Source organism: Miscanthus floridulus, chromosome 7, assembly GCF_019320115.1.
Source record: "Miscanthus floridulus cultivar M001 chromosome 7, ASM1932011v1, whole genome shotgun sequence".
Taxonomy (NCBI): Eukaryota; Viridiplantae; Streptophyta; class Magnoliopsida; order Poales; family Poaceae; genus Miscanthus; species Miscanthus floridulus.
In genome coordinates, this window is record NC_089586.1 from 16,014,088 (window position 1) to 16,086,176 (window position 72,089).

The 72,089-nt window shown below is 45.6% G+C and overlaps 3 protein-coding genes across 4 annotated transcripts in view; 2 read left to right on the forward strand and 1 right to left on the reverse strand.

Annotated features, from left to right (window-relative positions):
* LOC136462230 (uncharacterized) overlaps positions 1-2,064 on the forward strand; it is a 3,568-nt gene extending 1,504 nt beyond the window's left edge. Inside the window, exons 1-4 of the mRNA XM_066461366.1 lie at positions 1-856; positions 930-1,050; positions 1,142-1,273; positions 2,038-2,064. The exon at positions 1-856 is cut by the window's left edge and continues 1,504 nt beyond it. Of these exons, the coding sequence (XP_066317463.1) occupies positions 1-856; positions 930-1,050; positions 1,142-1,273; positions 2,038-2,064 (1,136 nt within the window). The remainder of the gene's footprint in view (positions 857-929; positions 1,051-1,141; positions 1,274-2,037) is intronic.
* A 325-nt stretch (positions 2,065-2,389) lies between these two features.
* On the forward strand, positions 2,390-4,139 carry LOC136462232 (uncharacterized). Its single transcript, XM_066461367.1, has 6 exons — positions 2,390-2,509; positions 2,595-2,808; positions 2,898-3,095; positions 3,182-3,355; positions 3,429-3,818; positions 3,909-4,139. Exons 3-6 carry the CDS (start codon positions 2,979-2,981, stop codon positions 4,137-4,139), a joined length of 912 nt encoding a protein of 303 aa, XP_066317464.1. The 5' UTR covers positions 2,390-2,509; positions 2,595-2,808; positions 2,898-2,978.
* Positions 4,140-18,055: 13,916 nt separating this feature from the next.
* On the reverse strand, positions 18,056-38,001 carry LOC136462676 (pentatricopeptide repeat-containing protein At4g04790, mitochondrial-like). 2 transcript variants are annotated; one of them, XM_066461742.1, is made up of 16 exons: positions 37,570-38,001; positions 37,415-37,468; positions 36,682-37,332; positions 36,396-36,575; positions 36,107-36,171; positions 34,930-35,037; positions 23,079-23,192; positions 22,306-22,401; positions 22,133-22,231; positions 21,636-21,755; positions 20,136-20,240; positions 19,834-19,998; positions 19,598-19,725; positions 19,422-19,491; positions 18,476-18,690; positions 18,056-18,343 (listed from the first exon to the last, which is right to left on the reverse strand). In XM_066461742.1, the coding sequence occupies exons 1-16, from the start codon at positions 37,871-37,873 to the stop codon at positions 18,136-18,138; spliced, it is 2,682 nt and encodes an 893-aa protein (XP_066317839.1). In that variant the 5' UTR covers positions 37,874-38,001; the 3' UTR covers positions 18,056-18,135. The 2 variants fall into 2 exon arrangements, with proteins under 2 accessions (XP_066317839.1, XP_066317840.1); XM_066461743.1 differs by lacking the exon at positions 18,056-18,343 and having other exon boundaries at positions 18,478-18,689; positions 19,420-19,491.
* Positions 38,002-72,089: the final 34,088 nt, after the last annotated feature.

A 72,089-nucleotide genomic window follows, 5' to 3' on the forward strand; every position in this document is an offset into this window, starting at 1 on the left:
TTCCTGATAAGACAAAGGATAACGTTAAGGCTAGAATGGATCAAGCGAGGTTATGCGACAGACCAAAGTTGGACATGGCGCCTCCTAGAGCTGGCAAGTCGTGGAGAAAGCCTAAGGCCGATTTCGTCCTGACGAGGGCCCAAAGGAGGGAGGTACTAGAATGGATCCAAACGTTAATGTTCCCTGATGGGTATGCAGCGAATCTGAAGAGGGAAGTGAACTTAGCTACTATGCGGGTCAACGGGCTCAAGAGTCATGATTACCACATATGGCTTGAGCGTCTACTTCCGGTGATGGTTCGAGGCTATGTCCCTGATCATGTCTGGCAGGTGCTAGCGGAGTTGAGCAATTTCTTTCGCCAGCTTTGTGCCAAGGAGTTATCTCGTACCGTGGTTGCAGAAATGGAAAAAATGGCGCCTGTGTTGCTCTGTAAGTTGGAGAAGATCTTTCCACCCGGCTTCTTCAATCCGATGCAACATATGATTCTACACCTCCCGTATGAAGCAAGAATGGGGGGGCCTGTGCAGGGCCGTTGGTGCTATTCGATTGAGAGATGTCAAAAGGTTCTTCGAACTAAATGTAAAAATAAATGCAAAATTGAAGCATCCATTGCAGAGGCATACATTCTGGAGGAGGCGTCAAACTTCACAACAAAATACTATGCCGACAACCTTCCTAGTGTGCATAATCCACCATCTCGTTATAATGCCGACGGAGATGAATCGAGCCTTAGCATTTTTCGAGGGCAACTCGGAAGTGCAAGTGGTGCGACCCATAAGACCTTGAAACATGAAGAATGGCGCATTATCATGCTGTATGTGTTGACCAACCTATCCGAGGTGGAGCCATACATGATGTATGTTCTCAACAAACTCGTTCTCAAGTAGTCGTTTTTCTATGTCCAACTCTCATGTTTCTTATTGGTACAGGGAATTTCATCGTCAATTCTGGCGTAAATCAAGGAAACCTACCCCGCACGAAAGTGATACCCTTCTCAAAGAGGGCGCGGGAAATGGAAAACCCGATTTCATTTCTTGGTTCAAGCAGAAGGTACAGTCCAATTTAGCTCGTACTTAGTTTGATATTACAAGTTGCTTGTACATGCAAATAATAAAACGCACCACCCTGCTTGAACTTGTAGGGCCAAACCGAAGCGTCTATGAATGTCGAGTTGAGACAGGTTGCCAATGGTTGTTCCTATAAGGTCAAGTCGTTTACCGGTTATGACGTCAATGGATATCGCTTTCACACAACAAGGCACGAGCAGAGTCGGCCCAATCGAAGAACCACAAATACCGGAGTTTTTACGCCAGGCTTTGATGGGGTCGAGTACTACGGAATAATTGAAGAAATATACGAACTAACTTTTCATGGTTGCAAACCTCTTAATCCAGTCATATTCAAATGTCATTGGTTTGATCCAGATGTCGTGAGACGCACCCCTAATCTTGGGCTAGTTGAAATTCGACAATCATCCGTCTTACCAAGAGACGACGTCTATATTGTGGCTCAACAGGCCACACAAGTTTATTATTTGTCATACCCGTGCCAAACCGACAACCGTCTTAAGGGTTGGGATGTTGTGTACAAGGTATCGCCACACGGTAAACTACCTGTACCAAACAATGAAGATTACAATATAGACCCCAACACATATGACGGAGAGTTCTTCCAAGAAGATGGGCTCGAAGGGAGTTTTGTGATAGATTTAACCGAAGCGATCGGAATGGAAGTAGACAATGAAGGGGTTGCTGATGAGGACGCTGGAGACGAGGTTCAGAATGAGAAGGACTTAGAACTACTTCAGCGATTACAATTAGGCAATGACAGTGATCACGACATTCCTCCTTCGGAGCACGGGCATGATTATATCGACATGCGTGATAGTGATGATGAGACTTATGATCCAGCTAATCCCGATCATGACGATTATTTCTAATACATGTATGAGTCATACTAATTTATTTATTATTTATCATATCTTTCTAAGTATGTTTTGTTTATCTGTGCTGATTGGTTTACTCTTTTTATTTGCAGGTAATTGAGCAATGGTGGGCGCTATGAGGAAGCTCGCGGCGATTTGCGAGAGAATCGCCGCTGTAGGGAGGGGTTCAGGTTCAGGTTCTGGGTCAGGGTCAGGTTCTGGGAGGCGTCGAGGTAGGCCTCGAGGCAGGGGTGAGGAGGAGGAGGAGCAGGACCAGGAGCAGAGACAGAGGTAGAGGCAGAGGCAGATGGGTCGACGGAAGGGTAGGGCGAGGACCCCGTCGCCTAAACCTAACCCCCCGACGTCTGAGGAGGAGGAGGTACCTTCCGCACACGCCTCTGGTGAGGAGGAGGAGGAGGAGGAGCAGGAGCAGGAGCAGGAGCAGGAGCATGAGCAGGAGGGGGAGAGAGAGGGGGAGGAGGCAGGGGATGCCCAGTCCAAGATCTGGTTGCGAGGTCCCTCGTCCCTCCCGAGGCGTCCGATACCTGAGCATAAACGCCCGCTGATTAAACCGACAGGGACCAGGTAAGTAACTTTAAATATTCGCAATAATTTTGATATGTTGAAAATTATAAAAGAAACTAATAATTTATATTAATCACTTGTGCAGGAGTTGGATTAAGCTCAGTGGGGGTGATCACAACCGCAAGGTCAACGGCATCCTTGGCCTTTTGTGCAGGGAACACTTCCCTGGCTTGGTGGTGTACGCCGGACAGCGGGAGCCGGCCTACACGTGGGACCACTACGTCGCCGCCCCCGACGTCTCTGATCGTGATCGCAGGAGATTCACCAACATAGCGGAGCGGGTGAAGGGCGAGCTATGGGTAAGTATTCCTCGTACTACATTGCTCAATACATCACCCTCACTGGACATTCTTGAAATAATAACTTTATACATCGCCTCTATATGCAGGACTTCTACAGATGCCAGGAGGGATTCGAGGCCAAGGCGAAGTCCGTCTCTGAACAAGCCGCCAAGAAGCTCGTGAAGGACATGCACTACGAGGCGCGCGTCCAGGCCATCATCGAGTTCTACGCTCAATACAGAACCATGAAGGTTAAAAAAGAAGAGGCAAGGACAATGAACCTGACCAAGGACCAATTCATGAGTGTAAGCAAAGAACGTTGATACTTACTTTATTTGAGATTAATTACGCTTAATTTCTTTTTTCATAAGTCACATGCTTGATGATGTAGGTGCCTCCGTGGTGGTGCCGAGCGCATATCCGGTGCTGGGAAAAGATGGTGGATGAGTGGTTGCAGCCCGGGTGGTTGGAGCACCACCTTGCTTGCCGGGAGCGGCGTTTGCAGATGCCAGGTGCATCACACCATCAAGGCAGCCTGAGCCTTGATGAATATAGGGAAAAATGGGTATGCAACTCCATTTCTGTATTCTAATGCTCAATTCTGCATAATTTCTAATCATTTTGCATTTTTGCCGTAGTCGTCGTCACATGATGGCCAGTCTTGCTCCCAGCTCAAGGCATGGGTTCTGTCCAAAAAGGGCAAGGCGACGGCCGACATCGACTTCAACCCGGAGGACCCGCCTGAGGCGTACAGCCATCCAAGCATCCACAGCCGCGTCACCCAGTATACAACGATGGCAAGGGAGGTTCACGGGCCACAGTTCGATCCGAGCTCCCAGGATATTGATGGAGAAATCGTGATGAGGGTGGGAGGAGGCAAGAAGCATGGTCGGTATTGGATTGGCGACAGCGTAATTGACACGGCCTCTACTCCCACTCTCTCCCAGATCAGAGCAAGGAGCACGGACTCGAGCCCAGCGATACGCCCACGGCCGACCACTGCACAGTTCCAGATAGAGGCTCTCCAGGTTCTTTCTCTTCCATTCATCATTCGTTGGTTCTTACGTACTTTAGCTTTGCATTGCTTTGCATTGTAACATTGCGATGAAATATTTTAGGCCCAGGTGGAAGCAGAAAAGAAGCAACGGGAGGAGATGGAGGCGAGGGTGGAGCGGTTAGAGGCCGAGCGGCAGAGGATGGACGAAGAAAGTCGGTTGAGGATGGACCAAATGTTCCAATACATGCAGAATTTTGCATCGAGTATGGGTCAACCTTTGCCACCGCCACCGATGCTATTCCCTTCACCTCAGCCACCCACAACTACTCCTGTGAGTCACTTGACACCTTGATATCTCCCATAAAATATTTGACATACTTTTAGGAATGTGTTAAATAAGCTGTCCAAAGTGTCAGCAAGCTCCTTTACTGCTTTCAATGAAAAAAGTACTCAGGGATACATAGGAAATAAGATCATGTTCAAAATATAAATTTATTTTGACTGGAGCAAGTATTTTGCATCTCCCCTGCACTGGTCTGGGGCTCATGCCTGCTGGATTTGATGGCAGGGTGCTACTGCCCCCTGGTAGGAACACATACTAACCTGATGATTTATTACAGTAGCAGCTAGTCTTTGAACTTCACGTTCCTCTTGATCGGCAAAGAGCTTAGACTTCATTGCTGCTGCTGACACATTCATGTCTAGAGTGAACTAATCCTGGGGAACTACTTTAGGGAAAGGATGGTGGTTAGAATAATGATTTCATATTCAAACTCAACCTAGAGGACACAGGAACATAAAAAAAATCAGGACATGCTGACGTCTGGTCTTACAGGAAGCCAAAAATGTAACCTACACTACCATTCTAAATTGAAAGAGCATCTACTCCAAGTAGCAATTTAGGCTTTTATTTCCAAAATTTTTCTGTTGATAAAACTTTAAACAAAAAAATACTTAGTGAAACTTAAATATAAATGCAAATATAGATGTCATGTCAAAAGAGAATGTCAGGCAACCATTGGTGCTGCTGACTACCAGAATAGCAAATTATACTTCTATTACGTCACCTAAGCTTGAATGGCAAATCCACTTTTCTCAGTTCAATAAATGGTGCACTGGTTCTCCAAACAAGAAAAAAAGAAGGGCGGAGCTACTCACCAGTGACATGACCGGATACTGAAATGAGCATGATGCATTCTTCACTTTGCTGTCATGAATGGATGTGTTCCCTTTTTTTTTGTCAACCTTGCTGACTTAGTAATGCGCATCATTGACATATTCAGCTCTGATTTCCTGACGCAAAGAATTCTTCGTGTCGTCATTCACTACGGGAAACAGTGACAATGCCGAGTGCTTTAGATGCACACATTTCGATACTGAAATTCACTTTGCAATATGAAGTCTAACACTGTTAAAAAGGAAGCTAACACTGTTTCGAATACTTCTCTTTTGTGCAGAATCAATCGGCGGCATCAAATAATCAGTTTCAAGACCCGGATTTGTCGCAGAGGTTCCAAGGGCCTACGCAGTGATTGCATTTGTATTGTGTCTTAGTTGTGACTTGTGATGATGGTTTATTGTAAATTGAGATGATGGTTTATTGTGACATGTGATGATGGTTTATTGTGAATTATGATGATGGTTTATTGTGAATTATGATACCTGTGACAAATAATTATGCCTGTCATGATGTTTTATTGTGAATTGTCATGGTTTTTTTTGTGGATTGACAGATATGTGACATTATTAAAAAAGAGACCATTTTCCATTCTGGTAACCTTCTTTGCCGAGTGTATTCCAGTGGACACTCGGCAAAGTGACCATAAAATCTGACCGCTGGAGCTTGTTTGCCGAGTGTTTTAGTTCTGACACTCGGCAAACTTTGGAAACTTTGCCGAGTGTTTTAGTTCTAACACTCGGCAAACTTTGGAAACTTTGCCGAGTGTTTTAGTTCTGACACTCGGCAAACTTTGGAAACTTTGCCGAGTGTTTTATTTCTGACACTCGGCAAACTTGGGAAACTTTGCCGAGTGTTTAATTTCTGACACTCGGCAAAGTTGAGAAACTTTGCCGAGTGTTTTCCGTCGTGCACTCGGCAAAATCGACATCGCCGTTCCATCCCGTCAATTTTTTTTTGCCGAGAGTTTATTTTTGCCGAGTGTTTACTGACAGTCGGCAAACTGTTTGCCGAGTGCCCGATGAAAAACACTCGGCAAACTACTGTTTGTCGACAAATCAATGCCGTGTGCTGTATGCCGAGTGTAACACTCGGCAAAGTATTTGCCGAGTGTTTTTGGGCGTTTGCCGAGTGCCCTTGACACTCGGCAAATCTACTGTATCCCGTAGTGCTACCAGCTGAGCGGAGCTTCTGTTCCGAATGTACATTCCGCTGTCGAAGCTACTACTCTGCAAAAATGCATTGCTGTGCAAAAAGGGGCAATCTAGAGATGACACAAACCATGTGGAATCCATAAATGGGGATGCCTGACACTATGGAGTAAAACTTAAATAGCAAAAGCTGCATTAGAGATTAAATAATTACAGGTAGCTGATGCTAAAGAGAATATAGGGTGATTAGAATACTTACCCAATTCGAGTACAGCTACTACATGCATCATCAGAAAAAAAAGGCAAGCAACATTATGTACGTATATTGGTCCTGTTCGCTTATGCTGAAATTTGGTTTATGCTGATGCTTATGCTAAATTATGGTGAGAGGAAAACAATGTTTTATGACTGAAAAGTAGCTCAAGCGAACAGGGATTGTTCCTACGGGGATTGTTTTCAATGAGGACTCGCGGACGTCCTCGAGACGTAACACATGACAAAGGAATGTATATATACAATTGCCATGGGAGACAACAGGGCTTGTTAAGTAGACAACAACTTTAGCCAATGCTTGTCAATGGCTTTTATTTATCGTCATGGCATATGAAATAAGAATAGGGAATTGACGCCATTTAATTTTAGATGGCCGCTTTGGGTAAGCCAAAACAGCCACTAACCTTGGAATGTAGGCTAGTGTTCCTTTCGCTTTTCCTGTGACAATACATGTTCCAATTATCCGGTGAGTAATTAAGCTGTCAGCAAGTAATATTTGCATTGGTTTGGGGCCAAGTAAGTAGAACTGCCCCAAGGCGTTTAGCTATTAAAGGAAGTATATATCTGTAAGAAGAATAGGTAAAAGTGTATCTCATCTCAATATATTAAGGATACATAGAACTACTGCCCTGCAGCTGGCTACAAAATAACTTACAGCCTGTTCGGCAGGATTGAAAAATACTGTTCCGACTGATTGTTGTGAGAGAAAAATACTGTTCTGACAGGACATGAACAGTGATTTCGTGAGTGCCAGAACCAGCCAGCCGGCCGGCTTAAAGCCAGCCGAACACGCCCTTATTCTGTAGCCACTTTGAGTTATGATAATTACTATGTTAATTTTCGAGATTATAGTAACTCCTTGCTAAGTGGTTTACTCTAATGTTATGGTAAATATCCCCATGTGTTATAGTAACCCAACTATCGTAAATATATATTGACATTATCGTAAATTAGTATATAAAATTATCGTAAATGGAGGTGGCTACAGAATAACTAATTCTATAGCCACCTTGTTTTTACGATAATGTTTGTACCAATTTACGATAATGATAATACACATTTACGATACATGGGTTACTATAATTCAAGATGATACTTACCATAATATTATAGTAAATCACTTATGGAAGAGTTACCATAATCTCGTAAATTAGTATAGTAATTATTGTAACTCAAAGTGGCCACAGAATAACTTATTCTGCGGCCAGCTACAGAACAGTACGTCTATATATATATATATATAGTATCTCGAAAGCAAAGATTATGAAGCTGGGCAACAAACTACATAGCAGCAGGCAATTGCAGTTTTGTAGATAACACATGAGGCAAATATAGAGGAGTCTAAAAGACGGTCCTGAGTAGGCTGGTTGTATTGGTTGACCAATGCCCTGGATCCCTCAGTAAGATCACTGGCCTCCTTGTGTTGGCTGAAAAAGAAAAAGAAACTGCTGATTTCAGAACTAAATGGGTGTTACTGCTGAAAATATATATAGCATAATATTATGTAAATCAATAAATATCCAGTGCTAGCATAACCTGACAAACACGACACTTGAAAAGTAATTATTAGCATGAAAAAAGAGTCAAGTATATACATGATGACATGCACGGTATCTAAATTATACACTTTGGCCATTTATTTATTTTATTTTATATTATTTACACTTATAAATTTATGATAATTGGATAGTAGATTTAACTATATACAAATCTAACCATATCAAGTTTGTGTTATAATAAGTAAAAATTGTTAGTCAAATAATTGGTCAAAGATTTTAAAGTTTGAATCTTAATATGTGTGTGCGCCTTAAAAAAGAGGTTTTTTTAAGAGAATGGAGGTAGTACATGTAAAATATACTAATACTAATATTTATATACCAAAGGATATTATTAAATTAAGCACATCATATATTTTAATACTAAACCTATTTAGATATACAAATGTTGATAATTTTTTTTTAAAAAGTCAAACTTGAAATTAGTCCACATCTAAAAGTACAAGATATGCTTCTAACTCTAACCTTAGTTAATTTTCAAGTATATTATAAACATTTATATACAAAATATACATACTAAAAATATGTTCTACATAACGAATCTAACATAAATATTGATATTTTTTTGGGGGAAATATACATTTTTGTCAACCTCAAACTTTTAGACACGGCTTCCTACGACCCTGCACTGTGCAGCCCTGTTCTTCCCTGTAGCAAGGAGTCAGACGGAAGGAGCTGCAGCAAAAAGCAACGTGCAAACCTGAGGAGCCAGGGATTTGAGGCTCCAGCGGTTCCTCCACAGTATTGATACAGTAGCCGGAGCCCCTCCAAAGGCCCTAATCTTGACCTACGAAACTAGATAATAGACACTCTCTAACCGCCCCAACAGGACAAATTTGGTCTTCTTATTGGTATCAAAGACGGTTTTCTATTTGATAAAAATAATCAAAATCTGCTTTATTATCTAAAATTAATAAATAATTTATTTTAAATAGAAAAATACGAAACAAGTACCAGTTTTTCTCTCAAAATGTTATCTTCATATTTATGTTATGTATATAGTTACTTGGAACCGGTTTATTTATATTCCTATTGCTTTATTGCTCATACTCGTGCTCAATATTCATTTAAAACAAATAAGAACAAAAAAACTCCATATTTCTGATTTAAATGTTATTTATAAAGTTTTAAAGATCAAACTAGTTTTTTTTATTTTTAGAAAATCATCTTTGAAACTAGCTAGAGGATTAAATTTGCCTAGTTTCGAATGTTAGAGGATGTCCATTACCTGATTTTGTAGTTCAGTGTTGAAAATCGGATGAACGTTCAACTTAGAGGTTGAAAAAACATATTTCACCACATTAATAACGTGAATACTTGGTGATTAGTATATATATCGAGTAATATTATTGCATTTTAAAGAATTTAAGAAGTAATGAGATAAAAATAAGGGTTATAAGAGTGGCACTTGCAGAAAGTACAAAAAAAGTCATAATAATCTTGTACTATTTTTATTTCATATGAAATGTCTTCACAGAAACAACTCAACAGCATGCATAGTTTGCAAGCCATGCTAAATAAGACAACAAATCAACTGAGTGGTGCTCCAATATAATTCCGAGCGAGCAGCAGACATTTTGGAAATCCATTTTTCTGCCTGAAAATAATGAAAAAAAGGTAGGCTCAATAAATTGGCCTGTTCGCTGGTTGGTTTCGGGACTGGTTTGGACTGGCTGATGCTGATTTGTTGTGAGAGAAAAATATTATTGACGGGCTAATTTGAACTGGCTGAAACCAACGAGCGAACAGGGTAAATGATCACAACAGACTCACGTACTTTTGCATCGGGGAGATGGATGGGTCGATGCATCGAGAGAGGTCTGGAGCCGCCGAGAGGACCCGAGAACAATGCATGCGTCATGCGGGCAGCGTGTTCATCAGCTCCTTGGCTTGTTCCGCGCCGACATGCCTGCAGCTAGCTAGCTACTCCTAGTCCCAGCTGCTGCTAGCTCATGCATCCGCACATGGGTGTCCTTCATGCAGGACAGGACAAAGCGAGCTGCACTGCATTTGCATGCCAGCAGCAGACTGGGATAGATCCGGCACGGGCTCCGATGAGAGCTAGCCTTGTGTCCTACAGGAAAATTAACGTTAGTTGCAAATTATGCAATTACTTTCGTAATTAGTCTATATTTAATACTCCATGTATGTGTCTAAATATTCAATAGGACAGCGACTAAAATTTAAGATAGGCAACCAAACACCACCTCAGCTCCTACCTTTTTTTCTCTCTCTGAAAATATAGGAGTAAAGCATTTCAGTTGATTTGACTGATAAAAAGAAGCTTGGAGATGGGAGTGAGCATGCCCTCGTAAAAGTTTCCTAGTGCAGTTTGCGCATTATATACTGGTGAGAATGGCTAGGAGCCATAGAGACAAGAACTTGGAACCAATGTCGATCCTGCTTTTGTGAGCTTATTAGCCATTTTATCTGTTTCTCTTCTGATCTTGATAACTGAGTGTCTTACTCCCTACGGAGTAGTCCCTACGTGGTTTCTGTAGATTCAGCAAGAATTAGTCTAAGGGACCAATGCCCAGGGTTCGAAAATTCTGAGACATTTCGCCTGAATGTTATGAATTTCGATAATTTAGAGGTGCCGCCTAAAAAAATATCCAAAATTTCATATTACACTAGCATGTGATTTATTGTAAATATATAACTCTAGACTCATATTTTTTATTGCTTATATTGCATAGTCTTCTACTCAGCCTTGTTTAGTTCGCGAAATTTGGATTTTGGGGCTACTGTAGCACTTTCGTTTTTATTTGGCAAATAGTGTCCAAACATTGACTAATTAGGCTTAAAACGTTCGTCTCGTAATTTCCCACCAAACTGTGTAATTAGTTTTTCTTTTCGTCTACATTTAATGCTCCATGCACAGGCCATAAACATTCGATGTGACAGGTACTATAGCAACTTTTTGGATTTTGGAGTCCAACTAAACAAGGGCTCAATAGATTTTGAGTCATAAATTATGTTAATAGTTGGAGGAGTGCACCCTAGCCGGCTGGCCGATCGAGCCACCGGTGTGCGATCTCTGACAGGAAACAGGATGAGCACGTGATAGATCGTGTGATGATGGACGGTGCTGTGCTACTGTACATGGAATCTCTCCTTTCGGATATACTGTTAAAAAAATACAGTTCTATCTAAACTTTAAACAACTAATATTATTTACAATTTACACATTTTCTATAGTTCAGGCACTGAACAGTTTTGTCTTTATCCTTTCATAAAAGAAATTATAATTTACTTATTGTGATTTGTGCTAATAGATTTGGGCCGTTGGATGGAGATCTGATGGTTGTTAGCTGTCGCCTGAACAAATGCTATGATATGAAATAATTATATTAACTTAACACTACCAAATATACTTTCCTAGCTAGTATGTCTATTTAGAATCACTAATTTTAACATTTTCTACTCCTTCATTTCAAACTCTAAGAAAATTTTGTCTTTTCTAGATACGTTGCTTTTACTAGTTATATATGTAGACATAGCGTATGTCTAAGCCCTTGTTTAGTTCGCGAAATTTAGAATTTGGGGCTACTGTAGCCCCTTCGTTTTTATTTGGCAAATAGTGTCCAAACATTGACTAATTAGGCTTAAAACGTTCGTCTCGCAATTTCCCACCAAACTGTGCAATTAGTTTTTCTTTTCGTCTACATTTAATGCTCCATGCACGGGCCGCAAACGTTCGATGTGACAGGTACTGTAGCAACTTTTTGGAATTTGGGGGTGAACTAAACAAGGCGTAAGTGTATAACAAAAGCTATGTATCTTAAAAAAAAAGTCAAAACGTTTTATGATTTAGAACAAGGGGAGTATAAACTTAACCAAAACTAAGAAATTTTGACTCAATACAAACTTAAAATTACTTTTTTCTTTTCTAGCAACCAAGGTAATAATGTCCATTGCTCTTTGTACGGACGTACTATATCCGCCCTTGCCATCTGCACACTCTTTAGTTTCTGGATATTTCGTCCTACCTGTCTCCCCTGCTCCTAGCAGGATAAAATGGATGAAATCATGAAACCATACATTTGTCGTGGTGCTGGATTATAAGGACAGGCAAAATAATGAATAATTTTCATGGTATTATTTAGGATATCAGATAAGCAAAAACGATGTGTTATCGAAAATTAAGGAGTAGATTAAAAAAATAATTTCTTGTACAAGAAACTATATTTACGCAGAAATGGAGATAGTAAGAGTTGTGATATGTAGATAATAGGAGAGAGGATAGGTGATTGGATGAAAATTTAAATTGGAGAAACTATCTATTAAGAATATGGTTTCCACATGTACTGTTTACATTAATTGGCAATTATGACAACTGTCCTATAGTTTCATAATTGGGATTGCTCTAATGCTAACAATGAGGAGCTACAGTTTCAAAAAAACACAATGAGGAGCTACAACCAGAGACTACTCTATGTCTAAAAAACATGTCACTCTAATAATTCAAAGACAAACTAGTGTTCAAGATAATTGACCTAGATGCCCCTAATTATTATAGTGATTTTGTATTAATTGATCTATTTGGCACATAAACTATTTAAAAGATGTGTTTTTTTGCCAAATGGGTTAAAATGGAACAGCTCCTCAGGTAGAGTTCCCTTAAAACCCGCTCACAAGGGTCGAAGTTGTATAGAGCTGAAATACTAGCTTCTCTCAGCTCCCTCTCTTAAGTTTACTATGAGAAGCTGTTTTATCAAACTTTTTTTTTCTTTCAAAAATAGCTTTAGTTCCATAAGTGGAGTTGCTCGTGGAGTTGAAGCGGAAGTATATCAAAATGGGGATTAATAAAAAAGGATATGAATTTTTCGTAGTTAACCAAGCCATGCATGCTGTTATAAAGAAAACCATTCACGGGATTATATGTGCACATGCACGAGGAATGAAGTTAAGGCTAATGTCCAACTAGCGGTCCATAAGTTCATTCTCATTATAATAAGTTTCACGAGAGGTTTCAATCTCATTAGACAAAGCCGGTGACAATAGCATGAAATTTATAAGGGGAGACAAAAGTTAGATTTCATCAGGATGAAACATGGTGTACATAGGCATTGAACCTCCAAAGAGATTATAAATAAATTTCTTTAATTCTTGTTGTAAAGTACGTATAGGATCATACTAATTTAAGCAGCTTCATTCTTAAGGAGACCATGACAACTTAGAGGAGAGGTCTTTTTTTTCCGATGTATCATACATTTACACACTATCACCCTGTTCGCTTGATCGTTTATGTGGTTTATAAGCTGACTGATGCTGTTTTGTTGTGAGAGAAAAACACTGTATCATGGCTGATAAGCATGGCTGATACGATCAAGCGAACATGGTGTATGTGTTTACACATAAAGAGGATAAGATGCTTGAGTTTGCTCCTGATGACGCTCAAGTGTGCTAGCAAGGTCGTAGGTAGCTAAGCTTACCGAAGCACCTCATTGGAGGGGAGGTGATAACGTATAGCATTATTATCCTTTTTTAACACTCATATTTAATCATCTTACATTTTTTTTTCTCGAATTACACAAGTACAAACGCAGACGCTAAACACGTACGCACACTCACCCCTATGAACACACGTACGCAAACCCTATCCCTATGAGCACATTCGAAAGACTGTACCGACACATCTCGAGATTGACGAAGTCACCATAGGCGCCTCGCTGTCGACGAGAACGTCGCCTTGTCCATCTAGATTAAAGTTAGCAAGTTTTGACTTAGAACCAATCAATAATCTAAATGACCTAGCTACATCCATCTTAGAGAATGGAGGGGGTACTAACTAGTAAAATAATAGATCTGTCCCTCAAACTTTGAGTTCAAAGCAATATGTCGCGGCATTTACACACACAACTAGGTGTTGTCGACCGCCTTTCACTGTCAGAATCTTAAATTACCTTGAGGGTTAAGAATTTTCTTGATATTCAAAAGACTCAAAATTAAACCGTAAAGAATTTTTTTTTGATAGTGTCCTGTTGAAAGTAAATAAAGAAGATGCATGTGTGGCGTTATCCTGATGGATGGGTGGTGTACAGAGATGTGGCGTGACCACTGGAGCATCGAACGCGAGCTATGAGGTGACACCACTAGCTTAGCTTATTAGCTACTGGGCCTCATCGATCTCATGGACCTCTAGCTAGCAGCTAGTAGCTTCGTCGGCCAGGCACCGTCCGTCGTCCAAACAGCATCGTCGGCGATAGATAGCATGCATGCCTGTGATCGATCGATCGGATGTGGCTAGCAAACCGATGCGCTGCTTTTCTTAGGGCGCGTTTAGATCCAAAATTTTTTGGGTTTTGGCTACTGTAGCACTTTCGTTGTTATTTGACAATTAGTGTCTAATTATGGACTAATTAGGTTCAAAAGTTTCGTCTCGCGATTTCTCGGCGAATTGTGTAATTAGTTTTTTTTTTCGTCTACATTTAGTACTCCATACATATGCCGCAAGATTTGATGTGACGGACACTGCGCAAAAATTTTTGGTTTTTGGGTGGAACTAAACGGGGCCTTAGTACGCAAGGCGAGGCAGCACAAGCAAATTAAAGGATGCATGGCCGGGATGAGATCCAACAGCTAGCGCCCTTTGCTAGCCACCAACCTAACTGTACGCTCATTTTTGTCGTTGCGTGCATGCATATGCCCTGCTGCAATGTGAGTGTGCCTCTCCTGTGGCTGGATCGAGTGCTGGACACTGGAGTGGAGGTTTGGGTGGTGCTGCAGCTGAGGGATCTCGGACATGACAACTCCATGCATGCTATCTCCTATCTGCTGCCCTTTGTTTGAGCAAGCACTAAGCATGCAGCAGCACTACTAGCATGCATGCTTGCTCTCCATGCATGGTCCTGCCTAGCTACTACCCAGCTGATAAGCTGTTTTGTTGTGTCGCTTGCCCAGCAAGAAGTTCACGTGTTGGGTGGATGTTTGGTTTCCAAGAAAGAGCGTGTTAGATTTCGCTTGCTGGAAGGGGCGAGCAAATTTCGCTCTCCTGATCGGCGAGGTTACGCTCGCCTTGCCTGATGAGGCTAGGCTAGGCTACCGCCCTGCTCTTTTTTGAGAATTACAGTACAACATAGACGCCCATAACACGCACACACATTTACCTCTATAAACACACGTATACAAACCTTACCCATACGAGCACCTCTGAAGGACTGAGCTGGCAGATCTTACGAGTCACGAAGTCACCACAGGCGCCTCGCTGTCGACGGAGACGTCGTCTACCACTGAAAGCATGCCCATGTCATGTCCAAAACCACCATCAATCAAAGCAACCTAGATGGCTAAACGTGCACGGTTTTGGATGGTCTAAGATTAGTTCGATTGTCAAAAATGGACTTCTCTCCCTTGGTAGGTAAACGACATTGATAGAGAACTAACCTAGCTAGGTACACATCTGCTATATATGAACAGTCTATCCATATGATGCTCTGAAAAATGTAAGGTTCTCAAAGCGTGCATGAGGCCTTGCAAGAACGAGAGAACCCCCCCCCCCCCCCCCCCCCCCCCCCCCCCCCCCAAAAAAAAAAAAATTGAACACATGCCTGAAGATATATCAATTGTCTTCTTATTTGAGTTTCCAACAGGAGGGGTCAAAAGGAGACGATGAGTGAGAATGTGTGCCGAGAGAGCTACTTTTGATCCAGACCCCCACATCTCTTAGCTTATAATCCATCCATGCGTGCATATGCATGGCATAGCAGCCTATGGGGGGGTGGGGTCATGCATGGTTTGTGGGGGTGCGACCCCAACCAACCACATGGCAAAAGTGGAATCTCCTCTCAAAGATTCAAGGGTGAGAAAGAAAGAAAGAAAGGCGTTTGTGCACCTTTAGTTTGGGAGCGTGGAGTGGCTTGGCACTATCGTTTATTGATCGATATCGCCGTGTTGGCAATGCACGCTGCATGTCTACAGGTTAGTGGGCAAGCAAGCTGCTGCGGCTCATGCACGCAGCACACTTGTGGTGCCTGCTGGTGGTGTGCATGCATGCACATCCATCTATCCATGCATGCATATGTGCTTCTCTACAATCCTGGGTGCTGGTTTCGCACCTAACACATACCAGACCACCGTACAACCAAAGCGGTTTTCTCTCACTCTCACCTTCAGCATACATATCGGAAATAAGTTGTTCTGGACGACATCGACAAGATCTCTCCAAAACACAACACTATGCATGTTTTCTCCCATTGTAACAAGAGAGCACGTTTGCCAGTTCATTTTAAACATCCAGCCTCAACACATAAAAAGTACTTCATACATACAGCCCAAAAACATCAATCAGAGAAGCTGCAAACCATTATTCTAGGTTAATTTGTATGTAAGCATGTCCGTGTCGCATGTAAAGTACTTTGCACATCGTTGAGTATGATTAAAGTTGTTTCATCACACAAAAAGAACCAAAACAAAAGAAAAGAACTGGGACGTAACTCCGTTACGAGGCTAAAGTTTTGGATGTACATATATTGAACATCAGAGCAGGATTGACACGACAGCCTAACTAGTTCCAACATGCTCTGTTCCATGGATACCGTACATGATATATACATATCCAATCCATCACTCACTGGTCCAAAACATTATTTCAAAGTGCAAGCATTTCTGTAAAGGAAATAAAGGGGTGCAGAGCAAATAAAATAATAAACCTTTGCGATGGAGACCAGGAATACAAATTGCTAGGGTATATGCCAAACCGTCGTGCATCTGAAGCCTGCTGGTTCCTGCAGCCTGTCGCTTGCTCATATACGATCGTGGATTATAAGCTGGAACAGTATTTTTCTCACACCAAACCAGCCAGCAGTAAATAATCCACGATCGTTTACGGCCTGCCGAACAGGCTGCTGATTCTTTCATCTGGGGACACGAACAAACGAGCCGCTGCTTCTCGGCATATCTGAACCTGCATAGCTTTTCAATTCGTATCTTCAAGTACACACATTATTCTATGTGTGCACCATCCATAGAGCATATCATCACAGACCCTGAATTTGTTTGGACCATTCACCTTATATCTAGAGTGCAAGTGTGAGTGAGTGTTCCTTTCCTAGCTGTCTCCAGGGCCAGTGCACAATTTTCTTAAACATTGCTATGTGAGGTTTCTATCAGAATCATACAAGGTACCAGCAGTGTATGAAAAGAAACAGCGAAAAAAATGCAATGTTGTTTTCTTCCTCTTTAAGTTTGCACTATCCAGATATATATATATATATATATATATATATATATATATATATATATATATATATATATGCACGTTTTAAGGTAATGTTAGTGTCCAACCCCATTGGTGACAGGAACTGGACACCAGGCAGGCAGCCATGATGCAATGTACATGCATCTCATTTGCAGCCACATACTGTCTTCCAGTTGCATGCAATGATACCAACAAATCATCCTAGAACTGATCAGCAGATCTTTTTCCTGGTAGGTGATGCACAGGGGCCTTGTGGGGCAATGCTACCTTGTTTCACCGTGACCAAACTCCTGTGGTCACATGGACAGCACTATGAGAAGGCTAAGGCCATTAAGCCAAGTGGGTCTGCCAGGAATGGTGGCCTGTGGTCACACCAAAGGGGCCTCAAATATGGCTAGTTGTCTCATGATCTTTTGCAATCCCTTGGATGTATGATTGCTTGTTTCAAGCTAGAAACAGTAATATATGTAGCAACTTCATACGGTGCAAATAATTTTGAGCGACTAATGAAACGACTTGTTACCGGTGCAAGCGGTAGAGTCTTACCGCCTGTGACCGGAAGGTCCTGGGTTCGAGTCGCGGTCTCCTCGCATTGCAAAGGCGAGGGTAAGGCTTGCCACTGACACCCTTCCCCAGACCCCGCACAGAGCGGGAGCTCTCTGCACTGGGTACGCCCAATGAAAGGACTTGTTAAGGGAAGCCCGGTTATGAAGGGCAGTCTGTCTGTCTGACTACAATTTAAAAGTCTCTTGTCCTTTAGCCTATCTGAAGGCTTCATATTGGCCATGATATGCACACAAATACAATCAGAAAATCTCCATTGCTCCACCAATTGCTTAAGATATGGTCCAATGCTAGCAATGATCACCCTAGTCTCTAGGGTCCAAAGCAATGGGAGATAACAAGAGCAGATTTCCCAGAACAAAAGAATTGATTTCATCTCATTTTCAGTACTTCACTGTAACAGAAGTGGTAAAAGGTAAATAGATCTCTTACCCCTTGTTAGTAGCCTTTTGTTTTGACCTAGCTCTTTTTTTAGAACCTAACCTAACTGTAGCAGAAGGCTTGGTGTCCTCACTGTAGTATGTCGAATGACAAGCATCGGTTATGTAGCGCACATGGTCATCTTCCTTTGGTATCGTTTTCAGCAACTTCTTAGCTGCCTTACGTCCCCCGGATGAAAGAAAGGCTTGATACATCCTGAAGAGGCATAAATGTAATAAATCACATAAAGCGAAAACTTACATGGCTCCATGATAAAAATCAATCCATAAATGTACCATTAGGCAGAAAATGCTTTAATAATTCTTGGCTTATGTAAAAGAATTCAACCTCAAGGAAGTCAGCACATTGTGTGGAAGACCAGCAGATTCATATTCTGACCAGATCTGTTGGGCACGTCGCAAATTCTTTGCTTTTACACATGCGCTGAGAAGAAAATCAAGGCTTGTCCGAGAAACATTAAGTCCAAGCTCTTTGACAGCATCGAGAAACACCATTCCAAGATCCAAATTTGTGATCTCCATGTCCCATATTTGGTAAAAAACCTTAAAAAAACCGTTCAATCAAGTAAGCGAAGCAACAATTATAAACCAAAAGAAGGGAAATATGTTTCGGAACGGTTAATACACCCTTTAGGAAAATAATTCAGAGGGATCTGCATTACCAACAAACACACTAGCACAATTAGATTGTTCACTAAAACATAAAAAATGAGTATCACTCATAGTGTCAACGCAATTCAAATGGAATCACTTCTCCAAACTAACAGAACAATAAACAAGAGATATCACATGAAACATTTCCAGTCATGAAATGCTCACCAAACAAAAAAAAGGGTAAAAAACTGCAGCATATTCCATTGTAAACAAACATATACCAAACAGAATGGGGAACACAGAAGGGAATGTACTTTCAACACAATGAAAATAAAATGATGAGCAATTCGAAAAGTACAGAACATAGTTCAATACTGATCAATTAACAACATGAGATCTTCTGTTGATCTCAATATCTATTCGGTGTGAATTAGGCAAAAGAAGATACAGATCAATGCAAAGAAGTGAATTATTGCGTAGCAAATTTGTTTATGGATATCCTCGATCATTATATACTACTCAATAACTCTGCAACAAACTTAAGGTACAAATTGCACACTTCCACGACATCAGGTGTATGTGTTAAGATAAAGTATGCAGGTGATTTTGATCAAACTGCAGAAATAGGAAGGCCATTAGGTATCCTGATGCCCAACAAGATCAATCTCAAAAAAGAATACCTGATCAACAACCATATATGTACTCATTTCATCTTTCTCCTTGAGCTGCTTAAGTAGATCAATTGCAACACTGGCCAAAAAAGAAAAAAAAAACAGCAAATAAACACACCGTGGTAAGTTTGAGGGTTTGACTAAATAGTGTAGAAAGGCAACTGCATAAACATTGACAATCATACTCAGTATAGTTGTGCTGAACACAGTATAAAAGTACTCTGCCACACCCCTCAAACCAGCTGTTTGAGTCATTCAGCCCATCCAGAAGTTGATGCATTCTATCCAGTTCACCTTCTGTTCGAATATGTTCCTGAAGAAGAAAATACAATTCTATAAGAAATGGAGACAGCAAATAATTCTAAACTACTATGCAGATTTTCTCGTTCCAACGGGAAAGATGGTTCACGGATTTACTCACAATCAAGGTAATGGCAGCCTTTGGCTCTAGGGAGCCTCCGGATTCTTTTATCTCATCATGCAAGCGAAGTGCATCCAACACTTGCCCATTTGATGCCAGTGCTCCTACAAGTGCGCTCTTGATGTCACTGAGGAACTTACGTGGTATTTCCTTATCCAGTAGAACCTAAGGAGGCAACGGTTTAGCATAGCCAATGTAACAAAGAATAGCATAGCCCTCATTCCACCTGAGGAAATGCGAGAGAACTGAAGCACAAAAGCAGCTGAATTTAAAGAACATTCTCGTCAGTAAACACCATTTACCTGCTTGGCCATATCAAAATTACCAAGTCTTGCGTATGCAACAATGAGTGCCACATATATATGTCTGGTCATTGGAATTAAATCTTGCCGTAATTGGTCACGGTACTGTAAAAAATTCAATATTGAGCAGTTATCACATTGGAAAACAATAAATAGAAAGGAATTTACAAAAAGAGTTTGGCACAATTATTTCCAGTCAAACTACAATGGGGTTGCAGTTACAAACATCTCGTCTCGCCCGCATGAACCCGCCGCCACCCAAACTCCCCTCTGCCACCCCGGAAGTCCATGCTGCTGCAAGGACGACAGTGGTGAGGCATTTTCCTCCTTTCTCCTTCGTTTACCTCCTAGTTTTGGTGGCTGTCGTGCACATCCGAGCCGACAGCGGTGTTCTGCTGGAACCTCATTGTTATGAACCATATATGCCTAGAATATATGGGCCTTGACATACTTAACACTCATGACCTCACCCAGTGCAGCCATTGCCGGATCAGGCTCCCCAGTCCCCACGGTCCAGAACTCTATCGAGGGACCTGAGGCCGCGTGTCCCAGCGGTGGCTGCAGCCAGCAGGGTATACGCGGCAGGACAGTGGTGTGGGTAGTGGCTGCACTGAGGCCACAGTAGCCAGTGACTTCTGCAACATGAGGCTGTGGAGGGGGCAGTTGTGTAACCTCGGCACTAGGAGGGTGGGTCCGTGGGTGTGCTTCGGGTGAAAGGCTTGCCCGGCGCTTTGTCGATACCAACAACGGCTGTGCCTTTGGGCTGATGAGGGTGTCGTTGAGGGGACTCCTTTTCCTCAGGCTTCTCCAGGTGAAAACCCTGTTCACTTTGTGGATGAGTGACGACGGCGTGCTTGGTGTCGTTCCCTCCTTGGAAATGTCGTTCTTGGAGATCAGCCTTGGCTTGCAGCTGCAACTCTTTGGGTTCGACGAGGACTCTACATTTGTGCTGCTGCCAGCAACGATGACTGGTAGTCCTTTTCTAGGTATGTTGTTGGTGCCAGTTGTGTGCAGGTGGCAGTGGTCCGTCATGGGAAGTCGAAGCTATTTTGTCGCTTAAGCGTAAAAACTTGACAACAATGACGCATGGTGGGCTCTGTTTGTGTGTTTATTGCTAAGTGCTAGCGGCCCCGCTGTTGTGTGGGTGTGCAAGTGTGTCATGTCTTTGTACTGAACTAACTTCTGTTCTTAATTGAGCGGCAGAGCTCCTGCCTTTCGTTCAAAAAAAAAAAGAACTGCACTAGGAAACTATAGGTAATATTGTAATAATAGTGCAAGATGTGTTGTGCTGCAGGGAGACTTATCCAAGACCAAACAAACTTCACCAATCAAAATAAATTCTGATTAGCTGGGGATATGCTTAGGTGATATCAGCAGGGATATGCTCAGATTTAGTCCTTTTTGCTAAGACAGTCCTCCAGAACCAAGACATGTGCTTTTCCACGAACCCCATATAAACAGACACAGTGACAATAATGAATGGTCTCGTATGTGGCAAACCTTAGAAATGTTCTCTTCAGACTCACAATTCGCTATCAAATAACTGAATGTCTCAGAATCTGGTTTTAATCCAGCAATCTGCATTTGAGACATGACCATTTGTGCTCCATTGTAGTTTTTCTGCACAAATACAAGCTCGAGGTTATAGAGAAGAGCCAAAAGAAGTTTAAAAGAGAGAGAAGTCATTTCAGAATATCAATCTTATAAATATTTGCAACTTGATGAGCTTTTTATATGGATCCACAAAATGCTGTCGTATTACACTTGTGTTTGGGTTACATTTGAGAAATAGATAGAACAAGCAAGGAAACTATGTGTCATTTCATAGGTCTATAATCTATATGCATTGTACTGACTAAGCATGGATAACATTGATATCAGCAGAACTGAACAAATATGCAGGCAATGGCCAATTACAGGGCTACTGTACATTCAGGATAACATTGTTTGCAACGTCAGGATAAACAAATGGAAGAAATGGGAACCCAAGAATTTACCTCCCTATAATATCCTAGCATTATAGCATTATACAGGCTTACGGTCGATATCTCCCCAGATTCTTCAGCATCTGTGAGTATATTGTAAGCACCTTCAAACTGAAAACAGGGATCAATAAACAACAGCTTCACATGAGGCCAAAAAATAACAGGTGTCCAGTATCATGACTTACATCTTTCAACTTTACAAATAAACTTATCATGCTTCTGAATGTTTCGCTTTTTAATTTCAAATTGTGGTGGCAGATCAAATCATATATGGGGCGGGCCTGCAAAATAGGAGCAAATATAGCTCATGATGATGAGATGTGTCATTTGATCACACAAAAGAATGTTTTTTGAAAAATGTAATTGCTACATGCCAGATTTCCAATAGTTGTTCATCCTGAACTTTTTCGACAGGGCACTTTTCATACCCTTGTAAATGTATAATTGTATATAGCTAGGATGTTGGGTGGGGTGTGTGTGTGTGTTGGGTCTCTTTAGACCCGTGTACTCTTTTTCTACCTTAATGAAATGACATGCACTTCTCCTGCGTTGTTCGAGAAAAAAAAAGGATGTTGGGCCTTGGAATACAAATCGGGTTCTCCCTAGCATGTATATCTTTCAGTTTGCTATAAACTTGTGATAGGTGGCATAGTGTTACCAACAACCAAATTTCTGCTTAAACAGCATGAGAAAATGTAGCAGTACTTGTGTTTTGACTTGGTTAGCCTGAGTTCAAACTAGAAAAACTTGTGGTCAAATAGGTGCTTATGCTTGTTGTGTCTTCTTTAAATATTCTGAAACACCTTCACAAATGCTTAGTGTATACAATCATTTACAACAGAGCAGTGCACCTCGAAATGACAGGTTTTTCTGACCTATGGCTCCAAAACATATCCTGATAAAGGCGTAACAGAAACCTGCTCGATATACCCCAATGAGGCCAAGATTATGCCCTTACCATGTGAAGTTCACATCTTTGTTCACAAGCATGTATGATTGGGTGAAATGATTCAATTGGCACATCGGAACTGGATTTACACATGCGGTCAGCTACATCAAGAGCTAACCCAATCTGCAAAAAATATTAAATTAGCTACAATATTGCTTTGGGAAGTATCCATGAATTCATGCACTCAGCACCAAAGCTAAAGCTTATTTCCAAAATTTAGCATACCCACATGTATCTATATGATATCGGTTTGAGGTGGGATAAATAAATTTAAGTTCTAATATACAATGTTCAGCGACAAACTGATGCAAAACTGGTGCCAATTGCAAGAAAATGTTTTTGAGAGTCAACAAAAGGAAAAATTAAACTTCAAGGATATTTGAAGTTGGTAGTTGATACTGAGAATGCACTTAAACTAAACGGATGTGACACAACACTACAACAGTATTGCTGTTGTAGACGCTTTCATTGGGAAGCAATACAGCAGGAAGAAGGCGCCAGCCTCTAGTGGCTAGTTTTAGGCCATAGTTATCTTTTCCTATAAGTTAGGATCTGGGAGCCAGTTTGTTAGTGAGTTTGTTAGGTCCAGCCGGCCATTGGGGGATATAACAATGGGCCGGCTGATTAGGGAGGATAAGCAGAGAATAGAGCATCACGTTCGGAGCCTCCCAGGGAGGGCGAACCTGCTCTACCGCTGCTGATCTCTAGATTTAGCCATTCCAGATTACCAGTTCATCAATAAAGCTCTTCCAGATTACTGGCTCTATCATCTGGTATCAGAGACCTCTCGATCCTCTCGCCTATCATGGGTGACGAACTCAAGACCACTCTGGATGCCATCCTCGCCGATCTCTCCTCCATCAAGAACGAGGTGACGACGATCAAGGGCGACCAGAGCCGTCTCAACGTTGCCGTCAATCGACTGCAATCGGACTACCACTCCGTCGGCGGCTCCCACAGTGGCAAGGACACGGAGCATGGCGCCCCTCCCCCACCACCCCCACGCGAGCACGGGAAGCACAAGCTCCGGTTTCCGCGCTACGACGGCAGCACCGATCCGGTCACATGGCTTCACAAGGCGGAGCAGTTTTTCCGCGCCGATCGCACAGCGGACGACGAGCGCGTGTGGCTCGCCTCCTTCTACATGGAAGGCGCTGCCCAGGACTGGTACTACCGCCTGGAGCAGAACCACGGCGCTCCAACGTGGCCGGATTTCGTCGACAAGATACAGCGGGCGTTCGGGACGCCGGCGCGCAGCAACCCGCTCGGCGCCCTCATGAAGCTCCGCCGCACAGGGACGGTCGAGGAGTACAAGGCGCAGTTCTTGCCCATGCTCGCGCGCTGCAGGCCGCTTCAGGAGCAGGACCAAATCGACATCTTCACCGGCGGCCTCCGCAATCCGCTACAGACGGACGTCGAGCTCCAACATCCGGCCATGCTCGATGACGCCATGGCCCTCGCGCGGGCTTTCGAACGGCGCCTGGAGTTGGACGAGGACGAGGACTCCTCTACGAGCCGCGCCCCCACCCGCACCAACCCCCCGATTCGGCCGCGCGCCCTGCCCGCGACTTCCGCACCGCACACGCCTCCTCCCGCGGCCAAAACTATGCCGCCGACGCCGCCGGCTCCAACCAAAGGCCCACCTCCAGCAGGCCCGCGCTTCAAGTGACTGACACCGCAAGAGATGGCCCAACGCAGAGCAGAGGGCCTCTGCTTCAATTGTCCGGAAAAATTCACGAAGGACCATGCCTGCATGAAGGGCCTGTACCTGATGGAGCTCGATGATGATACACCAGTTGAGGACGCTGCGGTGGAGGAGTCTTCCCCTACCGACGACGTCGAGATCTCCATCCACGCCCTCACCGGCATCAAGACGGCGGACACCATGCACCTGGCCACATCCGTCGCAGGCACATCCATCCGGGCTCTGGTGGACTCGGGATCCACTCACTCCTTCATCGCCGCGGATACTGCACGACGCCTCGGCCTCCAGCCCGCTCCGCGCCCCGGCCTCACCGTGGGCGTTGCCAACGGGGAACACGTCCCATCTGCCGGGGTCTGCGCCGCCATCCCCCGTCACCATTGGCACCGAGGAGTTCCACATCGACCTCTTCGTCTTGCCCCTTCCCGACTACGAGCTCGTGTTGGGCTGCCACTGGCTCCGGTCCCTGGGCCCCATTCTCTGGGACCTCGCCCGCCAGACCATGGTGTTCTGGCGCCGGGATCGCCGCATTCGCTGGACTGGCGTCACAGCCCCCAGGGGCCCTGCTCTCCACGCCGCCGAGCGCCTGGACCTCCTCCAACTACTCCTGGCTGAGTTCGGCGACATCTTCGACACGCCGTCGTCACTGCCTCCAGTTCGTGCCTGCGATCATCGGATTCATCTCCTACCAGGCACGGCCCTGATCGCAGTACGGCCCTACCGCTACCCCCAGCTGCTCAAAGATGAGCTGGAGAGGCAGTGCGCCGACATGCTCCAGCAGGGCATCATCCGCTCAAGCACCTCAGCGTTCTCATCGCCCGTCCTCCTTGTGCGCAAGGACAACTCATGGAGGTTCTGCATCGACTATCGCGCACTCAATGCAAAAACAGTGAGCGACGTTTTCCCCATTCCCGTCGTCGACGAACTTCTGGACGAACTCCGCGGTGCCACCTACTTCACCAAGCTCGATCTTCGCAGCGGATATCACCAAGTCCGCATGCACGCCGATGACATCCACAAGACGGCGTTCCGAACTCATCATGGGCATTTTGAGTTCTTGGTAATGGCCTTCGGCTTGACCAATGCCCCGACGACGTTCCAGTCCCTTATGAACGAGGTTCTCCGCCCCTTCCTTCGCCACTTTGTGCTCGTGTTCTTTGATGATATTCTCATCTACAACACGTCGTTCGCTGCACACCTGCAACACATCCGTGCTGTCCTCTCCACACTGCGCGCCCACAGCCTGTTCCTGAAGCGCTCCAAGTGCTCATTCGCGGAGCGTCGGGTGGAGTACCTGGGCCACTTCATCTCCGAGGCAGGGGTACAGACCTGGCCCAGGCCGCGAACCCTCCGCGCGCTGCGGGGCTTCCTCGGCCTCACGGGCTACTACCGACGTTTCATCCACAACTACGGAGTCATCGCAGCCCCGCTCACGGCCCTCTTGAAGCGGGATGCTTTTCGCTGGAATGACGCCGCCGCCGCCTTCGACATGCTCAAGTCAGCACTGACCTCCGGTCCGGTGCTGCAGCTTCCCGACTTCACGGCGCCCTTCGTCATCAACTGCGACGCCTCGGGCTCTGGTTTCGGCGCTGTCCTCCACCAGAGCGCAGGACCGATCGCGTTCTTCAGCCGCGCCGTGGCGCCACAGCATGCCAAGTTGGCTGCCTACGAGCGCGCGCTCATCGGATTGGTGAAGGCCGTGCGGCACTGGCGGCCGTATGTTTGGGCACGACCATTCACGATCCGCACCGACCACTTCGCCCTCAAGTTCCTCTTGGACCAGCGCCTCTCCACCATCCCGTAGCACACATGGGTCAGCAAGCTATTTGGCTATGATTTCAAGGTGGAGTACAAGCCCGGCCGGCAAAACGCGGCTGCTGATGCCCTGTCACGCCGTGATAAGGACACCGCGATACTGACAGCCTACGCACTCTCCCGGTCGGACTTCGATCTGTTCCACGAGTTCCGAGCGGAGGCCGAGACACTGCCGGATATCATCGCCAAGCGCCAGGAAATTGACCAGGGCCTTGCTGGGGCGAACTGGACGTCCGTCGATGGCTTCGTCCTGCATCGTGGCCGCATCTTCATCCCCGACACGTCGGCTCTGTGGCCCCAAATCCTCGCCACAGCTCACGGCGCCGGCCATGAAGGCGTACAGAAGACGCTGCACCGCCTGCGCGCCTCCTTCTACAGCCCGCATGCCAGCCGCCTTGTCCGCGACTTCGTGCAGGGCTGCACCGTCTGTCAGCGTAACAAGACGGAGCATCTCCATCCAGCCGGCCTGCTGCAGCCGCTGGACGTTCCCCACACCGTCTGGGCCGACATCGTCATGGATTTTGTTGAAGGCTTTCCCAAGGTCGGAGGCAAATCGGTGGTTCTCACGGTGGTTGATCGCTTCTCCAAGTATGCACATTTCATCTGTTAGTCGCTGAATTCTCACTCTTGGTAGTAGGAGAATTCTTACTCTCATCGAGAGAGGATGACACTAGGAGTTGGGGCAATTTTCTTGTCTATTTCTCACACAAGCTCACACAAATGCCATACCAACCTGAGGGGTTGGGGTTACATATTTATAGGCTGCTAGCCAGCCAAGCATATGCCAAGATGCTAGTCTAAGATGCTAATATGCTGTCCTAGCTAAGATGCTGTCCTCTAGTCTAAGATGCTGTCCTAAAAACAGAAAAACAGCCACAAGGACCATGTGAGCAGCACAGCCCCACAAAGACCAACCACACATGAGACTTATCCATCATTCTCCCCCTAAGTCTTGTGCGTCGTCTTGTGGGAGCGTTGAACCATCCCGGTCCTGGAGCAGAGCTCAAGGAACTTGATCCTCCCAAGGGGCTTGGTGAGCAGGTCCGCAAGCTGGTCCTTGGTGTTGATGTAGCTCGCCTTGATGCTCCCTTCCTCCAAACAGCCTCGGATGAAGTGGTACCTCACCCGGATGTGTTTGCTGCGTTCGTGGAACACGGGGTTCTTTACCAGGGCCAGGGCGGACTTGCTGTCCACCCTGAGCTCCACCGCTCTAGTGTCTCTGCCCAAGAGATCACCAAGCAGTCGAGCGAGCCAGGGCGCCTGAGTCGAAGCGGTGGAGGCCGCTATGTACTCGGCCTCGCAGCTGGACAGGGCCACCACTTGCTGCTTGACCGACTGCCAGCTAACGAGGCACTTGCCGAGGAAGAAGAGGATCCCGCTCGTGCTCTTGCTGGTGTCGATGTCGCCGGCGTGGTCGCTGTCGCTGTACCCGACGAAGTGTGCCGCCCCAGGGCACCTCGGGTAGTAGAGGCCGTGGTCGAGAGTCCCCGCAACGTAGCGGATGATCCTCTTCACAGCCTGCTGGTGCTCCGTCGTCGGTCGCTGCATGAACCGACTAACGTAGCCGACGGAGAATGCCAAGTCCGGCCGTGTGTGGGCGAGGTAGCGAAGGCTCCCCACAAGACGCCGGTACTGCGTAGCGTCCACCTCCTCCGTCGTGCTGTCGCGGCTCAGCTTCAGCCTCTCCTCCATCGGAGTGAGAGCTGGGTTGCAGTCGGTGAGCCCAGCTAGCTCAACGACGCGCTTGACGTAGGCGGTCTGTCGAAGCGTGATCCCAGAGTCATCCTGGTGCACCTCGATTCCCAGGTAGAAGAAGAGAGGCCCCAGGTCACTCATCTGGAAGGTGGCCTTCATCTCTTCCTTGAATGCCGCCACCTCCGCATCCTTGGTGCCGGTGATCACCAAGTCGTCGACGTAGACACCCACCAGCAGGGCATTACCTCCATTGCCCCGTCGGTAGATGGCCGCCTCGTGCGGGCTTTGCTCGAAGCCCATCCCCTTTAGCGTGGAATCCAACTTGGCATTCCACGCCCTCGGTGCCTGCCGCAAGCCATAGAGGGCCTTGCGTAGGCGGAGCACCTTGCCCTCCTTGTCGGGGATCGCAAATCCCAGCAGCTGGTGCACGTAGACCTTCTCTTTCAAGTCGCCGTTAAGGAACGCCGACTTGACGTCCATGTGATGAACACGCCAGCCCTCCTGAGTAGCTAGCGCAAGGAGTCGCACGGACTCCATTCGTGCCACGGGAGCAAAGGCGTCGTCGAAGTCGACCCCCTCCTGCTGCACAAAACCTCGTGCCACCAAGCGAGCCTTGTGCTTGACGATGGCACCGGCTTCATCCCTCTTCAGCTTGTACACCCACTTAAGGGTGATCGCGCGATGACCACGAGGAAGGTCAGCAAGCTCCCAGGTGCGGTTCTTCTCAACCACATCCATCTCCAACTGCATCGCGGCGCGCCATGCCGCGTGTCTCTCGGCCTCTGCAAACGACCGAGGCTCGCCGTCGTCACATGCAAAGTGCAACTGCGCCTCCAGGTCGTGAGGCACCGGTCCCGGCACCGGCTGGTCGCCGAGACGGTTCTCCATCGTACGGTACCGCAACGGCTCGCCGTCGTGGTACGCGTCGACGCGCTCCTCGTCGTGAGAGAGCGGAGTAGCGAGCTCAACCAGGCCGTGCTCGACACGAGCTGGTGGTGGAGTAGACGTGCCCGGAGTGGTGCCTGTCGGTGCTGGAGTGCGTGGCGTTGCCGGCTGTGATGGAGTCGACGAAGAACTCATCGCAGCCGAGGTCCTGGCTGAAGAGCGTGGTGCTGTCGAAGTAGCAGGCGCCGGGGTCGGTGGAGGCTCGAGAACTGGGGTAGACGCGCTCGTCGAAGAAGAGCCGCCTACTCCCCCAGCTCCCTCGAAGTGGACGTACTCGACAGAGAAGTCGTCGTACGTCGGAGCTGAGCCGTCGTCCACCGTCTTGTCCCACGCCCATCCTCACCCTTCGTCGAACACAACGTCGCGCGCCGTGCGCACACGCTGTGTCTTCGGGTCCAGGATGCGGTAGGCCTTCGAGCCCTCCGCGTAGCCGATGAACACTCCCGGAGTGCTCCTGTCGTCGAGCTTGCTGATGTGGCCAAGCTCCTTGGCGAACGCGAGGCAGCCGAAGACCCGCAAGTGGGAGACCGCCGGCTTGCGCCCATGCCAAGCCTCGTACGGCGTCCTGCCGTCGAGCGCCTTGGTAGGCGAGCGGTTGAGGATGTAGACGGCCGTCACCACCGCCTCTCCCTAGAAGATAGCCGGCATCCCCCTCTGTTTGAGGAGGGCCCGAGCCATCCCCACAACCGTCTGGTTGCGCCGCTCGACGACGCCGTTCTGCTGCGGGCTGTACGGCGCGGAGTAGTGGCGCTGAATGCCCTCGTCAGCGCAGTACGACGCGAATTCAGCCGCCGTGAATTCGCCGCCGTTGTCGGTGCGCAGCACGCGCAGCTTGCGGCCGCACTCCGCCTCCGCAGCGGCCTGTGCGCGCCTGATGGCGTCCGCAGCCTCTCCCTTGCTGCCGAGGACCATCACCCACATGTAGCGGGAGAGGTCGTCGACGAGCAGCAGGAAGTAGCGTCGTCCTCCCGGTGTGGCCGGTGTCACCGGGCCACACAAGTCCCCGTGCACAAGCTCGAGCCTCTCCTTGGCTCGAAAGCTAGCCCGCTGTGGAAAGGGGAGTCGCCTCTGCTTCGTCAACACGCAGACGTCGCAGAGCTGCTCCACATGGTCGAGGCACGGCAGGCCTCGCACCATCTCCGTGGCACTGAGCCGCTTCAGGGCCTCAAAGTGAAGGTGCCCGAAACGCTCGTGCCACTGCCACGCCTCGTCGTCCCGACGAGCAGCGAAACAGAGGGGTTGTGCCACCTGCACGTTAAGGACGTAGAGTCGATTTGCGCTTCTGGATACCTTGGCAAGAAGGCGACGACGACGATCCCAAATCCTCATGACTCCGTCCTCAACCACCACGCGCGAACCGTTCTCATCCAGCTGTCCCAAGCTGATGATGGAGTTCCTCAACGCGGGGATGTAGTAGACTCCGGTGAGCAGTCTGTGCTCACCAGACACGGCGGTGAAGATGATTGAGCCGACGCCCTTGATCTCCACGCCGGAGGCATCCCCAAACTTGATGGAGCCTCGAACGCTAGAGTCAAGCTCGGTGAAGAACTCCCGTCGACCGGTCATGTGATGGGTGGCGCTGGTGTCGAGGCACCACCCGTCAGCCTTGTCGTTGTCGGAGCTGTCGCCGAGGAGGGCGTGTGCTTTTGGCTCGTCAAGGTGGAGGAGAGCCGCTGCGGCCGGTGTCGCTGGAGGTAGCTCGATGCTGGCATGTGCCATGAACAGAGCCGGCTCCTCCGCCTGTGCGACGTGGGCCTGGCCGCGTCGTGGCTGTCGACAGTCCTTGGCCCAATGGCCAAGCTGGCCGCAGTTGCGGCAGGCGTCGTCTCGTGCCGGCTTGTGCCTACCGGCGGCGCCGCCCTGGGCGCCTCCGCGGGCATCACCCTCGGCACGTCCTCGCGCCCCGGCCTAGGCGTCTCTGCGCGCCTTGCGCGGCTTGCCACGCTTGCGGCCGCCTGTCGCGGAAGAAGGCTCCCCCTTCCTCCGGTCACCTTGGCTGGCAAGCCACTGCTCCCGAGTGAGAAGGAGCTTCCCGCCAGTGGTGATGGGCCCCGAGAGGGACTGTGGCTCATCGCTGTCGACGATCTTGAGGCGACCTATCGCCTCCTCGATCGACATCGTGGAGAGATCCAGCAGAGACTCGATCGAGCGAGCTATCTGCTTGTACTTCTCGGGGACGCAGCGGAAGAGCTTTTCGACAGCTCTCTCCTCGCCGTAAGTGTCGTCGCCGAACTGCACCATCTTCTGCAACAGAGTGTTGAGACGGAGAGCAAAGTCATCAACGTCCTCACCTGGCTTGAAGGCCAGGTTCTCCCACTCCTTGCGAAGTGCCTGCAGTGTGGACTTGCGGGCGCGGTCGCTGCCGATGCGTGCCGCAGCGATGGCATCCCAAGCCTCCTTGGCAGTCCGCTTGCTGGTAAGCGAGAACTGCATCTCGGGCGGGACTGCAGCGATGAGAGCATCCAGCGCCCGTCGATCTAGGTCGTAGTCGACGTCGCCGTACCGGACTGCCTCCCACATGTGCCGCACCTGGAGCTTTACCCTCATCACCGCAGCCCACTCGACGTAGTTGGTCTTGGTGAGGGTAGGCCACCCACCGCCGGGACCGACGTCCCTGACAACAGCCTGGAGCCCGTGGTAACCACGGTACCGATTCGGGGAGAGAGAGCCACGCTGCCTGTGAAGGCCGCGCTCTCCATCGACCCGTCCGCCACCGTTGCCGTGCGCGCCTCCTCCAGGAGCGCCGCCGCCATGCGCGCCTCCTCCAGGAGTGCCACCGGCGCGTCCGCGCCTGTCTAGGCTGCCGCCGCGCTCGTGGGCGTGCGCGGCTGCCCCAGGAGCGCCACCGCCATGCGCGCCTCCTCCAGGAGCGCCGCCAGCGCGTCCGCGCCTGTCTGGGCTGCCGCCACGCTCGTGGACGTGCGCGGCTGCCCACTGCGCCGCCCGCGCTCGCGCTGCCTCCCTCTCTAGCAGCTCGAGGTCCGCGTCGGCGGTGTCGTCAGCGGAAATGGAGCTGCCGATGCTGCCGCGCAGAGCCTCGACCTCCGCCGCCGCCGCTGCTTCCGCCTCCGCTCTGGCTGCTGCCAGCTCCGCCGCTGCTAGCCTCGACGCCCTTGCCGCCGCCGCAGCGGTCTCTGCCGCCGCTCGCTCGGGTTCCTCTGCCGCGGCAAGTTCGGCCTCCTGCCGACGCCGCGTGCTCGAGGCGACCGAGCGTTGAGACTGCCCTGCGGACATGACGCGCTACTGAGGGGCTGCTGCGTGGGGAGAGGGTTGCTTCAGACGAGCTGGGAGAGGAGTGAACAGAAGCGGCCGGAGGAGCTGCTGCTGCCAACAGCTGGGGCTGTTGTGGGTCTGGGAGAGAAGATGAGCAAGAGATGCTCAGGCTACAGGATAATACGGCTCTGATACCAGTTGTTAGTCGCTGAATTCTCACTCTTGGTAGTAGGAGAATTCTTACTCTCATCGAGAGAGGATGACACTAGGAGTTGGGGCAATTTTCTTGTCTATTTCTCACACAAGCTCACACAAATGCCATACCAACCTGAGGGGTTGGGGTTACATATTTATAGGCTGCTAGCCAGCCAAGCATATGCCAAGATGCTAGTCTAAAATGCTAGTCTAAGATGCTAATATGCTGTCCTATCTAAGATGCTGTCCTCTAGTCTAAGATGTTGTCCTCTAGTCTAAGATGCTGTCCTAAAAACAGAAAAACAGCCACAAGGACCATGTGAGCAGCACAGCCCCACAAAGACCAACCACACATGAGACTTATCCATCATCATCGCCCTCGGCCACCCCTACAGCGCCACCTCTGTTGCCCAGGCGTTCTTCGACCAGATTGTGCGGCTCCATGGGCTGCCATGCTCCATCGTCAGCGACAGGGACCCGGTCTTTACCAGCAACTTCTGGACCGAGCGCTTTCGCCTGTCTGGCGTCATGCTGCGCCTCAGCTCTGCCTTCCACCCCCAAACTGATGGTCAGTCAGAGGTCACCAACCGTATTCTCGGCGTCTACCTTCGCTGCCTTGCCGGCGATCGTCCGCGGAGCTGGCTACGGTGGCTACCCTGGGCAGAGTTCTGCTATAATTCATCCTTCCAGACAGCATTGAGGGCAACTCCGTTTGAAGTGGTGTATGGTCGACCACCGCCCACTCTGGCTTTGTATCAGCCAGGTCTCTCAAAGGTGGCTGCACTGGACAAGCAGCTGACGGCCAGGGATGAGTTCCTGGCTGCTGTCCGGGAACGGCTCCTCCAAGCCCAGAGTATCATGAAGCAGAGCCATGACTCGGCACACTGGGATGTGTCTTTCAGTGTGGGCGACTGGGTGTGGCTCCGACTTCACCAGCGCGCTGCGACAGCTATCAGGTCCAGCCAGAATGCCAAGCTCGCGCCCCGCTACTTCGGCCCCTTCCAGGTGCTCGCGCGCATTGGCTCGGTGGCCTACCGCCTCCAGCTCCCGGCTAAGGCGCGCATCCACAATGTGTTCCACGTGGTGTTCCTGAAGAAGTTCCATGGCAACACTCCTGCAGACATTGTTCCACTACCTACAGTTGTCCATGGCCATGCTGTTCCGGAGCCCAGTCACATTGCCCGCGCTCGCCTCAACCATGGTGTGTGGGAAGTTTTGGTGCAATGGATCGGTCGAAGTCCAGCTGATTCAACCTGGGAGCTGCTGGAAGATTTCAAGACCACCTATCCCAAATTCCAGCTCGAGGACGAGCTGTTTCGAAAGGAGGGTGGAAGTGTTGTAGACGCTTTCATTGGGAAGCAATACAGCAGGAAGAAGGCGCCAGCCTCTAGTGGCTAGTTTTAGGCCATAGTTATCTTTTCCTATAAGTTAGGATCTGGGAGTCAGTTTGTTAGTGAGTTTGTTAGGTCCAGCCGGCCATTGGGGGATATAACAATGGGCCGGCTGATTAGGGAGGATAAGCAGAGAATAGAGCATCACGTTCGGAGCCTTCCAGGGAGGGCGAACCTGCTCTACCGCTGCTGATCTCTAGATTTAGCCATTCTAGATTACCAGTTCATCAATAAAGCTCTTCCATATTACTGGCTCTATCAATTGCAGTATGCCACCTTAGTGCTTTTCTCAGATCACCCAATATCAAGAATCAGATCATTCAAGGCTCCAAGCAACCAAACAAAAATCATCCATATTCAAATAAGCAAGAAGAAACATTGCCTTCAGTGTGGTGGTGGCAGCTCTAACACCCAATTCAAATAAATTTACAAAATAAAACATAGGGCAGATGGACAAATGAAATAATAGGTGAAACATGTATTAACCATGCAACATATTTTTGAAACATAAAGTTGTTTCAGTAATACACAAGCCAGCAGAAGGCAAAAATGCAATGGTAATATAAGCATTTATGAATATGACTAACATAGAAGCAACGCTTGTATGCCTAGGGACACATGGCAGGACTAGTTTAGCAACTGCCGCTATTTGATAAAGAAAAAAACTCGACCTGCGGGGGGTTATGACGGCCCCCGGGTTTTCCGTTAAGAAGAAGGATCTTCTCACACAGATCGAGAAAACCCCCGAACCCCCGCCTCCATCCTGACGCAGGAGGTGCCGTAACCCTGTGAGAACCGGGCCGGAGCCTTCCACTGTGCTTTGGCACATGGGGACGGGCGAGGGGATTTTTTTAACCTCAACCTGAAATCATGACAAGAAAGCTGTAAATGATTGCAGCATTACCTTTGATGAATTGCAACAGATAGAGACGATCTTGTCGTATGCAGCAATAGAGGGTGCTACCTCAAACTTCTCATGCCATTTATGAAATGCCACTAGCATGTCTTCAACCTTAAAGAAGAAACATTACTAAAAGGTGGTCTAGAAACAAAGTTTAGATAGAAGGTTTTTTCTTAACTTGAAATCCTCCTACATTTTCTTCAAACATGGATAGATTCTTCTTTGCATTGAGGAAAATAGGAAACAGGGGAAGCAAATATTTTTTGCAAGGAAGTCCTGATGTAATAACCATGAAAAGAAAACATTAATAACATAGTACTCCCTCCATTTCTAAATAAATCAATTCCTAGAGTTGTCTTAAATCAAAGCTTTTTTTTATGTTTGACCAAATGTATAGAAAAAAGGTATAAATAATGTGACACTAAATGAGCACATTATGAAAATATAGTTTATGGTGTATATAATGATACTAATTTGGTCTCATAAATCTTTGCGCTCTTTTCTATAAATTCAGTCAAAGTTAGAAAAACTTGACTTAAGATAAAGGGCGTACCTAGTGCAGAGAGCTCCCGCTCTGTGCGGGGTCTGGGGAAGGGTGTTAGTGGCAAGCCTTACCCTCGCCTGTGCAATGCGAAGAGACCGCGACTCGAACCCGGGACCTTCCGGTCACAGGCGGTAAGACTCTACCGCTTGCACCAGGCCCGCCCTTCAAAAGCTTGACTTAAGATAACTCTACAAATTGATTTATTCAGGGACAGAGGGAGTATAACAAAAAAATTATTATGTGTATATCTTCACAAAGATAAAAAATAAGGATAACTTGAGAACCCAGAAAGCGTATGGTCAGTTGACAAGATAGTGATATAAGGTCTGGTAGCCACCCATGGACCATGATGACAAATGTCATCCTTCTAAATAAAAATGTTTTGACTAATCTTTTGAACAATTTCTACTACTCTCAGTATTTACTCCCGATGCAATAAACTCCGCAGATAAGAGATTTAAATTTGGAAGTTCATGCTTCTTTTTGCGTATAACGAAAATGTAAAATCAAAACCATTTTTACTTTGTAAAGTTATTGCTAAATTATGATGATTTCGATGCAACAAATTGCATTTAAAGATCCTTTTATATTAGAAGCAATGAATATTACCAGTAGTCATCAAAAAAGATTCCTCACCATTATGTTCGGAATATTTGCGGTATAGTCCAAAATCAAGGATGAAATGTTGTGATCAGCACATCCTGAAACAACAAATCCATAAATTAGCAGGTAGAAGATTCTGAAGAAATCAAAACAATCTTTAGGTAAATCACAAAAGGGATGAAAGAAAAGCAGCAGTATTTACTGGTAAAGAAATACCAGTTCAGTGAAAGATTTTCTGCTAATAAAATATTGCTGGTGTCCATCTTATTGACATACAAAGAAATATGAACTAAATATGGAGAACTTGCACACAATTTATTACCTTTTGACCTCATCCCCTGAAGAAGTTTCTCGGCATAGTTCTCTAGCTCTAGCCTCCCCAATGATTTGAATATATTATATATGTACTTTGAGCCTGAAACTTTAGATAGATCAAGCAAATCCAACAGGGCAACAAGATCTTCTTTTCTGCCGCTTTCAGCAAAGGCCAGCGTGTAACTCTCTGCAAAACAGATGCATTCCAAATTATACAATGTGAAACAAAACTTCCAAATTACAATGAACGAGAAAGAGGAAAGAAGAATCTGGCGATGATTTTCGGTTGTTACCTGCTAGGTCATAGTGGGCATCCTCATTGTAGTCTTCAACAGAGTGACAAAGTTCTTGAATTTTTTCTTCATCTTGAATTCTAATACAAAGCAACATCTCATAATAAGCTATTCTAGAGGACTTCGGATTCGCTTCCTTAAAGAATGCACTGAACATCTCAAATTCCTCAAACATCCCCACATCGATAAGATACAAGAGGAATGGGCCATAAATATCTTTCTCAATCATGAGCCCCTTATCTTTCATGGTCTCAAAAAGGCGGTACGCCCTATAGATATACTCCACAGCAGAGTCAATATCCCTGCAAGCCTTTGCCTTCTCTAGACAAAGCTTAATCATCGAATTGAACTCCTTGACCCCTGTTTCTCGCCCCAGCTTTCCAAAAAACTCTATCGTCGACTCCGTGCCAAGCCTATTAGCACACATCCGCATCAGCTTTGTGTAGCGTCGGCTCTCGACATTCTTGAATATGTAATGTTTCTTCTTCTCCTTCGCCACCTCCCTCCTCCAATGCATCAGCGGGTCCCTAGATGGTTGGGTCTGGAACCACTCAAAGTCCAATATCTTATTGCTCGTGGCAACCTCCCCATCATCTTCAGAGTCCTCCGCTAACGCTTCCGGGGAGGTCGCACATTCCGCCTCGTCAGGTGCTGAGCATCGAATGAATAATGTCAATTACAGACACAGTTATAGGTGAAATTGTTTAAGGATCATATTGAAGTACAATGTTACCATCTAGGACGGACATGAGCGCCTTGGTGAGAGCCTCATGGGGGTCATCCTCATCTGCGCAGAAGGGAGAAGGGTGAGAATGAAGCTAGAAGCTAGTGTGCATGAAAGAGAGGTAGGGAGAGGACGGAGGTGGTAGTTCCCCCACTGCTTATTACCTAGGGCGTGGGCGTGAGCTAGTGGGAGGGAGGACGGCAAGTTGGTCTTCTTCGAGGCCGCGGCCTGCTTGAGCCGCAGGAGGGAGGCCTGCGTGACGGCGGTCTCTGGGCCGGCGGCGGCGCGGCGCCTGTAAGAGGGACTCTTCAGGGTGGATAGCATCGGCGCAGCGGCCGGGGTGCCGCGCTTGGATGCCGAGGGGGCGGCGGCGGCGGGGGTCGCGGGCTTGGGAGCGACGGCTGCGGAGGGGATAGCCTGCTTGGAGGAGACGGCCTGCTTGGCGGTCTCCAGGAGGCGCTTCCACATGGGTGGTGGGGCAGGGCGGCGGACGGAGAAACCCGCCGCCGCCGGTGAGTGATGCGGCGGGGGAGTCCGGCGGGACGCGGGCGCGACAGCACGACTGCGTGAGCGGGTTTAGCGGTTCGGTGTTGGGCTTGCGGGGTTGGACCGGACCGGACTGGACCCAAATGGATACCATAAGAGCCCACCTTAACCTAAAAATTTTACCCGGCCTTCGGAGAATGTTAAAGAAACATGGCTTGTATACGACCGATTTTTAAATAAATTCTATACAATTTCAACAGAAATTTATTACAGGATCGCTTCAGATTTCAAATTATATAGTACTCCGTACTTTCTATTTATATGTAAGAGTGCTTTCCATTTAGGTATGTTCCAAATGACAAATCAATATAGTTAGCCAATTTGCAAATATTGCAAGAGATAGTATAATACATAAAAGGAGTTTGACTTGCAACATTTATTTACTCTCTACAAGATAGTTGGAGTTCACGGCCAGGTAGATCATTTATTTATTTATCTATTACTCTCTACAAGAGAGCTGGAGTTCACGGCTAGGGAGATCATCTAGGTTAGCAAACAAAATTTACAACGTCAGACCGAGTTCTAGTGCTATAGATTAGTTTTTTTCTAGAATATATAGATGTTTGAAAATGCTCAAACCACTACTGTAATAGCGTGGCGCGCAGCTTATCTATGTACATCCTTCTCCTTTCCGAGCCACGGCCGACATCACTAATTCATCCTTTTCCCCTTTATTGTCGGTCACGGTGCTACCATCACTCCCTCGGCCGACCCCTTTAACCCTCCCTCACCCTCGTCCCAACCACCACAGTGTCCCAAAAACCACACCTACCCACTCTTCTCCATAGCCTCCCATCCTCCCTCCCGGCCTCATCCTCATTCCCTTTCGCCTCCATGTGTCGCCCCCTATCTCATCCCTGTCCTCTTCGCTCCATTTAGCTCGACTCCCAACCGGTCACCCTCTCTTCGGCGCCACAATCTGCGCTTAACTTCACTGTGGTGCTCCCCTTCCTCGCGCCGTCATTGCCATCGGATGACCCCTTAAAAGGTCCTAATATGGCTAGATGTGGGTGAATAGCCTATTTAAAAATCTACAAGATCACTAGAGCAATTTGATTAGTATGACAAATAGCGAAATGCAAACTTTCTCTAACTCAACAAGGGTTGCAAGCCACCTATCCAACAATTCTAGTTACTATAATCACTAGGCACACAATTGGATAAGTCACTACTCACTAAGAGCTCTCACACTTGCTACACTAAAGAGCTCCACTAGATGAACTTAAGCTACAAAGCAAGCTCTCAATTCTAGCTACACTAAAGAGCTTGCTACAACTAGTTTACAGGAATATAAATAAGTGAGTAGGGTGATTATACCGCCGCGTAGAGGAGTGAACCAATCACAAGATGAATACCAATTCAATCACCGGGAGAATACTAAGGGACACGAGACAATCAATTTTTCTCCCGAGGTTCACGTACTTACCGGCACGCTAGTCTCCGTTGTGTCGACTAACATTTGGTGGTTCGGCGGCTAAGAGGTGTTGCACAAACCTCGTCCACACAATTGGACACCGTAAAAACCTACCCACAAGTGAGATAACTCAATTACACGAGCAATCCACTAGAGTTACCTTTCGGCTCTCCGCCGGGGAAGGTACAAGACCCCTCACAATCACTGGAGCCAGCCACGAACAATCACCAACTCATGCCGAAGCTCCTCCGCTGCTCCAAGCCATCTAGGTGGCGACAACCACCAAGAGAAACAAGAAATCCCAGCAACAACGATCCCTAAGTGCCACTAGATGCAATCACTCAATCAAATACACTTGGAATCACTCACAATCTCACTATGATGATGAATCAATGATGGAGATGAGTGGAAGGTGTTTGCTTAGACTCACAAGGATGTCAAGTATGTCAAAGTGTCAAGAGAGAGAGCCCCAAGCTGGTCAAATACTATTTATAGACGGCCCCTCGAAATAGAGCCGTTGCTCAGCTCGCGGGCTGATCGGACGCTACGACCAAACGCAGCCCTACGTCCGATCGGGTGAGTCCGATCACCCATGTCGTTCATGTGTCCACGTTTTAAATATTTCGCGATCGATCCCAATGGTCACAAAACGGTCAGCGTCGAGTCAACCCAATGACTGGAGGCACTGTTCTAACGATCAGACTCTGAGACACTCCATGTCAGGTCAACATCAGTAAGCACCCAGAGCGGCTTTTTAACGACCGAACGCACCCGGTCAAAGATGACCTGACGCGCCACAGCGTCCGATCGCTCTCTCTCTGTCGCGTGCGTGCCTCAGCCACTAACCTGACGCATGAACAGTGTCTTCATCACTTTAGGTTGCGTGGCTCTCTCCAGCGTCCATCGCGCCACCTGGGCTCTTCTCCTCTGCGCCAACTGACCGGACGCAGCGCCCGCGTCAGATCCCAGCGTCCGGTCGCTCGCAAGCCTTCTCAGAGCTGTGCCACCTCGCTATAAATGGCCGGACACTGCCTAGGGTCAGGTCCCATGTCCGGTGCACTGTTCGGTCAGTGACCGACACTGCCTTTTCTTTTTCTATCTCCTCAACCGCTTCGCCCTTGCTTCCAATTTGCTAACCACAAAGTGTAGAACTTGTGTGCACGTGTGTTAGCATTTTTTAAGCATTTTATAAGGGTCAAAGTTAGCACACTAGGTTCCTAAATGCATATGCAAAAGTCATGTCACCTAATGGCACTTGATAAAATCGTTTAGCCAAAGATTTTCCCTCTTTATAGTACGGCTATCGATCCTAAGTGCACTTACACCCTCTATGGTGTCTTAAGTGCCAAAACAAAAGCCTATCAAATACCTTTGCCTTGATCATCTCGGTTTTTATTTTTCTTTTTCTTCTTTTCCAAGTTGAGCACTTGATCATCATCGCATGTGGCCATCTCATCATCTCGCCTAGCTCATATCACAACTCATGACAAAGGTTAGTGTTAGGTTTAATCAATTATCCAAAACCAAAGGGCTTTCACCCCTCCCGTTGCGTGGTTGCCACACAGTTAGTCATCTTTCTCCTCTCGCTCCACCTCGCTGCCACATCATCCTTTGTGCTCCCACCCATCTCTACAAGAGAGCAGGAGTTCAGGGCCAGGGAGACCATCCACATTAGCAAACAGAATTTACACTGCCTAATCAAGTTTTAATGGTACGAATCTTTTTCTAGGATATATATAGATGTTTGAATGCTTAGACAACTAGAGTAGTAGCTTGGCGACGCACCTTATCCAAATAAATTCTTCTCCTTGTAAGGATCTGCTAAGCATAGAGGGGGTGAATGGGCTTACTTAAAATAAACTTGAATGAATTATCAAATATGGCGCGGCACTACCGGACATTCACACGGCATTGTCGGGTGAATCTGCAGTGGTGTCCCGTGCATAGAGTAGCTCGTGAACACAATTCAAAATCTACCCAAGGGAACTAGATTGAGTAAATTACAGAAGTTCCTGATGTAGTGTTGAGCCTATATCACCACTTGAATGACATCAGAAGCTCAAGCACAAGTAGATCGGGATCAAACCCTAAAAACACCAACAAACAGTAGAGCAAAAAACAAATAGCAATAGCACAAGAGACAAGGGGTTTATCTCGTGGTTTAGCTCACCACTAAGGCTTGTCTACCTCCACGTTGTTGAGGAAACCATAAAGGTTTGGATTTTTCACCCTATCCTCTTCCCAAGTCAAAAGAACAAGTCTCTTGAGAGGAGAGTTGCTTACTAGATGTTAATGGTGATTGCAAATGTTTCTGAAGCTGCCACACAAGGTTGGAAGCTTCAACGGGCGACGCCTAGGATGGTTGATGTGGCTCCACATCTATGAAAAACAATTGTTAAAATCATCGAAAGAGGTAAATCACATAGTTGGGAAAGGTCAAACATCCGATTTTGGAGTATAATCAGAGTGTAATCATACTTTACCGAGAGCGAGAGGTGGAATGGTTCCTGTCTAAAATGATGGTCGAGCGCACACTTTCTAATTTCTAACTGGGACAAAATAGAAACTCATCCCATGGCTCCTCTAGCTATATCCATAGCTAATCCACCAATCTCAACTCCCTACTCCATCGGATGGATCGATTCGACCTGAATTTTAGCCCTAACCCCTCTTCTGCGCCAGCTGCTCACTGGTCACCACCGCTTGCCGATCATCGCCGCCATCGTCTCCTCGGGCTCCTCTTCATTCCCTCCACCGCCACCACCGCCCGCAACTGTCTCCTTGCCCTCCTCATCACTTCCTCTGTCGCTACCGTCGCCCGTTACCGTCATGGGCGAAGGCCCTAACCCCTCTTCCGCGTCGGTTGCTCGCCGGTCCTCACCGTCTCGCCACCATCTCCTCACCCTCTTCACTCCCTCCACCGCCACTGCCGCCATCTCCATGGCACTCTATCCATCGCCACCGCTGCTCGCTACCATCATGGACGAAGGCACACAAGCGTGCGCTTGAACTTCTTTGCAAGAGATACAGGCTCCCAGCTAGCCTCATCCTCTTTGCCATCCTGCGGCATTACCTGTCCACGTGAGAGGAATCCGAGGGCAAGGTTAGTGGATTGGGGTCTAGTGCCGAAGACACAGATATATTGATGCACCGATGTCATGCTATCGGTTCCTCTGAGATAGGACTCTGTTATACCTAATTTCTCGCCTTCGTGCTGAGGAGCCACCATGACATACTTCAAGGAATGGCACTGAAGGTGCAAGACTCGATTTTTTTTACAATTTAGCCCTTTTTTGTAATGAAATTAACATTTACATCCCATGTGGAATGTATTGCTAGAATAGACCCAGGGGTGGGCATCAAAGGACACGACGACTAGGTTACGCAGGTGGACACCATGACCTTTGACACCCACCCCTCTGCCCCGCTACCGCTGGCTACCAGTGTGGACGCTGACGTGGAGGGGGGGTGGGTGTCGTAGATCATGGCACCCACCCCTAGGCGGCGCCTGTCTCAACGCTGACCTGAGCGCCATAGGTCACGCACAGGGAGGGCTAGGGGTAGTGAGGGGCGACAGGGAGGACACTAGGCAGGTGGCGGCAGCCGCCAAGAGATTGGCCGCACAATGGCCGCAAAGCCAGATGGAGCCAGAGGCTCGCGCGTGGGGAGGGATGGCGGGGAGGGCGTGCGACATCGATGATCGGGCGAGCGGCCGACGGGTCGGCTGAGGCATCCTCGGTGTAGAGGATTTCGAATTGATTGGAAGGCACCTGGGTTACATATGGAATAAACCTAGGTGCCAAGGTCAGCGTTAAGACAGGCGACGCCTAGGGGTGGGTGCCCTGATCTGTGGCGCCCACCCCCTCCACGTCAGCGTCCACGCTGGCAGCCAGTGCCAGCGGGGTAGAGGGGTGGGCCCCGAAGGTCATGGCGCCCACCTACGTAACCTGGCCGCTGTGTCCTTTTGCGCCCACCCCCTTGGTCTATTCCAGCAATACATTCCACTAGGGGTGTAAATGTTAATTTCATCGTGAAAATGGCTAAATTGCAAAAAGAAAATTGGGTGCAGGGCGAGGTGAACCTGCGGGAGCTGATTGTAGTAGGATGCAAGTTAGCACATGAGAATGAGCGGTGTACTTGTATGATAGAGTGTTTGCTACATATGAAGATGGATGCCCTATATAGGCTCTTGTTACTTTAGTCAGATGGCTCGAAGCTTATGTGTAATCTTCTTAATTTTTTCCTTTCTTTCTTTGTCTCTTGAAATTTTGTATTGTGAAACTTTTTTTTACCTTTTGTTTAATAAAATTCTAGTAGGGGGTCAAACCCCTCCAGTTTCATAAAAAATAGGCTCTTAGTTACTGGTGTTGGTTCCAGGTGCAGCACCAGCTGACGTCGCAGAGGGTTTATGGATTCTTCAACATCATAGACCTTATGATCACAGCATCGTGGTCCACCCCGATGATGGGACCATCTCTTGGCCTGTCATTCAGGACATCCAACAAAGCATCAAAGAAAGATTGGGCAACAAACTGCCAATTGATGATACATTAGTCAAGGTCCGTGCAAATGTGGTGTCTTCGGCCAGTATCACTTCGAATCTAAGCTCCAGCATATCCTTGAGAACACTCGTGCCGCATTTCAGAAGTTTATGCTAGACCCAACATTATATGGCTCAAGTCATCCTGACTATGAATGCCCAACTTAAGGTTCTTGAGCGCCTCATAAACAAGAGGTCTCTAGTAGGGTGTTACCCCATCGACCTGCCTGGTGAACCCATTGGCCCTGACTCTGAGTATAAAGATGACGGTAATGGATCACAGATGGCGAGGCAAGATCATATGCTAGTGACGGGGAGTCGTCTGGTAGCAACAATGCTTGTGCTGAGTCAAGTATCACTCTGAATAGCATCGTCAGCACGGACTCTGAGTTCTATGACTCTGACATCTTGGTGACGCAGAGCAAAGACAACGAGGAGGGACAAGGTGATATAAAGAGTCTCCAGATTCTGCATTTTTATTATCTGCTATTTTTTGTAGTATACTCCCTCCACGTTCCTAAGAAAAGCCTTTTTGAGGTTGTCTTAAGTCAAATATTTTAAACTTTAACTACAAATAAATTCTTTTGGGTTGAGTTTGAAAATATGAAAGTGATATAAGTAGATTTATCTCAAAATGTTGTTTTATAAAAGTATATATTAACTATATTCTATAAATATTTTATAACAAAAAGTAGTGGTCAAAGTTGTTTTTTTAAAGACCATGTCGATATCCAAAACGACATTATGTAGGGACATGACATGGAGGGAGTACGTCCCTTAGTTTTTGTCATGTTACCTGAATGTGGTCTGCAGATATTGAGAGGCTCTAGTAGCTCCCTTCTGTGTGGTGGCTCACCTAGCTTGCCTAATTCTGATCATGAAATATGTTTCTTTGTGTATCCAATTTCGTTTCTAACACTACCTCTATACCGCTTCCGTTTCTACCAATGCTTCTAGCCAACCTGCTGCCTGGGCTGCCATCATATCTGATGAAGAACTTGACGGTATGAGGAAACTCTAGAACTTCAGTAGTTGTGTTGAGTCTGTCATAGTGACGTGGTTACCAAGAAGGTCATCTACTAGGTTATGTAACTGTCTTTGTACCTAAAATTTGGACCTTCTATGCAAATATCGAGGAGATAGCTGTAGAGGAGGATGAAATTTACGATGAGTCAGTGCTATCAGGCCGCTCTCAATGAGGATTTCATAGAGTTTTCATGGGCATTAAATATGCTGGACATGATACTGTCTTGATGAAGAGAGAAAAGATAAAAGTTTCATGGGAGTAGAGAGAGTTTCATGGGGATGAAAACTCTTCTGCACTGTTTTCAAAATATGGGTGTGTTGGAAACTGGGAGATGAAACCCCCACTGAGACTGACCTCATGGGCGATCGTTGGACGGATTTTTTAATCCTTTTTTAATCATTATTTTAATACTAATCTAAAAAAAATTATTTGCAAAAGTGACTCTTTTGGTCGTGTCGGCGCAGCTGGCGCGACTGTACCACTCTGTCGTGCTACATACATTGGCGCGACAAGCCAGCCACAGGTGGCACCTGTCGTTGACCGATGATGCTGGTGTGGCGAAGCGTGGGTCCCGCCCTGTCACGCTAGCTACTCCGGCGCGACAACTTGACATGCCCATATAAAGGCTGTGGCCTAGCTCCTTTTTCCTTCCTCTCGCCTCTCTCCCTTTGTTCGGGGCGAGTTTGAGGTAAGCTCTTGCTGTGTTCTCTCTCTTCTCTTCCTCCCATCCTCTATTTGTCTTTGATCAAGTTTGTATTTGCATTTCAGCTTTGAACGGTCTCTTGCATGAGGTATGACTCCCTCACCTTTTTTTTGTGTTTAGTTGATGTTTATATACTGCTTTGGTTTACACTGCTGTGTGCAGTACTGGCTTTCGTTTGGTTGAATAAAAGTTGCTTTGGCTAATCACGTGTAATATATTAGGTTCATGTTGTACTTGATGAACTTTTATGATTTTGTGATTGGTTTTGGTTGCCAGTGCATTAGGGTTTGAGTGCACTTGTTTAGACAACAATATGGGTTGGACTATTGATACTAAACTTTCTTTGAAGTGTGTGATTTGAAGTTTTTTTTGGTGATTAGATGTATAGATGAGTAGGACTATGTATGTATAGACATCATTTACATTCAATAAGTTTGTTTTAGGGTTTGGCTTCATAGGTTTACATGATTATAGAGATGATTGAGATGGAAATTGTTGTTGAAATGTGTAATAGTATTGGTTCATATCTTTGCTTTATTGAACTACTTTGTAATAGATTCAATGGCGGTTCCAAATGACAACTAATTAGTGCATCATCTGAAGGATCATGGTGCTATCGGTCCTTTCCTACCAGCAGAGCCAACACTATTATGTTACTGTGGGTTATCGGCATTTGTGAAGCAATCAAGGCATCCTGCGTCAGCTGAGCGTGCTTTCTACTATTGCCAACTTAAGCGTCGACCCCCGACACTTGATGCCTATCTAGAGGGATGCAGCTTCTATCAGTGGATCGATGGCGATGAAATGTTTTATCCGTCGATTATGTTGTTTCCTTATGACCCCTGGAAGAGCGTTCCATATTCGGGATTTGTTCGTTGGGTTCCGCTGCCACCGAACCCTCCAAAAATGACAGAGGCGGAGAAGGTTGACACTGCTTTGCGCCGTCTAGCAAATCCTCCTAAATGCAATTGTAGAGTGTCAGCGCTACTAACTACTCCTAGCCAACGTGGAGCATTCACTACCTTCTATCGGTGTGGATTGCTAAATTATGTAAATTGTCATGAAAGCAATCTATCTCTAAGCTTGTATTCCTTTGCACATATTACACTTGGAACATTTGTTTTTTTTTTGCAGAGAGGGTTCCCATCTTGTGACTGAGGAGTACAACTATGGACCCAAATCGCACTAGCCTTCTGACTATGAATTTGTAAAGTTTGAAGCAGGCATTAAGCCATGGCCTTGCACAAAGATGCTAGAGCATAAGTGCAAGTGTGGCATCAAGGCTCGTGAAGGAGTTGTTCCGTTTGAGCTAGGATACAAATACTACTGTGGCAATGCTTATGGAGGGCCGTTTGAGTTATGGGTGAGTTGACTGAACCAGTGAAGTTACTATATGAACATAGCCCACTGGTTTGTTTGCTTATTACTTTGTGTTTGCTTAGGTGGGGAGGATATGCGATTGGGAGGACTTCCCTGGTCATGGAGAGTTAGTGGAGAGACTAAAGATACATTCACCTCTTGAAAAAGAATATGATTTTAGAGGATTTTCCTCGAGTGACCGGTCGATAGCTATCTGTAACACCTCGGTGTTATGCCTGCATTTAGGCACTGCAAATCATACATATCATGCATCATCAAGCATCCTAATCATACATGCCTAATCATGTAAATAACAATTGAAACACTGCTTCGAAACATATGAAACATGTTGTGAAACCTGAATGTTGCATACATTTGTTAGAATGGTTTTGCCCTGATTTTGCATGCTAGGTTAGTAAAACATGTTTGGCTACTATTGTAAATCATCTAGGATTATTTAGTTCAATTTTTGGAGCAAGGTTTGTATTCAAATTAATTCAAAATTTGGCTTCATAAATAATTTCCCAAAAATTAGGGTTTTGAGTTAAACGTGGACTTTGATTTTTCAATTCAAAATCTGGAAAGAATTTGGCTTTGGTCATAAAAGCAAAGTTGTAGAGAATTAAATTCTAATCAACTTTCATTTTTGGTACATTTTCAAAAGATGTCATTTTCTTGCTCAAAATAATATTTGAAAGTTGGCATTTAAAAATTCCTTGAAAATACAAATGAAAAAGGGTTTTTCTCATTCGCGGGGCGCCGCCTCGCTTCTGGCCCACGGCCGAAGCCGGCCCAGCCAGCCTCCCACCACGCCGCGCGTCTCGCCTCGGCCTAGCCCAGCCCAGCGCTGCACCTGGCCTACCTCCGTGCGCGCCTGCCCGCTGACGCGCCGCGCCGCGCCCGACCGCGGCAGAGCTCACCTGCCGCGTGGCGGCCATGCGCCGTCGACGCCGCCGCGCGTCGCAGTCGGCCTGCGCCCGCGCCCACACGCCCGCCTATTCCTGCCGAAGCCGGTGCGCTCGCTCGCTCACTCCCGGGCTGCTTCTCCTCTCCGCAAGCACCGCGCGCACTCGCTCTCCTCCTCGCCGCGCCACCGCACCCGCCGGCGAAATCCACAGCGCCTTCTCCACCGCGGCCAGCGATCGTGCGCCCGCAGCTCCGCCTCGCTCTCCGGCACGTTGTGCTCGCGCCTGTGTCGACTGATTGAGCTCAGGTAGTGACGTCTCGAGCCTCGCCACCGTCGGCCATGGCGCCGCCGTGCTCGGCCGCCATGGAAGTCACCTTCCTCCTCTTCTCCAACCCTGCCTAGCTACCTTCCCGCATTCGCCAGCCTCTCGCGAACCTCATGCTCCCGCTAGCTCGCCCTGCCATGGCCGGCAATGGCCGCCGGCCTCGTGGCCGAGTCGCGCCACCGCGACGTCGCAGCGCCGGCGTGGCCTCTGCCTCAGCCGAAGCCAGGCCGAGAGGCCGTGGGCCGACGCCCTGCCGGGCCGCCTTCCCCTTCCCATTCGCATGGGCCGCGTAGGCCAAATGTGGCCGTGGGCCGATTGAATCCAGCGGGCTGGCCCAGTAGAAATAGGATGATTTGTTTTCAATTATTCTTTATTATTTGAAAATTGAAATGGTTTGAAAATTGTTTGGATACTCAAAGTTGCTCCAAATCTGTTGAAATAAATTTGTCTAGGTTACTTATCATCAGATCTACTTGGGAAAATTATTGCATGTCATTTTTGAGATACTTTGCTGTAGAATTTTATTTAATCATGTATATTGCTGATAACTTGAAAAATATGTAGAAAAATCTATAGGCTTCAGAAAAATATGATTCCAAGTTTGTTAATCTTCTTATGTCATGTACTTCCTAGGAAAAATATGTTTCATGCATGTGTTGTGGGAAAATTTTGAGGTGTAGTTCAAGTACCTTTAATGGCTGATTTTTGTTATTTTAGCTAGAGAGCAAACTTTGTATAAAACATGCATGTGATAATTTTTGTACAGTCATTGTATGCTATGAAGAACATAGGAAAAATACTAACTCTATTGTTTGACACTTTTCACAGTTCAAAGTATTTTTATGTTCATAATCATGCCATAGCTTGTTATTTTTGTGTAGGAGAATCCACTCATTCAAATACCATGAAAATCTGATAGTAGACTACTTAGGGTGGTACTTTGCTGTAGTAATTTTCTAAGATTTTTCTAAGCAAGAAAAATAGATATTGCTATTCAAACCTATTATTAATTAGGTTTTAATTAAGTGTTGCTTTTTGTGGGATTAAGAAATTAGTAAAGCTTTGGTGTATCTTTGAAGCATTTAATAAGATGTGTTGACTTAACATATTAGTAGTAGAAGAGAATGCAGTAGATGACATGTGCTTGTAGTATATTTTCTTGGATGATGTTGACTACCTTGCATTCAAAAATATCCATTGTATTCATCTCATCCGATGCACCGATTGCATAAGCACTTACGCACATTGCATCATACAGGATCGCAAACCGAGAACCCAGTCGTCATACCCGAGGAGCAGTTCGAGGTGCAGCCACAGGAAGTGCCCGAAGCCGACGAGGAGGACGTTGAGGAACTTCTAGAGTGCCCCGATCACCGTCCAAGCTCCTTCAAGAGAGGCAAGCCCCAGAGCATTTTTCTCCCGGTTTGCAATTATTTAATTAAATGCTTTACTTTAATTGATGCATTACGTTCAGGAGTTATTTGCAACCGTTGCTGCATTATACCTTGTCTACCTTTGTTATACTATATCCATGTTACCCGGGTATCCGCAGTCGAGTCAATGCTTAGCTGGCTTAGACCGGTAGAAGTTGGGTGATTTCCTATCACCTGCGAGCTATAGGTGGTTACCTGGATCTACTTGGATGACTATGAAGTCATGGTATAACTAAGTGTTAAATGAAATTGAGACCGGACGGAGACTTGCAGAGTTTTGGACTATAGTGTTTCCGTCTGTGTCGATTAAGGACCGACCATTGTTGGGCCTCGAGTCATGTTGAATGCATGCCTTACATTTAGCTGGCCAGATAAAGTACCTTCCGATCGCAAAGCTGGGAGATTATTCGAGCCGAGTAGATTGCCCGCAACGCACTGTGCCGAAGCAGGTGTGGTAGGACACGGGGGCGAGATGATAAGACCAAAGTGCAGTCGGTCGACCCCCGGGTACATGTGGTTCCTGGCAAACTCGAGATTCCTGGATAGTTGACTCGGTGATCAATATCTCACTTTAGCGGGTGAGTGAGGTTTGTGTAAGGAATAAATCACCAGCTGGTTAGGAATCGATTCGAATCACCATCGCTCCTGGATAGCGAGCACTTGACTTGAGTTACTTCATCGTAGTAAATGTTTATGGAACACTTGGACAGTTATAGTGAATATGACAGGATGGAAGTTGTTTAATGATCATTGGTTATCATTATCTGCTTAATCATATGTTTGCTCTAGTATAGGTGCAAATCTAGTCGACAGGTTAATAACAATTAACTTGACAATAATGCTTTTTAAAAGGGGTCTTGAAATGCTAAAAATGCTTCTTTTTGCAAATGAGTTAGCTACCCTACTATAAAGCCCCTCATAATCCTTGGTGTCACTTATTTTTGGTTATGTCGGGTAAGTCTAGCTGAGTACCTTCTCGTACTCAGGGTTTTATTCCCACTTGTTGCAGATGGACAGATGTATTACGGCTACTGTATCAACTGCCTTTATCCTGCGATGGGTGATGCTTAGGACCATGGGCATGGTCATTCCTTACGTCTCGTCTGATGCTTTTGTTGGAGATGATCATTCGCTGGCACTATATTTGAACTCCACGTGAGTGTGTGTGTGGTTTGAACAAATGGCTTCCGCTACTTTTATTCGAACTGGTTTTGTAATAACTATGTTGAAACTCTGATGTATCTGAGATTGCGAACTTTTATGTAATATGTGATGGTGACCGCTAAACTTATTACGATCTTGGCTGGAATGGAAGTTGGTTTGAAATCCTTCGTGATTTCACGGACTACCGGGTTATACGGGCTTAAGTTTACTAAATCGTCTACTCTGGCGGATGATTTTCTTACTTAATTTCGTATAATTGGTTGGTTCTGTTACACTATCTTTTTACAATAACGAGGCCTAGTTGATGAGCTTTTGGCAACAAAACAAGGAGGCGTATGACTTTAAGGAGGCCGAGGATGCGAGGAAGATTGCCTTTTTCCACAAGCATATCCGTCGCTTATGTGAGTAATTGATTTCAAATTTTGTTTCAACTTGTGCATCTTCTTACAATTGTTGGCAATGAGACATTGTTTCGTTCTTGTAGTCCCTGATGATGCACCAAACGATGGCCATATCCTGCACCCATGGAGGAGGACGATGATGATGACGATGACGATGACGATGAGGACGATGAGTAGTGTTTCCTCTCAACTGATGCCTACAAGGTGCAGTACATATTTTGCAAATGCCAATAGGTTTAGCATTACGTAGGTCTTGTATATGGTAGATGGAGGACTGGTACGATAGCGCTGCTTCTTTTTGTGCAAAGGTAGCAAGATCCGTACATATTTTACAAATGGCCTGGGGTTGCCATTTGGTAGTACTTGTTCATGGTAGATGGAAGACTAGTGTTAGTAGTAGTGCTTGTATATGCTAGATGGAACACTTATGTAAGTGATGATGATGATGACGACCTTCGAACAATGCTTCGAACTCCTTATCGTGTGAACTCGTGATATGACTCCTTATGGTGTGTAATGCTATGTGAACAATGTTTGGAAACCATGAAGAAAATACAATGTCAATAAGTTATGAAATGGTGGACTTAGGAAATAGTTTCACAAAAATAGCGCCGCTTGGAGGAAATAGCCAAGAAATTTGGTGTTTGTAAAAAACATGAAGCAAATTCAATTTTAAGGACATATGTTTCGAAAAAATTCATGAAAGCTAGACACTTGGAGGTAATGGCCGAATTCCAGGACTGTCACGCTAGGCAAAGTGGCATGACATATGGTAGAATCGACTGAAATAACACACTTCTAGAGGCGCTCATCTTCCACTAGACACTAAGCACCCAAAAGTGGCTAAAATAGTAGTTCCATCGAGCACACCCCAAGGGAGAACTCAAAACAATCCACGTTTTACATCCATAATCCAATTATGAGTGCGAGCTTACAATACTTAGTGCATTTCATACAACATAGAGTCTTGGAAATTATTTATTACAATACCAGAGTTTGGAGTGTGATAATTAAACAACGGAAAATATAATAATCATCTAGCGGAAACGATACATGGATCCATCTGTGCCCACCAGAAGAATCCTCCACACAAGAGCTAACTCGTCAAGATGCACCTGCAATAGGGTAAAATAAACCCTAAGTACACAATGTACTCGCAAGACTTACCCGACTAGTGGGAATAATTTTCCCAGCTCTCGAGGATATGATAGGCAATATCATTTGCTTTGTTTCTTTTTTTTTGCAGAAAGCATTACTAATAGTGCATCCTTAAGGTCATGTTTTATTAGCAGTCATGATTACTTTATTAGCTAACCATTCTAGGTAAGCACCTGTTCTTCCTTCAAGAAAGGGTTGAGCAAACAGAACTATTTTGCCACCTTCCATATTCTAAATCTTACTACAGTGCTACACCATAGTCAAGTCGTACTGTCTCACAGAAACGGCGATTCATGAACCAATCTATCCTAGCTGGTTATCTCGAAACACACGCCTTGCTTGTACCCCAGGCACAAATGAGACCAACCTATTTCACTCCTGTTAAGGGGTCTAGGTCCCCGTCCAAACTTAGACTCCAAGCCCCCACACTTGAGACCCAGTCTCATTGTGGTGCTTAGACCTCCACCTTTCCTCGCCTCCAATCAGTCGGTCTGAAAAGAGCCAGAACCCACGACAAGAGTGTAACGAGCCTTTCCGCTCCCATAAGCAAATATGTGCTCAGGATAATAAGTCTATGACCTTACTACCATTCATAGCAATGGGCGGTCCTCAATCGACATGGGTAGGGAAAACATTGTAACCAAGCTAAGTCTCATTGGTCATGGGACATAACTTGTTACACCCACCAATATCCTATTCCTTATCCATGCCTGGCCACCATTTTCTTTTCATCATTTTATCAGGAGAATAATAATAATATTCTCTACTTGTGAGTAACGACAGGTTACCCATGCTACCAACAACCTAAGCATAGAAGCTACTCGAACCTGCACTAGTAAGACTCTTAGGATATATATATATATATATATATATATATATATATATATATATGTATATATGCATGTGGTTTCTATAAAATTCCTACAACATAAATGCACGACCCATATATATATACACGGTGGATATGAAAAGTAGAGGTTATGCACCGGGACTTGCCATGGGTAGGCGCGGTGTCAGCTGAGTCAGTCCATGACGGCTCCGGGACCTCCTCTTGCACAAGAATCTCCTCCTTGTACTCCTCGACGATCTCCTCAAACTCGTGCTCGCTGGTGGTCACAATCTCCTCCAACTCATTCTTTATATGCATGCAATGATGATGATGCAACAACTTAGTATTTAGGCAACAACAACTCTTAAAATAAGAATACACATGTTAAGCTACTAAGCTAACTATCATCTTCATCAAGCAAAGTGTTGCATTCAACTAACAAGCACCTAGCTTTGCAAATCAATGGTATGCCTTTATTTCTATTAAAGATTTAATGTATATTTAAACAAAGAACATTTAACTACTCTAATGTTTAGTCTAGTCTAAGGCCACAAAATTACAGTGAGCACATAATAATTCAATGAAGCTACTGTAAAAATTTTAGGATCAAAGCTATCACCAATTTACCACAATAATTATCCTAATAATATTAAACACTTTAAAATGATTTAATATCCCTTAGTACCAACACATATATATATGAACTAACTATGCTAACAGGTAGACAATAATCTTAGGAACCTATCAAAATTAGTTTCATAATTTTTGGACACCTATACGAATTTATATTAATTATACAAATCTAGCTCTGAAATTAAAATAGAAAGCTATTACCTATTTCTAAGAAAAAGAAAAAGAAAATCAACCTCGTGGCCCACAAACACGTGGACACGGCCCACGCGAGACGACCCACGATAGGGAGCTCGCGTGCACTGGCGCTTTTACAAAAATGCCCCCGCGTTATTCGATATTAATGCGACCACTTTGCACACTATTCTTACTGACAACACTTATGCAAGGAAGCCCTCGCATTAACCCGCCTTCACATCGGAGAGGTCCCTAGGACTCCTCGTGCCGGTGTGGCATTGGCCGACACTAGACAGTTACGCTGGCCAACTAGGGACCCCTACAGCGTGTCTACAGGGACGATGCTCACCTACGGGCCACGCACAACGATGGGCAGCAATTAGGAGACCAGAGACAAACTAGAACGACTCTTCCACGTCGGCGGTAACCTACGATGGCGACGACAGTGTTTCGGTGAGCTATGGCGCTAACTGAGTAGTAGAGATAGTGAGGAAGTATCAGGGACTCACCGCGGACCTGGCCGAGGTGATGGTTCGGCCGGGAACTACCTGAGTAGGGCTAGCCACGTGCAACCGAGCGGTGCAGTGACACACCATGGTGGACATGACCACATCAGTAGTGCCAGGGTAGAGGTAGAGGTATGGCTAAGGAGTGCATGGTGAAGAGGGGGTTGAGGCGAAGCTAATGGTCCATCTTGATTGGCTTGGGGTGGTTAGATGTAGGGCTGCCCTCGGCAATGGCTGAACTCGGTCTTATTAACACGGCGGTGGGGGAAAACCCCAAATTGGAGCTTGGTCGGACTCGATTCAAGGTAGGGTGGGGTTGGGGGGGGGGTTCGGTGGCTTCATGAAGAAGCCCGAGACACGATGAATCAAGCCGAGGTGACCTATCTATGTCAAATTGAGGTGAGCGGGGTCAGCCGGTCGAGGTAGTAGAGAAAAAGGGGGTAAGTTAGAGCTTAGCTCGTCCTCGCCTTGGTGGGATGCGGGCAAAATGATCAGGACGGCACACGTGCAGGCGCTATGAACAAAACACGTGTGTGTGCATGATCGGGCACGACATGAGCGGTTGCCGCGCCTTTAATGGCGAGACGACGGCGAGCATGACCATGTGCCAACGCAGCGAATATGCCAAGTGCGCATGCAGCAGCGGCAGTGCCCTCGACTTGGGTAGACAGCGATGCAGAGCCATAGGGGAGTGCGGATGCGACAACGAGGTGACAGCAGCACAGCGTGGCCACGACGGTAGCAATAGTGGCAGTGCGAGGCAGGGCAGCAGGGGCACAGAGGCCAGCGGCTCGTTGTGGATGGCCTCGACCAAGCCAAGGCAGGCTCGGTCGACCCGGCATGGTGCGCAGGACACGGCCATGTGCGCTGTGCTGGGTGGTCACGCGCACAACACTAGGCAACCCGAGGCTGTGTCATGCATAAATTTTAAAGCGTCGAGAAAAACTAAACTATTGAAGTTAAAACTAAACCACCTTCACTATGCTAAAGAGGGCCTATTAGGGTACCAAATAGAGCTAAAACATGAGACCACCTCTTGAAGAATTTTTGCCAAATATGGTGCTATCAAACTGCCTTTAGACTTGAGAAATTTTCTAAGTCTTGAGCTGGATTCAATTTCAAGTTTTATTTCTAAGCTATTAGAAATACGAGCTAGCAATGTTATTTTTTACAGCAAGAGTTGCATTGTCATCTACAAAGTTTGTATTTCAAACTTTATTTAGGTATCACACACATGTTCTATAATATTTTTGCTCAATAAAAATTGGTTTTCAACCCTACTTGACATAACATGAGCTATTGAATCAATTTTTATTTAACATTTTTATTATTCATTTGAGGTTACAAAAATTTATCTACACACTCTATCACATGCATTATCACATAAACATGATGCTCATGATATGATTTAGTAGTTTGTTTAGGGCGTAACACCGATGGTGTTACATGACAAGACTATTGCGCCGGAGCTGACGACGCGACAAGCCTATCGCGCCACCCATTCCGGCGCGATAAGGATTCACCAGGCTAGCCTAGACCTCTCTAGTTTCGATGGCTGGCTAGCACGATAGTGTTGCACCAGCGTTGGTGGCGTGACAGTGTCGTGCCAGCCCGACTGGCATGGCTCTATCGTGCCAACCAATCATCAAAACCAGAGAGGTCTAGCTTGGCCTGGTGAATCCTTATCGCACTAGCCTTGGTTCGCTCTATCTACTCCAACACGATAGGCTTGTCATGCCATATTGGCTGGCATGACAGCCATTTGCAGAGTGTTCCATGATGGCTGTCACGCCACCCTTGCTGGCACGATAGGCCTAGAAACAATTTTTTCCATTTCTTCCACACTTCTTAATATAGAAATACAATTGAGACATATACATAACATATATTACTTCATAGATGCCCAACATGGGTGATAAGTTGACAAATGACCAACATAGCATATAACATCAAGTCCACATAGTTCATACACGATGATAGTTCACAAAGTCCACATAGTTCACATAGTTCAAAAGCCATCGACAAAGTCCACATAGTTCACAAGTCATCGACAAAGTTCAAATGAGCGCATAGTCGACATAGTTGTTCCATGATGAACATAGGCAACAAATTAAAGAAGGACATAGTTCACAAAGCATGCTTGAGATGGATTAGTTAGGCGTGAGGGGCTCTCAAGGATGACACACGCGGCCTAGATGTGTCGGTTGGAGATTAGGAGTGCCGATGTCGGAGCGGTCACGGGCACATCCTCGCACGTTTTGTCCTTGACCTCATCGTGGGTGTTGGGATGAACTCAACACGAAACATATACAACATAGATGTCAAACAAAAACAAGTAACATGAGGAAATAGTAAAGTGGCGGTCATTATCACAAAATATCAATGATGTTGGCCATCCACTATCATGAACACTCATGGGTTAGTGTAAGATTACACAATAAGCACTTTATGACCAAGTGGATTACCATTTCTACTTCTTAACATACTTCTAGCCGCTTAACATACTACTAGCAGATAAACAACCACATGACTAACTTTATTTGAAGGGCATAATTGAACTGTTGAATCGACACCCTTATAACAGCCTCATGTATTACTTGGTAATGACACACACACCTGAGTTTGTGTACCCTGAGGAGCATCAACAAGTTGGGAACCCATCAGCTCATCTTGGTCATACGTTGCATCATTGATGTCATCATCGTCATCTCCATCGTCGTCATCTTCATCATCCCTACATCTTGCATAGGAGCTCTCCGCTCTATCAATCGCTACCCTTTGGCTTGTACGGGTTTGTCATCCTTGGAATGCGAGAGCTGGCACTTGTACATCTTTGGCTCGCATGCAACTCAACTTGCGAGCCATCCATCGATAGGATGTCAACACCTTCTGCAACCATGGTCATGTGAAATGAGAAGTGGTTACATATCATTCTGGGTATAGTTGAAATACATAGGCATAGGGGTATTATCTTGGCAAATTCTTCAAGGTAAGAATTCTCGATCCCTCCTGCACGTCCAATGTAAACTCTAGCCTCATTGGAAAGGTGAGCTAGTGAAAGCTCTAGTTTGGTTTTGGTGAATTGATGAAACCCTAAGTGCTAACCTAGTTTATCAAAGTGATTATGAGATAGGTAGCACTACTCCAAGTGATGAAGAAATTGTGAAGATCATGATGATGGTGATGCCATGGTGATGATCAAGCGCTTGGACTTGAAAAGAAGAAAGAGAAAAACAAAAGGCTCAAGGCAAAGGTATAAATGGTAGGAGCTATTTTGTTTTGGTGATCAAGACACTTAGAGAGTGTGATCATATTTAGGTTCGATAGCCGTACTATTAAGAGGGGTGAAACTCGTATCGAAATGTGGTTATCAAAGTGCCACTAGATGCTTTAAATCATAGCATATGCATTTAGGATCTAGTGGAGTGCTAACACCCTTGAAAATTTTGTGAAAATATGCTAACACATGTGCACAAGGTGATACACTTGGTGGTTGGCACATTTGAGCAAGGGTTAGGAACTTCACCAGTAGAGTGTCTGCCCATAGAGTGCGGACAGTCCAACGGTGCCACCGACGCCCTTTACTAAAAAGATAGAGGTCGCTGTAAGTGACCGGACGCTGGTCTCAGTAGGACCAGCATGTTCGGTCAGTTGAAGCAGCAAAGATGCTGGCGTCGGTCTCTAACCGGACGCTGGGTCACTTAGTGACCGGACACTAGAGGTATGCGTCTAGTCTTGCTGACGTGGCAGCGCACAGACGAGACGCCGAGTGATCGGACGCTGGGTGAGTCCGGTCGAGATTTTTCGCTTCTAGAAGCTTACTAGAAACAACCGGACGTTGAGGTCCCACATCCGGTCACTTCGCAACAGCACGTCTGGTCATCACTTGACCATTGGGATTGGGCGCTTAGTATTTGAAGAGAGGGGACATGTGGCGTGCATCGCACGACCGGATGCTAGGGTCCTGCGTCTGGTCGATATGACCGGAGCGTCCGGTCACCCCGTGTTGTGCCCAGTGAAGGGGTACAATGACTCTATTTCATGGGGGCTTCTATTTAAGCCCCATGGCTGGCTCAAGCTCACTCTCTTGCCTATTTTGCATTGACATAGCAACCTTGTGAGCTTAGCTAGAGCCCTCCCACTCATCTATTCATCATTTTTGTGAGATTGGGAGAGAATCCAAGTGCATTGCTTGAGTGTTTACATCTAGAGGCACTTGGTGTTCGTGTTTCGTTGTGGGATTCGCTTGTTGCTCTTGGTGGTTGCCACCACCTAGATGGCTTGGAGCAGCGAGAGGATTGTCGAGCGGAGGTTGGTGATTGTCTTCGGCTTCGATCATGGTGATTGTGAGGGGTTCTTGACCTTTCCCCGATAGAGAGCCAAAAGGTACTCTAGTAAATTGCTCGTGGCTTGTGTGATCCTCATCTTGTGTTGGTTGTGCGGCACCCAATTGAGGGTTTGGCGTGTGATGCCAATTAGTGCGTGAACCTCCAAGTGAGTGAATCACCACAATGAGGACTAACTTGCCAGCAAGCAAGTGAACCTTGGTAAAAAATCATTGTGTCATCATTTGATTATGAGGTGATTGGTCTTCATTGGTATTCATTCTTGTGATTGATTGGTTCACTCCTCGACACGGCGGTATAAACAAATTGCTCACTCTCTTTACATTACCGCAAACTAGTTGTCAAGCTCTTTAGTGTAGCTAGTTGTAAGAGCTTGTTAGTTTGGTTAGTGTGGCTCTTTAGTTAGCCTTTGAGAGCACATTAACTTAGTGTAGTGACATAGCTATTGTGTGGATAAAAACTATATAAACTAGAATTGTGGTAGGTAGCTTGCATTTTTAGTAGGCTAGCGCAACACTTGCTTCACCTCATAATTATCTAACTGGTTTGTTAAGTGTTGTTGTAGAAAATTTTAATAGGCTATTCACCCCCCTCTAGCCATTAGGACCTTTCAAGTGGTATCGGAGCCAAGGTCACCGTGATTTGAAGCTTAACAACCTTTGGTGTAAAAATGGCTCAAATCAACAACACCAAGAAGCCACCCCAATTTGATGGCTCAAATTATCCCTATTGGAAAGCTAAGATGACAACTTATATCAAGTCAATCAATAGGAAGGTTTGGAAGGTGGTAGAGACTAAGATTGAGATTGAAGATGTAGAGACTCCCACCGCCACCGAAGAATTGCTACTCCAAAATAATGACATTGCTCTTAGTGCCATCCATGATGCTTTGGATGAGAGAACTTTTGAGCAAATCAAGAACATTGAGAGAGCTCATGAGGCATGGAAGAAATTGGAGGAATCATTTGAGGGGACTCAAGCCGTGAAGGGTGCAAAGGCATACATTCTAAAAGAGAAGTTTACAAGCTTCAAGATGAAGGAGGATGAGAGTGTGCCAGAGATGTTTCATAGGCTTCAAGTGCTTGTTAATGATCTCAAAGCACTTGGAGAAGAGGTGAAGGACAAGGACTTCTCCCACAAGTTCTTGAGATGCTTGCCTTCAAGATTTGGCATATTGGTCACTATTCTAGTGAGGAGTGGTTTGGACACCATGACACCAAACCAAGTGTTGGGAGATATAATGACTGATGATACATATAGAGATGATGATGAGAAGGAAGAAAAGAAGGAGAAGAAAGATGAGAAGAAGGATGAGAAGAAGAAGAGTGTGGCATTCAAGGCCACATCATCCAATGGCAAGGCAAAGCAAGAAACATCAAGTGAAGATAATAGTTCATTTGATGAGATGGATGATGAGAAGATGGCTCTCTTTGTTAAAAGATTTGGCAAGTTCATGATGAAGAAGGGATACCATGCTAGAAGAAAGAAGTCTTCATCTAAGAACAAAGACGAGCCAAGAAGGTGCTTCAATTGTGGAAGCAAAGATCATCTTGTTGCTTAATGCCCATACAATAGCGACAAAGATGATGTCAAGAAGAACAAGAAGAAAGACAAGAAGGAAAAGAAAGAGAAGAAGGACAAGATGACCTTTAAGAAGAAGAATGGTGGGTCATATGTGGTCACTTGGGATAGTGATGCTTCCTCAAGTGAGGATGATGATAGTGATGATGACAAGACCACGAAGAAGAAGGCACTTGCAAGCATTGCTATCAATGAGAAGCCTTCTCTCTTTGGCACTCCATCATGCTTCATGGCTAAGGCCACTAAGGTATAAATTTGTGATGATGGAAGTGATGAAGAACTTGATAATGAAAATGAAAATAAAAATGATAGTGATAGTGATGATGATGAACCTACTAAGGATGAATTATTTGACATGCTAGAAGATGCTAAAGAACACTTTGGTATTAGGAGAAGGGAATGCAAAAGCTTGTGTAAGGAACTAAAAGCCCTTAAACAAGCCTTTGATGAGCTCAATACATCTCATGAGAGGCTAGAGGAAGCCCATGAGATGCTTGGAAAGGCTCACAAAAAGCTTGAAAAGGCTCATTCCTCCTTGCTTAATGAACAAAATAAGAAGAAGCATGTTGAGACTTGTAATGTAGGCTTAACTTGTGATATAATTGATGAATCATTATCTATGCCTACCATTGTTGCTCCCACTAACCCTTCTTGTAGTATTTCTAATTCCACCTCATCTAGTAGTGATGGTTTCACTTGTGATGCCTCACTAATGTTTGAGAATGAGAACCTTAAGAAGGAGGTCAATAAGCTCACTCACACCTTGGCTAAGGCCTATGGTGGTAAGGAACGCTTGCTTATGTGCTTGGGTAGCCAAAGAGCTTCTCTCTACAAAGCGGGATTGGGCTATACCCCCAAGAAAGGCAAGACGGCCTTTGCTCCTCACAAGACTAGTTTTGTGAAGAACAATAGTCAGTTTTGCACTAGTTGCAAGCAAGTTGATCATGTAGAGCAAAAGTGCATGAACAAGAAGTCACAAGCTAATGTATTCTCCATTAAGCTTGATTCTTTCTATGTGCTTACAAAGGGTGCAAATGGTGTAAAGGCTAAGTTCATTGGTAAACCATAGATGGGCTCAAAGAATAAAGCCATTTGGGTACCAAAGAGCTTAGTGACTAACCTTCAAGGACCCAAGCAAGTTTGGATACCTAAAAAGAATTAATCTTCTTTTGTAGGTCAATTACAAAGCCGGAGGAAGGCATTGGGTTCTTGATAGTGGGTGCACTCAACACATGACTAGTGATACAAGAATGTTCAACTCAATCAATACCAATGGCAATGATGGTTATGATATTATCATATTTGGTGACAATGGCAAAGGTAAGGTCAAAGGGCTTGGTAAGATTGCAATATCCATGAGCATTTCCAATGTGTTGCTAGTAGAGAGCTTGAACTTCAATTTGCTATCTGTGGCTCAATTGTGTGATCTTGAATTCAAATGCATATTTGGGGTAGAAGATGTAGAGATCATAAGTGTAGATGGCTCTAACTTGATCTTCAAAGGCTTTAGATATGAGAATCTATACTTGGTTGATTTCAATACTAGTGAAGCTAAATTATCTACATGCTTGTTCACTAAGTCTAGCATTGGTTGGTTATGGCATAGAAGGCTTAGTCATGTTGGAATGAAACAATTGAATAGATTGGTTAAGCATGACTTGGTTAGAGGCTTGAAAGATGTTGTGTTTGAGAAGGATAAGCTTTGTAGCTCTTGTCAAGCCGGCAAACAAGTTGGAAACACCTATCCTAAGAAAAGCATGATGAGCACTAGTAAAGCATTTGAGTTATTGCATATGGACTTGTTTGGGCCAACACAATACACTAGCATTGGTGGTAACAAATATGGACTTTGTGATAGTGGATGATTACACTAGATACACATGGGTATTCTTTCTAGTGGACTAAAAGTGATGTGTTTGCAACATTCAAATCATTTATAAAGGGCATCCACAGTGAGTTTGAAACAACCATCAAGAGAGTTAGAAGTGACAATGGTAGTGAGTTCAAGAACACTAGAATTGATGAGTTGTGTGATGAATTTAGAATTAGACATAATTCTCGGCCAAGTACACTCCTACAATTAAATGGCCTTATTGAGAGAAAGAATAGAACACTCATTGATATGGTAAGGTCTATGCTTAGTGAGTACAATGTGAGTCAATCTTTTTGGGCCAAAGCTATCAACACGGCTTGCTATTGTAGCAACCGCCTCTATTGTCACCCATTGAAAGAGAAGACACCATATGAGCTCTTGAATGGTAGAAAGCCCAACATTGCATATTTTTGGGTCTTTGGTTGCAAATGCTATATCTTGAAGAAAGGACACTAGATTGGGCAAGTTTGACAAGAAATGTGATGAAGGATTCCTACTTGGTTATTCCACTACAAGCAAAGCATATAGAGTTTGGAATTTGGATAGTGGTACTCTTGAGGAAGTTCATGATGTTGAATTTGATGAAACCAAGGGTTCACAAGAAGAGAATGAGAACTTGGAAGATGTTAGAGGCATTCAACTTTCAAATGCCATGAAGAACATGGATGTTGGTGAATTGAGGCCTAGGCAAGTGAATGATGATGAAGATGATCAAGTGCAAGTGCTCTCTAACTCAAATAGTGCAAGATGATACAAATCAAGCTAGTACAAGTGGCTCTCATGACAATGAACAAGATCAAGTGGCTAGTACATCATCTCAACCTATGATCAAGCAAGTGTAAGCAATCAAGTTCCAATCCTCTAACCAACCAATATTGCAAGGGATCATCCATTGACACTATCATTGGTGATATTTCAAGAGGTGTGCAAACTAGATCAAGATTGGCTTCATTTTAGTGAGCATTTCTCATTTGTGTCATCCATTGAACCAAAGAAGATAGATGAAGCATTGAAGGATGTTGATTGGGTGAATGCTATGCATGAAGAATTGAATAACTTCACAAGAAATCAAGTATGGAATTAGTAGAGAGACCAAAGGGACACAATGTGATTGGAACCAAATGGGTCTTTAGAAACAAGCAAGATTAAGATGGGATAGTAGTAAGGAACAAAGCAAGATTGGTAGCACAAGGCTATACACAAGTTGAAGGTCTTGACTTTGGAGAAACATATGCCCCGGTTGCTAGATTGGAAGCAATTAGGAATCTTGCTAGCCTATGCTTGTGCCCACAACATCAAGCTCTATCAAATGGATGTTAAGAGTGCATTTCTCAATGGTTACATCAATGAAGAAGTATATGTTGAGCAACCTCCCTGGTTTTGAAGATGACAAGAAGCCCGACCATGTGTACAAGTTGAAGAAGGCATTGTATGGCTTGAAGCAAGCACCTAGAGCATGGTATGAGAGATTGAGGGACTTCCTACTCTCTAAAGGGTTCATGATGGGCAAGGTTGACACCACTCTTTTCATCAAGAAGATTGAAAAGATTTATTTGTATTGCAAATCTATGTTGATGACATCATATTTGGATCAACCAATCAAGACTTTTGTGATGAGTTTGGAAAGATGATGGCTAATGAGTTTGAGATGTCCATGATTGGAGAGTTAAGTTACTTCCTTGGTCTTCAAATCAAGCAATTGAAGAATGGTACATTTGTGAGTCAAGGCAAGTATATCAAGGACATGATCAAGAAGTTTGGCATGAGTGATAGCAAAGCCATTAGCTACACCAATGGGAACAAATGGCAACTTGGATAGTGATGCAAGTGGAAATATGGTGGATCAAAAATTGTATCGATCTATGATTGGAAGCCTACTCTATGTGACCGCATCAAGGCCGGATGTCATGTTTAGTGTATGCATGTGTGCAAGATTTCAAGCCTCACCAAGAGAAAGTCATTTGAAGGCTACAAAGAGAATATTGAGGTACTTGAAGCATACACAAAATGTTGGTTTGTGGTATCCCAAAGGAGCAAAGTTTGAGCTAGTTGGTTACTCTGACTCGGATTATGCGGGATGCAAGGTTGAAAGGAAGAGCACCTCGGGCACATGTCAATTGTTGGGAAGATCACTTATTTCATGGTCATCAAAGAAGCAAAATAGTGTTGCATTATCAACCGCCAAAGCCGAATACATATCCACCGGTAGTTGTTGTGCACAAGTACTTTGGATGAAGGCCACTTTGAGTGACTTTGGAATCAAGTTCAAGAAAGTGCCATTGCTATGTGACAATGAGAGTGCAATCAAGTTGACCAACAATCCGGTTCAACATGCAAGAACAAAGCACATTGATGTCCGCCACCATTTCATAAGAGATCACCAACAAAAAGGGGACATTTGCATTGAGAGTGTAGGCACCGAAGATCAACTTGCCGATATATTCACCAAGCCATTGGATGAGAAAAGGTTTTGCAAGCTAAGGAATGAGTTGAACATATTGGATTTCTCAAATATGTGTTGATGCACCCCCACTTATATGACATGCCTCTCCTTCGAGCAATCCAAGGTAAAAGTTGATTGGCATGGCATACATCCTTGCTAAGGACATGTTTAGTGCATCTAGACATCTTTCACATTTAATAGGCTCATTCATGAAAATCAAATGAATTTGATGATTATATGGTACCACTATTGCTTCTATGCTTATTTTGATCTAGTGGGTAGCATATGACATGTTTGTGGGCTTGTAAACCTAGTGTTTAATCTAGAAAATGAGCTCTAAGTGTTTAACTCAACATGGTACAAGATAACCCTTATTTGGAGGTGTGAAGAAGCTTGTCCTTGGATCAAACCGAGTTAAATATCTTTGGTAAATGATCTAGATTGGACCAAATTTGGGAATATGATCCTCACCCCATTGATTGACATTGATAATCTCAACCTATCTCTTTTTAAACCTTTGTGGTCATTGATGACAAAGGGGGAGAAATAGTGCAGAAAGATAGTGAAAAGACAACAAAGGGGAGAGAAATAAAGATATAAGTGATAGGGGGAGAACTTGACATAAGGGAAGAAATATGACAAAGGAAAGGGATCAGTTAGAATTTTGAACACACAAGTAGGTGGAGCAAGCTCATGAACTTCTATGGTGCATTTGAATGTGTATCTGATATGTTTGCTTGCATGACACAAGTTTTAAATTTTAATATCAATGCTTGTGTGGTGTATGCTAGTTGTAGGTTTGAATGATGAAATAAAAAACTAGCATGCATAGGTTATCTAGTGATTTCATTTTCAAGTGGTATCGAGCTAACCATGGTGCTAAGGATGGTATATAGGTGCAATCCAATTGGTATCATGCTTCAAAGGTCCTTCTTTTATACCTTAGCTTCATTTGGTAGACATTGTCTCCTATATTTCCTATCTAAGCATATGTGCAAGCTTCGATCCAAACTCTTAGCACATATGTAGGGGGAGCAATTGCTACCATATGGAGTTCATGAAACTTGTCCATATCCTTTTACACATAGTAAATATGCTTGGACAAGCAACATAGATTTAATTGAATTTCAATTCATATCTTTCTAAAAGGGTTGTCATCAATTACCAAAAAGGAGGAGATTGAAAGCTCTAGTTTGGTTTTGGTGAATTGATGAAACCCTAAGTGCTAACCTAGTTTATCAAAATGATTATGAGATAGGTGGTACTACTCCAAGTGATGAAGAAATTGTGAAGATCATGATGATGGTGATGCCATGGTGATGATCAAGTGCTTGGACTTGAAAAGAAGAAAGAGAAAAATAAAAGGCTCAAGGCAAAGGTATAAATGGTAGGAGCTATTTTGTTTTGATGATCAAGACACTTAGAGAGTGTGATCACATTTAGGTTCGATAGCCATACTATTAAAAGGGGTAAAACTCGTATCGAAATGCGGTTATCAAAGTGCACTAGATGCTCTAAGTCATTGCATATGCATTTAGGATCTAGTGGAGTGCTAACACCCTTGAAAATGTTTGTGAAAATATGCTAACACATGTGCACAAGGTGATACACTTGGTGGTTGGCACATTTGAGCAAGGGTTAGAACTTCACCAGCGCCCTTTATAGAAAAGATGAAGGTCACTGTAAGTGACCGGATGCTAGTCTTGGTAGGACTGGCATGTTCGGTCAGTTGAAGCAGCAAAGACGCTAGCATCGATCTGACTGGACGTTGGGTCATTAGTGACTAGACGCTGGAGGTGTGCGTTTGGTCCTACTGACGTGGCAACGCACATACAAGACGCAAGTGACCGGACACTGGGTGAGTCCGGTCGAGATTTTTGCTTCTGGATGCTTACTAGAAACGACCGGATGCTAAGTTCCCACGTCTGGTCACTTTGCAACAGCGTGTGAGGTCATCACTTGACCATTGGGATTGGGCGCTCAGTATTTGAAGAGAGGGGACACGTGGCGTGCATCGCACGACTGGATGCTGGGGTCCTGCGTCCGGTCTATATGACTAGAGCGTCTGGTCACCCCGTGTTGTGCCCAGTGAAGGGGTACAACAGCTCTATTTCGTGGGGCTTCTATTTAAGCCCCATGGTCGGCTCAAGCTCACTCTCTTGGCCATTTTGCATTGACATAGCAACCTTGTGAGCTTAGCCAAAGCCCTCCCACTCATCTCCATCATTGATTCATCATCTTTGTGAGATTTGGAGAGAATCCAAGTGCATTGCTTGAGTGTTTACATCTAGAGGCACTTGGTGTTCGTGTTTCGCTGTAGGATTCGCTTGTTACTCTTGGTGGTTGCCGCCACCTACATGGCTTGGAGCAGCGAGGATCGTCGAGCGAAGGTTGGTGATTGTCTCCAGCTCCAATCGTGGTGATTGTGAGGGGTTCTTGACCTTTCCTCGATGGAGAGCCAAAAGGTACTCTAGTAAATTGCTCGTGGCTTGTGTGATCCTCATCTTGTGTTGGTTGTGCATAATGGAGATGGGGATCCCGATCTTCCGTCAGGTGATGGTAACTATCGTTGTGGCGGAGAATGACACACCGATCCGACTTCAGATCGAAAGATCAAACCCTGCAATCTTAGCACCACAGCTCCTCTGGTTATCAACCAAGTCACGGACTAGGTTGACCTCGCCAAGAAGGCTAATCCTTGCCTATGCAATGAAGAACACAAGCAAGAACAAGAAAGAACACAACCAAATTACAGATGAAAGATTATCTCACGAAGTTGGGGTCTCACAAACCGATAAACGGCGAAACTGTTCTTGACAGAATAATCTAAGCAAAACCCAAACCCTAATGGAGGGGTGGCGGTTGTTTATGAAGACTCTAGGGTCGTGCAAGACCCCTAGACGCACCCCTAATGGGCCCAAACTTGATACATGGTCCAACGGACCAAAAGACGGTGTCGCAGCACCCTGGCAGATTCTGGATGCTGACTTGTTTCGACGATTCCTGTTGATTCCGAATAGATTTTGATGTGAAACCACTTGGATTGGCTTCCTTATCAAATTAGCTTTCCATCCATATGTGGATCATCGAAAACGGAGTCCGGATGCAGTCCTGGGTGACCAGTTTAAGGCAGACTGGTCCTGGAGGCCGAGGCAGACTCGAATTCTTGTTGGACTGGGCCTCCGGCTTGTGTTGGACGTCCTTGCTGGTCATCATCACCTCCACCACTTCCTCTAAGTCCTTCATGACCCTCTCCAATGTTCCTAAGCAAGATAACATCATTAGGTAGTAGTCTATTCTCAAAAGTATGAAAAGTATCGCTTAAGAACGAGCTCACCTCTAAATTGAGTTGTCGCTTTCGAGCCCGGGTCATTGGACCTTGCATGACGGTTGGAGGATCAGCGGGTACCTCTGAAGAAGTGATGTCCTCATCATCCTCCCCCTCTTGAATTGGAGTCATCCTCGACTCAAGCTCATCTTCTTCTCCCAAATAAGGTTTCAAATCTGCAATGTTAAAGGTGGGACTAACCCCGAACTCGGGTGGCAATTCAAGTTTGTAGGCATTATCATTTATTTTCTCAATGATCTTATAAGGACCAGCTGCTCTTGGCATTAATTTAGACTTACGTAGCTCAGGAAATCTATCTTTTCTCAAATGTAACCAAACCAAATCACCCGGTTCAAGTTTAATCTCTTTTCTACCTTTACTACCAGCAATTCTATACTTTTCATTCATTCTTTCAATATTTGCTTTAGTTGTTTCATGCAACTTACGAATAAAATCAGCACGCTCTCTAGCATCACTATGTATTCTCTCAGTGGTAGGTAAAGGCAAAAGATCAATAGGAGCACGGGGGTTAAAACCATACACTACCTGAAAAGGACTTACCTTGGTGGTGGAATGTTCCGCCCTGTTATATGCAAACTCCACATGCGGCAAACACTCTTCCCACATCTTCAAATTGCGCTTCAAAATGGCTCTCAACATGGTGGACAATGTTCGATTCACAACCTCAGTTTGCCCATCAGTTTGGGGATGACATGTTGTAGAAAACAGCAGCTTGGTCCCCAATTTATTCCACAACGTGCGCCAAAAATGACTCAAGAATTTTGCATCGCGATCTGAAACAATAGTAGAAGGCATACCATGCAAGCGAACGATTTCTTGAAAGAAAAGGTCAGCAATATGAACAGCATCGTCGCTCTTATGACAAGGAATAAAATGTGCCATCTTAGAAAAACTGATCAACCACCACAAAAATACTATCCCTCCCCCTCTTAGTCCTTGGCAATCCCAACACAAAATCCATAGATATATCTGCCCAAGGAGTAGAAGGAACAGGAAGAGGCATATACAAACCATGTGGGTTCAACCGCGACTTAGCTTTTTGACATGTGGCACACCGAGCCACGTACCGCTCTACATCTCGCCTCATCCTTGGCCAAAAGAAGTGTGTGGACAGCACCTCCTCCGTCTTCTTGGCACCAAAATGTCCCATCAATCCGCCTCCATGTGCCTCCTGCAACAACAAAAGACGAACGGAACCAACTAGAATGCATAGGCGGTTAGCTCTAAACAAAAACCCATCGCTGATCATAAACTTATTCCATGTGCGTCCCTCTCTACAATTAAGCAACACATCCTTAAAATCAGGATCAAGCGCATATTGTTCTTTAATGGATTGAAGACCAAAAATCCAGCAATCAAGTTGGGACAGCAATGTATATCTTCTAGACAAAGCATCAGCAATCACATTATCCTTCCCTTTCTTGTGTTTGATAATATAAGGAAAAGATTCAATAAATTCAACCCATTTAGCATGCCTACGATTCAGATTATTTTGAGAGCGAAGATACTTAAGCGATTCATGATCAGAATGAATAACAAATTCTTTAGGCCACAAATAATGACGCCACGTCTCTAAAGAACGAACAAGTGCATACAATTCTTTATCATACGTGGAATAATTAAGAATAGGACCATGCAATTTTTCACTAAAGTAAGCAACTGGTTTACCATCTTGCATCAAAACACCACCAATGCCAACTCCACTAGCATCACATTCTAGCTCAAAAGTCTTACCAAAATTTGGAAGTTGCAGCAATGGTGCGTGTGTAAGCTTGTCCTTCAAAGTGTCAAAGGACTCCTCTTGTGCCTCTCCCCAATGAAACACCACTCCTTTCTTCGTCAACTCATGCAATGGGGCAGCAATGGTGCTGAAATCTTTGACGAAGCGGCGGTAGAATCCTGCAAGACCAAGAAAACTCCTCACCTGTGTGACGGTTTGGGGAACCGGCCAGCTCTTTATGGCTTCAATTTTCATCTCGTCCACCTCAATTCCCTGTGGAGTTACAACATAGCCAAGAAAAGAAACTCGATCCGTGCAAAAGATGCACTTCTCAAGGTTACCAAATAGACGTGCATCACGTAAAGCATTAAAAACAGCACGTAAGTGATCCATATGTTCATCAAAAGACTTGCTGTAAATCAATATATCATCAAAGTAAACTACCACAAAATGTCCAATAAAAGCTCTTAAAACCTCATTCATTAAGCGCATGAAAGTGCTAGGTGCATTTGTCAAACCAAAAGGCATTACTAACCACTCATACAACCCGAATTTGGTTTTAAACGCAGTTTTCCATTCATCTCCAAGTTTCATTCTAATTTGGTGGTAGCCACTTCGCAAGTCAATCTTAGTGAAAATTATAGAACCACACAACTCATCTAGCATGTCGTCTAGCCTAGGAATAGGATGACGATACCGAATAGTAATATTATTGATGGCTCTACAATCAACACACATACGCCAAGTTCCATCTTTCTTAGGAACCAAAAGTACAGGAATGCACAAGGACTAAGGCTTTCACGTACATACCCACGGTCCAAAAGATCTTGGACTTGCCGCTGAATTTCCTTAGTCTCCTCAGGATTGGTTCGATAGGCAGCTCGGTTGGGCAAGGTCGCTCCCAGAATCAAATCGATTTGATGCTCTATCCCTCTCATAGGTGGCAGCCCCGGGGGTATCTCAGCTGGAAAAATGTCCTCATACTCCTGCAAAAGGTTAGTGACAGCAGGAGGTACCGAGCTAACAATATCATCAAGCGAAAACATAGCTCGTTTGCATACCAAAGCATAGCAAATATCATCATCAGAAATTTCAGCAAAGTCACATTTTGTTGCAAGCATAACACCACCCTTCAATTTAATCCCCTCAGCCTTAGAAATAGATGTAGACTTATCCTTTTTAGGTGGGAAAATAGAATTAGCAACTTGCTGATTTTCAGATTGAACATCATTCAAACTAGCAGCGCGTTCTCTATCAGCTTGTACAATTTGAGCAGGGGTCAAAGGTACCAAAGTAATTTTCTTTCCTTTATGCACAAAAGTGTATTTATTACTTCTACCATGGTGTGTAGCATCATTATCATGTTCCCAAGGATGACCCAATAAGAGTGAACAAGCTTGCATAGGTACCACATCACAATCAACAGAATCAGCATAAGAACCAATGGAAAATGAAACTCTGCAAGTTTGTGTTACCTTTGCTTTACCAGAATCATTTAGCCACTGAATATGGTATGGACGTGGGTGTGGGACGTGTGGTCAAGCCAAGCTTCTTGACCAAATCAGAACTCACCAAATTGTTGCAGCTACCTCCATCAATAATGACACGTGCTCGACGGTCGCTGATGACGAAGAAAATCTGGAACAAGTTATGGCATTGTAGCTTCTTAGGTTGCTGGACTTGTGAGCTGAGCACCCGTTGTACAATGATGCTACTATAGGATGCTGTGGCCTCATCACCAAGGACTTCGCCTGTCGTCCTCATCTGCATCTTGGTCTTCTTCATCCTTAATGTCAGAGGTGCTGATGTAACCATCTTCTATAGCAATATATGCCCACTGACTTGGGCAGTCCTTCTGCACATGGCCAATGCCATGGCAGCGGTGGCACTGAATACCCGAAGTGCGTCCTGTCGATGCAACGGATGAGGAACTCTTGGTAGGCACCTGCAAAGAATTTTTACCTAAATCTGAAGGTCATGCGGGAGGTGCCTTAGGTGTAGCAGAAACTCCAGAGGCTGCTGGTCGCTTGCTCGCTGGTGGAGGCACCTAAAAAGTGGTTGGCTTGGTTAGCCCTGAAGATGGTGCCGAGCATGGCGTGTATGTGCTGGTGCTGACCTTGCTCTTGCCCTGCTGTTCATGCCCCCTGCAATTCCTTTTCTGCGAGCATAGCAAACTGAAACAACTGGTTGACAGTGTTAAATTCTTTATAATCAACAATATCCTGAATCTCACGCCTCAAACCCGAATAAAAA

Coding starts and splice junctions, on each gene's coding strand:
- LOC136462676 (XM_066461742.1), bottom strand. CDS start 37,873: ATGTGGAAGCGCCTCCTGGAGACCGCCAAGCAGGCCGTCTCCTCCAAG. Junction 36,172..36,395: donor TCAGGGGATGAGGTCAAAAG/GTAATAAATTGT, acceptor TTGTTGTTTCAG/GATGTGCTGATCACAACATT. Junction 22,232..22,305: donor TATTTGTAAAGTTGAAAGAT/GTAAGTCATGAT, acceptor CCCTGTTTTCAG/TTTGAAGGTGCTTACAATAT.
- LOC136462232 (XM_066461367.1), top strand. CDS start 2,979: ATGCACTACGAGGCGCGCGTCCAGGCCATCATCGAGTTCTACGCTCAA. Junction 3,096..3,181: donor CCAAGGACCAATTCATGAGT/GTAAGCAAAGAA, acceptor TTGATGATGTAG/GTGCCTCCGTGGTGGTGCCG. Junction 3,356..3,428: donor ATGAATATAGGGAAAAATGG/GTATGCAACTCC, acceptor TTTTTGCCGTAG/TCGTCGTCACATGATGGCCA.